Genomic DNA, 72,089 nt, shown 5'->3' on the forward strand with positions numbered 1-72,089 from the left:
TCGATCATCTTTAGAGCATAAGCATCCACTTATATCAAAACACATGAGTTGCATACGCATGGTCAATGACAAACTTAAGATTTAGATAAATCACACCTTGAACATCACAAGTGAATTAATTCACAAACGAATTCAAAATTAATTCATCTTTGGTCCAGTCTAATGTATCATTCTACCAATGAATACATCTATGTCTCTACTCATGGAGTCAATTGCTCCAATAGCCAAGACTAGCCATCTCCCCAATTGGAATTGGAGACGACATAATAATCCTTCTCAATATTTGAATCAAATGCTCAGTTTGATTCTTTTACGGGATTACGGACTCGTTTAGATTATCTAAAGAAGTAAGTTGTCATTCTCGCAATGTAAATGTTCTTTACAATGCCACTTATCTTCAGTTTGAACTTTAGACAATCAATTAACTAATATTTGCTTGTCAAAATTTCACTATGCATGCAAAATATAAAAGACAGAAAATACAAAAGACATAATAGTGAAATGTGAAATTAAATTTATTTATTTATTGATCGTTCAAATAAATAGAAAATAGTTACATGTTTACTACAATATGAGCACATTTCCCAATAGCCTCCTGTTAGAGTATTGCCTAAAGACTAATCATGAGATGATTGTAATAACATACTTGTTTTACCTCGTTTATTAATATAAGGCATTGCCATTATTATTTCAGTTTCTTTCCGTGTATATAAATAAACTATTTTATAATAATGTCTTAAAAATAATAATATTATTCTTAAAAGGTCCTTAGTCGAGTATTATTGTGGGCTTAGACAACAATAATTCATTAAGACTAATGTGTAGTTTATTGATGACAACGTGTTGTCATTGACATGGGATGTCAAAATCAATGCATGAGTATGTGTGTTAGAGAACAACATATTGGTCTGACCCGCTATGAGTATGTTTCTTGGATTATTATGTAATAGTCACAACATTACTCATAGTGATTACTATGTATACGATCTTCAGACTTGAGATCATCATTATCCCAATATCGTGAGTCGTATATTTTGATACAATCAAACGTCCACCATAACTGGTTGTTCTATAAAGGTTAATGTTGGATATGCCACAATCTATGTAGTGGGATATGGTTGATCAATATAGGATTTTTCCCTCCTACATAATGGGAGCAATATCTTATGTCACTCGATTGAATGAGACTAAAAATGCATGGCCATGCTCGAATAAGTTGATATGAGATATCATACTTATTTGTTTATCACAGTCTACCTAGGATATCAAGAAACATTAGATGGACTATGCAAGTGTTATTATTCCATGACTTGTGTCCATTCTAGATATAAAGGACAAAAGGATTTAATACATGAAGGGTTAATCACAGAGAGGTTATGTCGAATCATGACTTCTTGTAACTTAGGTAGCAATGATGCATTTTTAGATGCCACTCATTGTTTGTAATATTATAATCGTTCTAGTATTACTGCTAACGTTACAAGAACCTACAGGGTCACACTCTATGGTTGAAACGAACGGAATCCAAGCATAGTTGGTATTGTTTTTAGCTGTCACATGAATTATATTGATTATAGAATTAATTTAATTGGGCAGTTAAATATCAAACGAATTATATGTACAAGTATGTTGTACACATAATGAGAACATGGTAAAATTAATATATATGAATTTGATTTGTATAAAATTTAACTAAACATAATTTACCAAATCCTTGTGATAATTATTTTAATTATATAATTTAAGATAGAATATTATTATAATTATTATAATTGTAATTTTTCGATCAAACATTATTATAATTATGATAATTATAATTATTATATTCGGTTCATTATTATAATAAATTTTGATTCATATTAAAATATCAACTATTCCCGAATTAGGATATATAGGGTTTATAAGAAAAGCTAATATACCTAAAATAAAACGAGTGAGGTTTAAGAGAGTTCTTGTCATTCGTTGTCACACAGGGTGGATTACATAGAGGCTGATCGGTTGTTTAATGTCACAACAATAATGTGCAAGCGTACACTATTGATGCAAGTATAGTAAACAAATATGAGTATCGGATATCGGTCCCACGAGGATGGTTGTCTTTCATCTATCAATGTCAGTGCAATAAATAGATAGAAACGAGATAAATTGTGAGAGTAGTTGTCGAAGCAATAACTTCAAAAAAATAAGTTAAAATATGATAATGATAATCTGGGATCCCCAACGTCAATATTCAACAGAATATTAAGTGCTTACAAGGTATAAAAGGGTAGGTGATTGTCGATGCATTAAATTGCAATGAATATCTTACCAAACTTAACTTATATATTTAATCTAAGACTTAAACATGCACATTAGCCACACCTTCCGATGATGGCAATGGAATACTATTAAGAACAAGTGGATTAAATTCCTCTAATCCTCAAGCAACTTCATTTGTCATGCTTGTTAGCTTGAACTGTCACTTCACTTTCCAGTGTCAGTGACCGCAATAACACTTCCATGCTAAAAACATTCAAACCTAAAGATTAAACAGTAGAAGTAAGATTGAATAAAATAAAATTTAACCTAGAAATCATGTATACTTTTGTACAAACATGAAATAGAAAATAATCACTAGCGTTTAGAAAAAAATATAAAAGAAACAAGTGGAGAGTACTATTCTTAGAAAATATCGACTTGATCTCTCAACTCCCTCTTGTGTCGCACTCAAGGCTCCTCTTCAAGAGCTAATCTGCATCCCTTTCATGTCAGTTCACCTGTAGGAGGCTTAAGCCACCATAGCCCAAAAGCTTCAAAAGATAGGTTGAAGAATATAATGCCCCCCAAAAACCTCACCCTTTTTTTTCCTTTTCACGTGAATATTAATATTTATCCAAATAGCACAGGTGTCCTTTCATTAGAATCATGCTACCTTTGTACGTACAAGTTAGTTGTACTAGACTGAACAGCTCGCACATTTTTGTTCTTATCTGGACAACTATCAGGTGCGGCGATAATTCTGGGCACAATCTAGAAATACTCATACAGCGACATCAATACCAAAACATGACAAAATTAAGGATAAATAAGCTAAGATCCATTGAGTTATAAAATGCAATTTTCTGGTCTAAAAATGCTAAAATACGTGACAAAGATAGCTAAATGGGGACAAATTAACTAATAAGTAGGGAGAAAACATATGTTTTTTCTAGTACTATCACACCCCCAAACTTGAGTTTTTACTTGTCCTCAAGTAAAATAGAAACTAGCAGGGCTACACAAGAATTCACTAAGGCAAATGATCATTCTAGCAACTTGAATCACCTAAAATCCCAATGAATGAGTCACATTCAGATGATAGAATATTGCATCGACAATACATAAGTATGAATGAATAAGATTGCAACTTCATCAAAACCAACATCATGCTTTAAATCCTAAATTCTATCTACCAATACAACATTTATTGTACAATATATGTCACTATTTCTTTCATTTTTTTTGTTTTTCGTGAATAAGGGATATCGTTGCATTACTGTACCCTTGTTCTTGAGAAGTAACGATGGAGTGCAACAAACCTCTAAGGAGTATGTAATTGCGGCGACCCACACCCATACAGCGACAGCCTTTGGGAAACTTCATTTTTCTAACACTTGTATTGGAGTGTTCCCTCTTTAACATTTCACAATACACCCACTTTGGAGTGTCTCTTATTCATAACTATATATATAAACAACTGTAAAAGGTAGATTCATTCAAGATTCAAGGAATGTTGCTAGTCATCCATTACTAATGCAACCTAAATCACTCATCAAAGAATTGAAGATACAACATTCAGTCAAATTTATCCAACTCATTCATTGATAATTCACATGATTCAAGAATTAAACATCGAATGTAACAAAAAATTTCAAACACATTTGCATTAACCACAAATAAACCTTGCATGCTTCATTAAACTCAATTTTTTGTTTGAAATGTGGGTGTATTTCCAAACTTCATATGCATTCCCCCAAACTTAAGTTTGCATTGTCCCCAATGCACTAACATTAAAATGAAAATTACAGCTACATGCAATGTATGAATACTACAGCTAAAATGTAAAATAAACTAACTCAGTTTTCCTCGACCATCAATGTATCTACACGATGTTTCTTCTTCCTCCTCTTTTCTCCTCTTTCTTTCGCTTTTTGTCTTTGGAGCACTTTCTCTTCTTTTCTTTACGCTTTGCATAGTCCTTGGGTCGCTCCTCAATTTTTAGTGTTGCCGTGACATCATTGGTTGCTTCTTATGTAGGACGGGTCACCTTGAGTGGTCCGGTATAGACCACTATCACCAATGAGTTTATAACACCCCTAACCCGTATCCATCGCCGAAGCAAGGTTAGGAGCATTATCAGAGTTTACAGATCAAACAAACAAAATTTCAAACATTTCATATCATAAAATATTTATGTCAGAAACCAGTCAAAATCATGCATACTGTCCCTCATAGAAGCCCTCGAGGCTCAAATTATGCATTAGAAACAAATCGAAACTAAATCGAAAACTCAGAAAATATTTCAGAAACATTTAAAATTTTCAAAGCTGCAGGGATCATACGGCCATGTGACTCACACGGCCAAGAGACACGCTCGTGTCTTAGGCCGTGTGGGCAATCGAAATAGGGACACACGATCGTGTCCTAGCCTGTGTAACTAACTGACTTGTGCCACACGGCCAAGCCACACGCCCGTGTGCTAGGCTGTGTGAGCATACTGACTTGCACTCTTTAAAAGATATAGGGGACACACGGCTGTGTCACTTGGCCGTGTGTCACACACGGCTGAGACACACGCCCGTGTCTTTGCCCGTGTGGACGAAAATAGGTCATTTTACAAGCCACAGTTCTCTCCCAATTTGGCATCCACCTACACTCAACATTTTGCATATACACAAGTCATAAATAGGCATCCAAAACATGCCAAAATCAAGCTTTAAACATGCAAAATCTTCACATACAACCAATATGCCCTTAGGCACCTCAAATATTATAACATGTAAATCGAAACATTCAATATATCCAATTGTTTAGCTAACTCATATACATATTTGTACCAAAGCTTACCATGTAGATCATTAATCAAAACATACCATTTAGTACCATTTATGTACTTGATCTCTAGCATCAAATGGTTATGTAAGTCAATTGTAATTTGTGCACTAAAAACACCAATACAAACCATTCAAAAACTAACCTCATTATACATATGTGCTTTCAATAACAAGCACTAAATCACTCCAAATTATAATACATATCCATATGCATATTCAACTACCATTTAATTTTCATCCATCAAACATAAATCAATTCACATATTACCTATACAAAACCATACATCAAACATGATAATGCCATTTATATATACATAGAAAAATATACCAAAGCACAAGCCAAAGCATATGGCCACAACCACAACATCACACATAAGCCAACATTAGCCAAAATAACCTATACATACCATTATAACCGAAATTAAACAACTGAAAGTACCAAAAGAGCTGATAGATAGTGTGATATAACTCTGACAAGCTTCCAACCTGAACGAGCTTTCGAATCACTATAAAACACGAAAAATAACATAGAGCAAGCATTTAAGATTAGCAAGTTCGTATAACATAGAATTTAACTTACCATTTAACCATAATTTAGGTAAGTAAACATAGCATATCCCAACCAATTTGGCCAAAATCCTAAACACATGTTCACCAACATATTAGCAAAGTAAATCACATATAAAATCCAATACACATGGATGAATTCAACAAGTATTCAATTTTCATATACATGTATCGATCGTTTCATATATCAATATATCACAAAATATCATTTCATATATCTCCTGTAAATACCTATAATAGTTCGTATTGAACTCATATAATCTCAGAATAGGACTGTGCCCGTTGAAACATCTAGAATATCGTTGGATACACAGGTAGTACACACAAGGTGTACTGAGCTGTAATTTGTCAATTCATGTACATGTATGCTCATACGAGTTTAGAATCGGTATGCTCTTACGAGCTGTAACTGGTAAGCTCTTCTGACCTGAATGACGGTAAGCTCATTCGAGCTGAGTATCAGTAAGCTCATACGAGCTGAATCGGTAACCTTAATAATATGTGATTTGTATCCTACGAATTCCGAAGGTTCAATCGGGGTTCGATAGTCGTCGGATATGCAATCGTTATTAATTCATGGCAATTACACATTTCACAAACATATAATTCAATTTAAAACATATAAATGAAAATTTTAATGACACGAACTTACCTTGATGAGTGTACGTAGATACGGAGGCGATTAATCTGATATTTTCTCTTTGCCTCGATCTAACTCCGTACAAGGTCTGATTGGATCTATACGGATAAATTTAATCCAATTCAATATAATTCGCATTCAATTTAGTCCAACACACATTTTTTTGCAAAATTACCATTTTGCCCCTATACTTTTAATTCTTTGCAATTTAGTCCCTAGGCTCGGAAAATGAAATTCATTCAATTTTTATCCCTACCCAAGCCTAGCTGAATTATATAATTACTAATAGCAGTCCATTTTTTTCATAAATTCATAAATTTACCACATAAAATTTTATATTTTTCATCTTAGTCCCTATTTGACAATTTCACTAAAAATTCTTTTACAAAAGTTGTTTATCTAACAAAAACCATTCATTTTCTATCATCAAACTTCAAAAATCAAGAAAACTCATCAATGGAAAAACCCTAATAGTTTAACAGTTTTACAAATTAGTCCCTAGGCTAGCTAGATTAATATACAACGATCCCGAAAACATAAAAATAATTAAAAACGGGATAAAAATCGTACTTAATTGGACAATGAAAGCTTGGATGAATAACAACCACAACAATGGCTTTCTTCTTCTTCACATTCGGTTGAAGAAACAAAGAAAGATGAAAGCTTTTTAATTTGTTTTAACTTATTATATCATTATTAACCAAATTACAAAATTAACCATTATAAACATTATTTATTTCACTAAATGCCAAGCCGTTATCATCCACTAACATATTAATGGTCTAATTACCATATAAGGACCTCCACTCTAAATTTCTATAGCTATTTAATACCTTTAGCTATTAGAACCCAACTTTTGCACTTTACACTATTTAGTCATTTTTATCAAATTGAACATGTAAACGGTAAATTTTCTTAACAAAATTTTTATACGGTAATGCTATCATGCTATAGACCATAAAATAATAATAAAATAAATTTTTTGACTTTAGGTTTATGGTCCCAAAACCACTATTCTGATTTTACTAAGTTGTGGTGCTTCTCACTGGTTACCTTTATAGCTTCTGCCAGTCTAGCTCCATCGCGCTCCAGATTATCAGTAGTTACACCCACAAACTCAGATGCATTGTTAACGTTCTCAATAGATTCTTTGTCAGTAGCTGCTTTCTCAGTATTTTCTTCCTTGGCCTTCTTGTTCACAATTGCAACACAAACTTCCTCCTCTCTCACATCAACTTCCTCCTCTACAGCAGGCGCCTCTTGACTAGCAATGAAGTCACCCTCGACTAGGCTATCAATCCTTTTCATGCACTCCTCAATATCCCTTGAGTCCTCTTCTTTCTCATCATTAGAGATGTACATAATGGGGTTGCATCTACAGCAAGTAACTTCTCATCTGGGAATGCGTCGACAATTTGAAGTATGTTTCTATCTTCGTTGCAAATTCCAATTGAGACAGAAGGTCTACAACTTGATTCTCTGAACCATTGCGCTCTTTTATCTTGATGTCGAGTTCTTACAACAATAAGATCCAACATACCACTCTTGGTTTTGCATCCTCTTTCGCAAAAATATATCTCAAAGCCGAGTGATCAGTAAATATAGTAACCTTTGAGCCAACAAGATAAGAATGAAACTTGTCAAAAGTAAAGACTACAACCAACAATTCTTTTTCTGTAGTGGTATAATTGATTTGAGCCTCTATAAGAGTTTTGCTAGCATAATAGATGGCGTGAAATATTTTGCCCTTGTGTTGTCCTAGAACAGCACCCATAGCAAAGCCGCTTGCATCGCACATGACTTCAAAAGGTTGAGACCAATCTGGTGCAACAATAATGGGTACATTTACTAGCTGCGTCTTTAATTGAATGAATGCATCTAGACATGCATTGTCAAAGAGGAATTTTTTATTTTGTTCTAGTAATGAGCATAAGGGCTTTGCAATTTTTGAGAAATCTCTAATAAATCTCTGGTAAAACTCGCATGGCTAAGAAAACTGCGAATACCTTTCACATTTGTCAGTGGAGGTAATTTCTCAATGATTTGCACTTTAGCTTTGTCTACTTCAATGCCTTGATTAGAGATACGATGGCCTAACACAATGCTTTTAGATACCATGAAATGACATTTTTCCCAATTTAGAATAAGATGTGTGTTTTCACATCGTTGCAATACTTTATCCAAATTGTTAGCGCAATGATCAAAAGCATTCCCATAGACTGAGAAATCATCCATAAAAACCTCTAACGAATCTTGAATCATATTCGAGAATATTACCATCATGCACCTTCGAAACGTGGTTGTGCGTTGCAAAGACCGAAAGGCATATGGTGAAAAGCAAAAGTACCAAAGGGACAGGTGAAAGTTGTTTGCTCTTGATCCTCCGGTGCAATAGCAATTTGATTGTACCCAGAATAGCTGTCTAAGAAGTAGTAATAGGCTCTTCTAGTAAGCCTGTCCAACATTTGGTCAATGAAAGGAAGTGAGAAGTGGTCATTCCTTGTGGCAGCATTAAGTTTACGATAATTCATATAGACTCACCATCCTATAGGAATGCGTGTAGGAATTAATTCATCATTTTTGTTGTGAACCATAGTGATGCCACTCCTTTTAGGACGCATTGCATTGGACTTGCCCAATTGCTATCAGAAATAGGGTAAATAATTCCAACATCAAGCCATTTTATAATTTCTTTCTTAAGAACTTCCTTCATCTTCTTATTTAATCTTCTTTGTTGCTCAATCGATTGCTTGCCTTCATCTGCCAACTTGATCTTGTGCATGCAAAAAGATAGACTAATGCCTCAGATATCAGCAATACTCCAAGGTACTCGTTTATGTTGCTTAAGAATATGAAACAATTTCTCTTCTTGAGTTACATCCAATGTTGCGGAGACAATAATTGGGAGAGTAATGTTATCACTAAGAAAGATGTATTTAAGATGAGAAGGTAGTGGTTTCAATTCCAGAATAGGAGCTTCATCGATAGATGGCTTGAAAATTAGAGTTATTCCATTGGCTAAGTTTAAGGATTCAATGTTTCATCCATGCTTGAGTTTAATATTATTAGCTTCAACCATGCTATCACAATTATCTAAGAATTCATCATTAGATGTCACTACAAACTCCTAAGAAATTATTGTGCTTTTGTCATTAAATTCTTCCTTAATTAGATCATCTAGCATATTGGCAGTTTGACATTCTTCTTTATCCTTGCATTGAATAGATTCGAAAACACTGAAGGTAACGTGCTCATCATTAAGTTGCATGGTCAGTTCACCTTTGTAAACATCAATAAGAGTTCGTCTAGTGGCTAAAAATGGTAGTCCTAAGATTATGGGAACCTCCTTGTCTGCCTCACAGTCAAGTATGATAAAATCAGCTAGAAAAATAAATTTATCCACATGAACTAAGATATCTTTTATTTTTCCTTTAGGTTGAGCCAATGATCGATCAACTAGTTGCAATGTCACTGTAGTAGGTTTCATGTGACCAATTCCCAACTTTCTGAAAGTAGATAGTGGCATTAGGTTGATGCTAGCTCCTAAGTCGCATAAAGCCTTGCCTAAATAATGGTTTCCAATTGAACATGGGATAGTAAAGCTCCCAGGATCTTTTATTTTGGGGGCCAACATATTTGTCAAAATAGCACTATAGCCTTTTGTGAGTACAGTAGTTTCCATATCATTGAGCTTCTTCTTCTTGGACAAGAGCTCCTTCATAAATTTCCCATAATTCGAAATTTTCACAAGAGCGTCTACTGAAGGAATATTGACCTGAAGTTGCTACTCTCAATATTGTTAGTACAATCCAGCAAAGTACCATTGGTGATGTGTTGACAAGATTCCTCGTGTGTGAATTCAACCCATTATAGAAAATCTCAATTTGTGTTTCCTGTTGAATACCGTGCATGGGACAACACCGAAGAAAATATTTATAACATTCCCATATGGTGTGAAGATTCTCATCATTGAGCTGATGATAAGCTGTAATATCATTTCGGAGACAAGCATTCATTGTCGGCAGGTTAAACCGCAAAACAAACTGTGTTGCTAGTGCATTCAAGAAGTAATTGATCCGGCAGGTAGCCAAAGGAACCAAGTACGATATCTTCCCTACAATGAATAAGGAAATAACTGCATCTTCAAAGCGTCATCAAGAACGCCTTGTTGACTAAAGGAAGCACAAATCAATAAAAATGATTTACGATGTTCTCGTGCTGTGACAGTCCGATTTAGACCCTAACTAGAACGATGGTTTTAGGACCACGAATTCGAGTCAGAAAAATATTCAAATATTATTTTCTGTGTTTAAAATCTGTGAATTTGCTTGTGTGATAAATTCGTTTAAAAATTTGATCGTTTGGATGCTGATTCGATGAAAAGGGCTTAATCGCGTAAAATGAAAATTTGATGTTTTTTAAAAAGAGCCTGATTGCTATTTGCTTTTTAAATGGAAGCCTTTAAGTTACAAACAACCTATTTGCATGCTGGTTGGACGGTATTAGCCATATATTATATAGTTTTTATTTTATTTTATTAAGGTTATATATGTAAAATAAACTTTAAGTTATAATATAATAATGCATAAAAAAATAAAGCCATGTTCATCTTTTATTATTGTTGACCGAATACCATTAAAAATAAAAGAAAGAAACAAAGCTAGGGCATTCGGCCATTGTTCAGCTTGATTCAAGGTGAGTTCTAGCTCGATTTTTGATAATTTTTATGTTTTTGAGATCGTTGCTTCGAGTATTATCTGACCCATGCTAGAATTTTTGATTTTGATGAATATTTTTAGTTATTCCATTGATGAATAATTGAGTTTTGTGATGTTTGATGATGAATTATGAAATATATGTTTTGGATATATATGTTTTGCATTGAAATTTTTGATGATTTTAAGTAATTAGGGCTATATTGCAAAAATAATAAATTGAGGGACTAAAATGTGAAATAAATGAAATGCATGGACTTGTAGGAATACAAGGAAGATTCGCCTAACTATGTTATTGTGAGATTTTGCGTATTTTGTGTTTGGTGAAGTTTAGACTAAAATGTATAAAGTGTAAAATGTTAGGGGTAAAATGGTAATTTGCCCATTTATGTATTTTTGGACTAAATTGAATGGAATTATATTTAAATTAGTTTATTTTGAATACATTTAGATCAAAAACCAAAGAAATCGGAGTTGGATCGGGGAAAAACCAAAGTCGTTGATTAATTGTCCTGTTCCGATTTTCATCATCCGAGGTAAGTGTATAAGTAAATAAACATTGTTAAATTAGAGTGTATATGAATTTTATATGCTGAATTTAATTGTATGAATTTTCATATTAATAGCCGAATGTATAAATGCTTGTGAGATTTGGGTACAAGTTCGATTTAACTGAGATACGACGTTTGAAAAGCTTAGTATAAACCTTAAAGAATAATTAGGATTTCCTATATATGGATTATGTGTAAGACCAAATTTGTATCAATGATATTTGGGCTCTGTGCCTAACAGGCTTTATGCCGGTGAATTATATCAGGCTTTATGCCTAGCAGGCTTCATGTCGGTGTACCATAACAGGCTTTATGCCTAGCAGGCTTCGTGCCAGTGTATCATATCTGGCTTTGTGCCTCGAAGGCTTCATGCTGGTGTATTTTAATAAGCTTTATACCTTACAGGCTTTATGCCGATGCGGCATCGAATGTGATTAATGAGTTAAAATGATCAGGTATGTGATGTTTAATTACCTATTTGATAATTAGGTAAGTAAGTTTGTTTGATATATAACAAAAATAATACATAATGTTGTTATAAGTATATGTGTGTATATGAAAGGTATGTTCAGCCTTATGTTAATTATAGGTATATGATTGGAAGCTCGTGTATGAACGATTAGCCATGACAAAAATGATTTGAGATTTGTGAATGTATTAGTAATGGTTATATGTGTATATTCGGCCTTGATAAATTGCTTATGAAATTATATGTTATATATATATTTGCTTAAGGTTTACTAAGCTTAGTTAGCTTACTTTGTATATTTATTTGTCATTGTTTTTTTTTTTAGATTTTGGAGGTCGTTACGTGCTCGGGGATCGTCAGTGAAGTCATTCACACTGTCGTCTACTTTCGGTACTTTTAAAAGTTTATTTCGAACTTATGGCATGTATAGGCTAATATGTATTTTGGTCCGATTTTGGACATGTATATAATAAGCCATGCGAAAATGGCTTGTTCATTTTGTAAATCTTGAAATTTATGTCTTTGCTTGATGATTTTGTATGGTTGTGGTTGGTTAATTAGTTTTTGGTATATATATATTGTGTCTAGTAATATGTTAAATTGATTAATGGTGTGTTTTGATTAAAGGTTGGATGTGAGTAGTGAATATACTGGTTAATATTCGGTTATGTTTTGTATTTATATATATGAGTTTTGTTGGTATTTTGCTAAGAATTATTTATAGTTTTTGGTATTGATGTTCTTATTATAAACATGTAAGGTTGTTTAATTCATTTATGATTTGGCTATTTGGTAAAGCACCAAATGAATAGTGTTTTGGTTCAAAGATGCATAATTGTTTGCATGCAAATTTGGCTTGTGCGCATAATGGTATACTTCTAAGAAATATAGTAATTCATGCAATAAGAAAATAAAAGAGTTATATGCGAATTAGGTAAATTTTGGGTTGTCATTGTTTGAATTGATTTTCTTTTTAAATAAATCCCTTGGTTTAATTTTTGTTAACCGAATGGATGTTTTACAAAAAGGTATGATATGCATATTTTGTATGCTAAATTGGTTAGTCCTTTTGGTTTATAAATCAATGTGATCATAAGTTGAACAAGCTAGATATGCCGAATATAGTATGGTCAAATGATAGGTGCATTGAATTATTAGATTTATATGATTCATGCATGGATTAATAGAATGAGATAAAAAAAATTGTAAGGGATTATTTAATTGTATTATTTAAAGTTGATTTATTCAAGAGAATCAAACATGTGTACATGTATAATTGTTCAGTAGTTGTGATTTGTTTGGTAATGTCTCATAACCCCTTTTCAGCGACAGATACGGGTTAGGGGTGTTACACGTGCATCTTCATGTTGTAGTCCAACATATTTCCCATTAGAATTCAGCATTTGAAACATTACTGGCTTGAGCTCAAAATTTCCAGCTTGGATTGTTGGCCTAACAACTCGTATAGTCGTATAGTCGTATTTTGTATTTGATTGTCTTACGAAAACGTGGGTCATTAGCATTTTGGTGCTGCATCGAGTGTATGACTTTATAGTTTTTTGGTAAAGCCATATTCCTTTATTCTCGAAGTCTCCTCCGAAGGGTTCTTTCAAGTTCTCGATCAAAATCGGCAATAAACTCTGAATTGCTTTGGGTCATGCAACATCTAAAATAAAATGTGAAAATAGTGACAAAAAGAAAACAGGTTAGTAACAACTAAATATTATGAAATAAAAAGAAACAAAAATAAACATAAAAAAATTTCATCCCCGACAACGGTGCCAAAACTTGGTTGGCTGTTTAACGTCACAACAGTATTGTGCAAGTGTACACTGTCGATGCAAGTATAGTAGACAAATATGAGTCTTTCAAATATTGATCCCATGAGGATGGTTGTCTTTTGTCTGTCAATGTCAGTGCAATAAATAAATAGAAATGAGATAAATTGTGAGAGTAGTTGTCGAAGCAATAACTTGAAAACAATAAGATAAAATATGATAATGATAAACTTGGATCCCCAATGTCAATATTCAATAGGATACTAACTGCTCAGAAGGTATAAAAGGGTAGGTGATTGTCGATGCATTACATTGCAATGAATATCTTACCAAGCTTAACTTCTATATTTAATCTAAGACTTAAACATGCACTTTAGCCATACATTCTGATGATGGCAATGGAACATATTAAGAACAAGTGGATTAAATTCCTCTAATCCTCAAGCAACTTTCGTTGTCATACTTGTTAGCTTGAACTGTCGTTGCACTTTCCAGAGTCAGTGACCGTAATAACACTTCCATGCTAAAAAACATTCAAGCCCAAACATTAGGCAGTAGAAATAATATTGAATAAAATAACATTTAAACTAGAAATCATGTATACTTCCGTACAAACATGAAATAGAAAGTAATCACAAGCGTTTAGAAAAGAAATATAAAAGAAAAAAGTGGAGAGTACTATTCCTAGAAAATCTCGACTTGATCTCTCAACTCCCTCTTGTGTCGCACTTAGGGCTCCTCATCAAGAGCTAATCTACATCCCTTTCACATTGGTCCACCTGTAGAAGACTTAAAAGCTTCAAAAGATAGGTTGAAGAAGATAATGCCCGCCAAAAAGCCTCATCCTTCTCTTTTCCTTTTCTCCTGAATATTAATATTTATGCAACTAGCACATGTGTCCTTTCATCATAATCATGTTGCCTTTGTACGTACAAGTTAGTTGTACCAGAATGGACATCTCACACATTTTTTTCTTAACCGGACAGTTGTCAGGTCCTGCGACAATTCTGGGCGCAATTTGGAAATACTCATGCAACGACATCAGTACCAGAACATGACAAAATTAAGGATAAATAGAATAAGATCCACTGAGTTATAAAATGTAATTTACTGAACTGAAAATGCTAAAATATGTGCTAGAGATAACTAAATGGGGACAAATTAACCAATAAGCAGGGAGAAAACATATGTTCTTTCTAGTACTTTTAGAGGCTGAAAATTTTCATAGCTGCTTGGAATTGACATACAATTGCGTAATCGGTTTCACAACAGTTATCTTTGGTTTTCCAAATGATTAAAGGTAATCGTTCTTCTCACCCTGATTCATTCCTCGCACATGTATCCTTAGATGTGATCGCTGAATTTAATTTTTTCGCTGCGCCATGAGGTGTACTGGTGTTCTCACACCTCCCACTTGCCCTAGTGAAGTAAATGTGTCATGTTTCGCATTCTCATATCCTTGACATGTTTGTTAAAACTCCTAGTTACAAGAGTCTTAGTAAACGAATCCTCAAGGTTATTTTCAAAAGCTACTTTCATCACATCTACCATTCATTTAGCTATTGCCTCTTGTATGAAGTGATATTTTCGATCAATGTGTTTCATCCTCTTATGACTTCTTATTTCCTTTGTATTTGCTATTGCAGCACTTTTATCACAATATAGTGTTATAGCTTTTTCCATACCAGGAATAACTTCAAGTTCAGATAAGAACTTTCGAAGTCATACTGCTTTTTTTGTTTCCTCAGAAGAAGCCACATACTCGGCCTCCATAATAGAGTTAGCAGTGCAAGTTTGTTTTACACTTCTCCATACTATGGCTCCACGGCCTAGAACAGTACATTTCTCAACGTTGATTTCCTCGAATCTTTACAGGTTTGGAAGTCTAAGTCTGTGTATCCAACATGAGTAAGGTCTTTCGCAGAATACACAAGCATATAATCCCTGATTCTTTTAAGATACCTTAATATATGCTTTAAAGCTTGCCAAGACCTGGATCTGCTTGATATCGACTAACCATTCCTACTGTGAAACAAATATTTGGACGTGTGCAAAGCATCGCATACATAAGGCTTCCAACTGCCGAAGCATATGGAACCTAAATCATATGCTCTATTTCTTTCGCTGTCTTAGGATAGTTATCTAAAGAAAGATGAAAACCTGATGCAGTTGGCTGAACGCCTTGCTTTGCACCAGTCATTGCAAAACGTTCAAGTACCTTATCGATGATGAAGCTTAAGATAATGCTATCAATTTATTTTTTTGACCCATAAGGATTCAAATTCCAAGAATATAACTAGTTTCACCCAAGTCCTTCATGCTGAACTATTGAGCTAACCACAGTTTAACCGGTGACAATTCTCCTACATCATTTCTGATAAGTAGAATATCATCGGTATGCAAAACAAGGAAGACTGCCTTTTTGTCCTTTATATGCTTACAAACACAAGGTTCATTAGTGTTTTGCTCAAATCCAAAAGTATTAATAATTTGATCAAATCTTTTACTCCATGAGTGGGACACCTGCTTAAGTCCATAAATGGATCTTAGTAGTTTGCAAACTTTCTTCCTTTGGCAACATAGCCAGTGGGTTGAGCCATATAAATGGTGTCATTAAGATAGCCATTCAAGAATGTAGTCTTGACATCCATTTTCCAGATCTCATAATTGGGAGCAACAATAATAGATAAGAGTATGCGGATAGACTTGAGCATGGCAACCGGAGAGAAGGTCTCATCGTAATCGATGTCTTCTTTTTGTGTGTAGCTTTTCCCTACAAGTCTAGCTTTGCGTGTTTCCAATTTCCCTTCCGCATTTCTCTTCTTTTTTTAGATCCACTTACACCTATGGGTTTAATCCCAATCGATAAGTTCACAAGTTCTCATATCGTATTGGATTTCATAGAATCCATCTTAACATCTATGGCCTGTTTCCAGAGCTTGAAATCAACGTCCTGCATAACATCCTTGTAAGTGAGTGGATCATTATCCTCATGATTGGATCCCGTAATATAAATATGGGGTTTGGTTTCTTAGAAACTCTCCCACTACGATGGATTCCCTTATGTTGTTGATCGTTTGTAGGTTTTTCTATAACTTTCTCGAGAATTAAACTTGGTGATTGTTCTACCACTTCCAAAAGTTCCTCGAGTACCAATTTACTTTGAGGCTTAAAGTTATCCATGTAGCTTTCCAGAAGAAAAGTAGCATGAGTAGAAACTTTAATCATATTTTCTTTTGGATTGTATAATAATCTTCCCTTTGTTCCTTTTGGATATCCTACAAACATGTGCAATTATGTCAGTGCATCCAACTTCTTTGCATCCTTATCTAGAACATGTGCTAGACAACCCCATATTCTAAAGTGATTTGGAGAAGGTTTCTTTCTATGCCACAGTTCATAAGGTGTCTTACAAGAAGACTTGGTTGGCATATCATTCAAACTATAGCAAGCCTTTTGTATAGCATATCCCTAGAAGGAAGTAAGGAGTTATGAATAGCTTAACATTGAACAAACTGTGTCAAAAAAGGTTCTATTCCTTATCTCAACTAAGCCATTCTATTGTGGAGTGCTCCGCCCAGTCAATTGGGATAGAATCTCATTCTCTATGTGGTAATCCTTAGAACTCGTCGGATAAGTATTCCCCACCTCTATCAGACCAAAGATTCTTTATGGATAAACCTAATTACTTTTCCATTTTCGCACGAAACTCTCGAAATTTATCAAAGGTTTTGCTTTTGTGGTGCATTAGATACATATATCCACATCGAGAATAGTCATTGATAAAAGTCACGTAATAATCGTAACTTCATCGAGCACTGATGGTCATGGGACCACATACATCAGTGTGCACAAGTTCTAAAGGTTGGCTGGCCCTTGTACTTTTCGCATTAAAAGACCTCTTTGTCATTTTACCTTCCAAGCAAGATTCACATTGTGGAAGACTAACTTCCTTAAGTATACTTAATGGACCATCTTTTACGAGTCTAGTGATTCTTTCTTGGTTAATATGACCAAGTCTTAAATTCCATAGGTATCCCTCATTAGAGTGAGAAGTTTTAAGCTTTTTATTCACCATTTTAGTTTGAAGCATAAAATAGTTATTTGGTTTGATAAAGTAGAGATTGTTTTCCATCCATCCATTACAAATTAAAAAAGGATTTCTGTGAATAGCAATCCCTTTATTGAATGTCAAGGTATAACCGTCATAAAATAAACGTGATATAGAAATTAAATTCCTCTCAAAATGAGGAACATAAAATGCGTTCTTTAAAATCTCCCTGAAATTATCAAAGTGTAAAATAACTTCTCCCACTGCTTTAGCTGAAATATAGCTCCTATCTCTGGTCTGCAACGAGTGGCTCCTGTCACACAGACTTCTCGTTTTACTGAACCCCTGTAAAGAAACACACACATTGTTAGTGGCTCTAGAATCAATAACCAGTTGTCAATTGATTCTTCCATTAAGTAAGCTTCAACCACAAAGAGTTCCATACATTTGCCCTTTTCGGCTAGGTAATCCAAATACTCCTTGCAGTTCGATTTGAAATACCCTTTCCTGTTGTAGAAGAAAGATTTGATCTTTTTAGAATCTTTTTACTTCTTAGCCTTCTTCCTATTCACACGAGGTGGAACTAAAGACTTAGTTAGTTTCTTCTTGCCCTTATATTTCCCCTTAGAGGACGAGGGGACCATAGTTAAGTTTGCCTCATGTTTCTCCTAAACCAGCTTACCACCATTAAGCATCAACTCATAGGATTGTAATTCCTTCATGAGTTGAGTCAAGGTAAGTGCCTTGTTCCCTAAGTTGTAAGTGGCCCTAAAACTAGAAACTCATGGGTCAAAGATTTGAACACTATTTCAATTTGTGTGTTCACGTCTAGTTCAGCCCCATTTTCCTTCACTTCTGCAAATAATCCCATAAGCTTAAGCATATGTTCTTTGACTAGAATGCCATTTATTTACTGAGAATTCATCAAATTTGTAATAGCAGATTGTCGAGCCAATGCGACTTGGCCTTCGAGCAAATCGTCCAAATTTGTCATGATCTCTTTGGCAATGCAGAAATTCTCATGTTGCTTTTGCAATACACTATTCATGCTCGCTAACATATAACATCGAGCAATCGAGTTAGAATCTCTCCTAAAATTTCTCGCTTTGGGCTAAGCTTTAAAAGGGTGCGTTTCATCAAGAACGAATTTGTGTTTCACACAGCTGAGAACTATCAGCAAGTTCCATTTCCATTCTCGAAAGTTATCCCCAGTTAATTTATTCTCAGTAAGAATCCTAGAAAGAGGAGTAGGAGAAATATTTGAACTGAAAAAATAAAGATTTCACTAATTACCATTATTGTATTAAACAAATATTTTTCATTTCAGTAACAGATCAAGAATGCAGTATGATGCATATGTCTTCTATTAAAACCTTGAAAAAATATTTTTTCGTTGCTACGATCATTCTCACATCCATCAACCATGTTGCCTTGAGGTCCCATGATTAACTAGCAAGAACATGGATTACATCCAATCAGTTCGTGAATCTTAATTCTTAAGATCCACATGAACTAACAATCGCTTAACATTTGACCATCATCTCTAACTTAAATATCATTTCTTGGGACAATATTTAATAAGAGATGATCTTGAGCGTGTAACCGTTGACTCAACACCCATCATGAACATGCTTTCATTTGTGAGTCATCTTGGGACAATCTCTCTGAAAGTCATGCAGACTAGTTGTCCTTAAAAGGAAATCCCATCTAGTGAACCTACATGACAAAGTTTACCTTAGGGTGTTGTTAGGGTAGGAACCGGCTCGAAACCTTATCATGCTATCACTTAGGGGCCATCAATGGAGGCCGTATGTCTTGTTCAAGGAGCTTCTCCCACTTAATATTTAAAAACACGAAAGATTTTTTATCCCAAATTTAAAGAATGATCATACAATAGTCCTAGTGGCATTCTTACCTAATCTAAATGATATGCTTCCAATATATGCATGACATGCTATGGCAATAATATCCATTCACAAGAATCAATCAATCTTAAAACAAACAATTTTGATTCTCTACAGTTTTTCTTTTAAGGGAGGTGAGTCAAATTTGACCACTTAAAAACCAAGTCTTTTCTAGCCAAAGCCAATCCTGGACATGCACCTTCTCATTACCACACTTTTCACAGTTATCGAATAACCTAAAGAAGTGAATAGAACAATACAACACATGTATTTTCTCATTACCACACTTATAACAACCTATTTTTAGTGAAATCAGAACAACGATTTTTGGACCAAAAATCTGACATCAAAAAATTTATTTTATTATTATTTCATTGTTTACAACATTGTTAGTAGTGTCGTATAAAAATTTCGTGAAGAAATTTTATCATTTGCATGCTTAAATTGATAAAAAGGATTAAATTGAAAATGTGTAAAACTTGAGTTCTATAAGCTAAAGGGGTTAAATAGCTTTAATAATAAAAGGTTGGAGGGTTTATGTTGTAATTAAACCATCCATAATGATAGTGGACAAGTATGGACACTTTTTAGGTGATTTTCAAGGTTATTGTTAAGGTTATTTAGTAATTTAATAAAAACAAAATAGTAAAATATTAAAACAAAGATATCATCTTTGTTATTTCTTCTCTACCATCGATTTTCAACCTAAAGAAAGCCATATTTAAAGCTTCAAGGTTCGGCCATAGCTCATCCTTGCATGTGAGTGATACTTTGTCCCGTTTTTAATGATTTCTATGTTTTTGGAGTTGTTATAGCTTAATCTAGCTAGCCCAGGGATTGATTTGCAAAATTGTTAAAAGTCTAGGGTTTTACCATGAATGTGTATTGGTTACTTTTGATGTTTGATGGATGAAAATGAATATTTGATGATAGTTGAGAAACTTTTGTAAATGAATTTTTGATGAATTTATCATTTAAGTATTTAATTGAAAAATAGAAAAATGTTCATGGTAAAAATGTGAAATAAATGGAATATAGGGCTTGAGGGACTAAATTAATATTCGGCTAGCATGGGTTTGAACTAAATTGTAATGAATTCAAAATTTTAGGGGCAAAAACATAATTCGATTCATAATGTCATGTAAGCATGAGAATGGTATGAGATGATAGTGATTAAAGATTTCTTGTATGTTCATAATAGTATCAATGTTTGAATGGGAAGTATATGGAAGCCCTTTTGTTGTGTAATGAATTTGACTAAGTTTTGTGCTAATCACTAATGTGAACTGTTGTTGGTGTTTAGGCTTGTGCCAAGCTATGTTGGATATGTTCATAAATTGTCTTAAATCTTTTATAATTAAATGGTAAACAATGTTATGATTCACGAACTTACTAATCATTTTATACTTATTTAGTCTATTTTCTCTTATTTTTTTAGATAATCGGAAGCTTGTTTGGGTTGGAAGCTTTTCGAAGATCCGTCACACTATCCATCGTCTAAATCGGTAGATTTTGATGGTTTTGAGTCATGGTTATAATGGCATGTATAGGTGTCTTGTTTAATGAATTTAGCCATTATGTGTAACTTGTATATATGTTATCTTGGTTGATGCACTAGTTGGTATGATATTAAGATTATATGGTATTTTTTGTGGTGGTTAATTTGATGTTGTGTTGGTTAAGATGATGGTAAGGAAATGTTGATGGACATGGTATGGTAGCAATTAATGTTTGGTGTGAAATAATGTAGCGTGATGTTGAGAATGACTAGTTTTGGTAGTTTGGAAGTGATTATCTCATGGTCAATTTTGGTATGGTATATGTAGTTGGAAAAATGGTCACTTTGTAATGGTTATACATGATTTTTTGGTATACGATCAATATGGCAAATGTGATAGTGAAATTGTCTAATTGATAGTTTAAATGATGAATGAATTAGTTAGTTGTTTAGCTAAGTTTGATGGTGTAGTTGTGGTGCCAATTTGGCATATTGATTGAATGAATAGTTTATAGGTTGTTAAAGCTTGATTTTTGTATATGTTAAGTGAGTTCTGAATGCTTGTTTATATGTGTATTTGGCTTGTACAAGTGGTAGAATATTGGGTGAGAAAAATGGCTTGAAAATGACCTATTTTTCGTCCACACGGGCAGAGACACGGGCGTGTGTTTTAGTCGTGTGTGACACACGGCCAAGTGACACGGCTGTTTGTTCCCTGTAGCTTTCAAAGGGTTACAGGTCAGACTGTTACACGACCTAGCACACGACCTGGCACATGGGCATGTGGGGTTATTTTGAAGGGTACATGGCTTGGCACATGGGTGTGTGACTTGGCTGTGTGACCCAAGTCAGTAAGTTACACGAGTACAGACATGGGCTGGGACACGACTGTGTGTCCCTAATTCGAATGTCTACACGACCTATGACATGGGCATGTCTCTTGGCCGTGTGAGTCACACGGCCTGTCCATGAATGTTTTTGAGAAGTTTTTGATGCTAAATGATAGATTATGCATCTTGGTTGAAATATGAAAAAGTTTTGTAACGTGATTTTTGATGAAATTGTATTTAGGGGTTAATTTGTTAAAATAGTAAAATTCAATGTTAAATTTATGAAATGATGGTTTAATTTAGTTGGTGTGAGTCCCTAAAGAATTTGGTTAGCCTATACGAGGGATTAGATTAATTAGATTTCAAATTACGAGCTTAATGACTAAATTGTGAAAATTTAAAATGTTAGGGGCAAAACGGTAATTTTACATAAATATGAAATGTGGATTAAATTGAATACTATAAGTATTGAATGGATTGAAATTTTCTATTCAGATCAAGCTAAACCACGTACAGACCTAGATCGAGACAAAGCAAAAGCTTCGGATTAGCTCGATTTAACCTTCACGCCCCTAGTTGTCGAGGTAAGTTTGTATAAATGGTTATCACGTTAATGCTATTTAAATTTTATGTTATTATGTTATTTATAATGAGAATTGAACGATGTAGAAACAAATAAATGTTATGATGGTTATCGAGACCCGGTTGAACCTTAGGAATCTGTAGGATATAAATGACATGTCATTAGGGATTTCATGTTTCGGCTGCTAGTCTTAAATGTCCTACCGATGGTTGAGGTCCTGCATTTGTTACGAATTCTCCACAACTTGTGTGAGCAGCATCATGTAGTTTACATTTCGGCCCACAGCTCGTGTGAGTTGGCCTCGAACACCCCTAACCCGTATCTGTCACCGGAATAAGGTTATTGAGTGTTACTGTACAAATGAAACATTAAAACATTCATTTCATACATCAAGAAAATATAATCTAATTACATTCAAATTCATACATAACATCCCTTAATTGAGCCCTCGAGGCCCTAAAAATACCTTAGGAACAATTCGGGACCCAATTGGAATGTAACACCCCTAACTCGTATCCATCGTTGGAATAGGGTTATGAAGCATTACCGTAAAAAGAAAACATTAAAACATACATTTGTAGAAATTGATATACACATAGCATAATTCATTCATAAACATGCATATCATCCCTTAATCAAGCCCTCAAGGCCTTAGAAACACTTTAAAACCGACTCGAGACTAAATCGAAAACATTTGAAACATTGAGGAAAAAGTTAGAAAAATTCAAACTACAGGGGTGACACGGACGTATGGCCAGGCAGTGTGACTCACACGGCTGAGACACACGCCGGTGTCTCAGGCCATGTGATAATCGAAATAGGGACACACGGCCATTTCCTAGGCCGTGTCCATGCTCGTGTAACTCTTTGACTTGGGTTACACGGTCAAGCCACACGTTCGTGTGCTAGGCCGTGTAACTTTTGAAATGGCCTCACACACTTGTGTGTCAGGCCGTGTGCTAGGTCATGTAACTGCCTGACTTGCAACCTTTAAAACCAACAGGGGACATATGGCCATGTCGCACGGCCGTGTGTCACACACGGCTGGGACACACGCCCGTGTCAAAGGCCGTGTGGATAAGAAATTGGCCAAAATCAAGCCATTTCTTTCACCCATTCAAGGCATGAACCTAAACACAAGTACACGTAAAACCAATGCATCAAAAGCTACCCAAAACATGAATAAATATGACCAATTCACAAGATCATTAAACCATACAACCAATATGCCATATAGGCACCTCAATCACAATCAATCAAACATATCTAAACATATGCCTATTTTACCATATGTCAACCATATACACCTACTTATTTCCATACCTAAACATACCACAATTGACCACATGCCAAACTACATCATCACATAACAAATTGGTCATTCAAAACATACATAAATTTAACCATATCAACACCAACCATCAAGGCATCAAAATACCATAATTACATCAACCATAATAACACTTATACATGTTAAAAACAACTAGATCATTAAACACAAGTCCACCTATACATGCCTTTATAACCTTGACCAAAACATTAAAATCTACCGATATAATCACTGGATAGTGTGATGGTCTCCGACGAGCTTCCAAATCGATCGAGCTTTCGATAATCTATAAACATAGGAAAGAAAATGACATAAGCATATAATGCTTAGTAAGTTTGTACATCATGAACATAGCTTACCATTTCAATGCAAAACCTTATAAATTAAACATGAATCCACCCAACATAATCTTGGCACAAGCCTAAGCATCATCAACAACACAAGTTAGTGCATAAATACATAACTTAACAAAACCATCACATGGTAAGATAGATTTCATGAACATTTTACAATTGAACTCATACTTTTCATACGTATAGTTATACATACTTTGATCAATATAAATTCATACCTTTCCATAAGATCATAACATGATCATAGGAACACTTATCGTCCCTTCCCTTCTCATGCCCGTTGAACAACTTAGAATAATATCAGATACACGGGAAGCTCACACAAAGTGTGCTAAACATATGGTCAAAACCATTCCTTTCATTTTCCTTTACATCATTGCTCACTCGAGCCATAAATGGATCTGCTCATACAAGCTGACGGTCGGAATGTAGCTACACAATGCCGCTCATGCAAGCTAACAAGTATCCACAACAATTGTCGGAACTTAGCCATTGGTAGGACATTTATGACCAGCACCCGAAACATGGTAACCCTAATGACATGCATTTGTATCCTATATATTCTTAAGGTTTAAACGGGGCTCGATAATCATCGTATGTTCTTGGATTTCCATCGTTTCATGACATGATAAATAACACAATAGCATGCATATATCAAATAACATTAAAAAGTTATTTAAACATACGAACTTACCTCGATTACAAAGATGTCAAAATAAGATCAACTAATCTGAGGCTTTAGCTTTTCCTCGATCCAAAACCGTACGAGGTTTATCTTGATCTAAATAAGAAAATTCAATTAATTTAATAATCATATTATTCAATTTAGTCCAAAATTCATACTTTTGTAAATTTAAATTTTTACCCCTAATATTTTAACTTCTTTACGATTTAGTCCTTAAGCTCGTGAATGGAAATTTATGCAATTTCATCCACAAACCATGTTAGCCGATTCAGTCCTTTTCACTTAATTAAGCATGCAAATGTCAAAATTTCTTAACAGAATTTTTATATGACCCTACTAACGTACCATAGATATTAAAATAATAATAGAATAAATATTTATTCGTTGGATTTGTAGTAAAAAGGGCTAGTACAAGGCCTAATTCATAGCTAGTGTGAGCAATGATGTAAAGGAAATGTTACGATTATATGTAAAGGCACACTTCATGTGAGCTTTCCCGAGTATCTGATGAAATTATAGATGGTTCAACAAGCATGAAAAGGGATTAAAAAGGTAAGTATTCAGATGGAATCAAGCATGACCTTATGGAAAGAATGCATGAACTAATTGATGTATTTCATATGTAAAATGACCTATATCATGGTTGATTGATTTGAGTTATATGCAAGTGTGCTAACTTGTGTATTGACGATGATGTATAGGCTTGTGCCAAGCTTATAGTTTGGGTTATTTTATGCTTATACTTTATATTGTGAAAATGATATGAAAAGTTATGTTTTATTTTCTACGAGCTTACTAAGCATCAATTGCTTATGTAGTTTCTTTCCTATGTTTTATAGATTATCGGAAGCTCGATCAGTTTGGAAGCTCGTTAGGGATCTATCACACTATCCAACACAAATTTTAGTAGTTTTTGAATGTTTTGGCCAAGGTTATAATGGCATGTATAGGGTGAATTGTAATGGCATTCTGTTGATTGTTTAGTTGGTGAATTGGCATGTATAAGTTGTGTAAATTAACTTTGGTGGTACCATTTGATGCTTTGCTAGATTGTGTCATTATGGCTATCTTACGATGCATTTTTTTAATGGCTCATGTGGTATGTTTTGAATTAGTATGATTATGGTCAAGTTATGGCATGTTTTGGAAAGAATTGAACTAGAATTTGATGTTTAAAATGTGGTAAAATTGACATGTTTAGGAAAGTGTTGATGAATGCAATTGAGATGCCTTTGAATGACATATTGGTTAGTTGAATTAGGATTCTTGAAATGGAATTTATAAGTATGTTTTGATAGGGTTTTAGTGCCTTGAAAATGTGCACAAATGACCTAAATGTTTATGCCTGAAATGACATTGGAAATGGGTTGACTTTAGGCAAATTTGGGTCCATACGGCCTAAGACACAATCATGTGACTCAACCGTGCGGGGCACACGGCCTGGTGACATGGTCGTGTGTCATTTGTGAGTTCTTTTGTATGCAAGTCAGTGAGTTACACGGCCTAGTAGATGGCCTAACACACGGGCGTGTGGGGCAACTCAAAGAGTTATACGGCCTAGCACACGGGTGTGTGACACCACCGTGTGACCCTACTCAGAAAGTTACACTGGTGAGGACATTGGCTGGGACACGGTCGTGTGTCCCTAGTTTAAAGGTTGCACAACCTAAGACATGGGCGTGTGTCTAAGTCGTGTAAGGCAGACGGCCGTGTGAGCCCTGTTTTCAAAATGTTTTGAATTTTTCCTAGACTTTCTAAATGATTCAAATTGGTCCCGAATCGTTTCTAAGGTATTTTTAGGGGCTTAAAGGCTCGATTTAGAGACGATATGTATGTATGTGATTGGTTTATGATTTGTTTATCATATTGAATGAGGTTAAGCTTAAATGTTTCTGATTGCACGATAATGCTTCATAACCCTAATCTAGCAATGAATACGGGTTAGGGTTGTTACACCCATACTTTTAATTTGTCTTTGGAAATCTAGAAAAATTACTCATTAATTAAAAATGAAACAAAATTAAATAATTAATGGTTAACATTAAATAAAAGTGAAATCAAAGTGAAGCAAATAAAGAAATCAAAAATTAAAACAAAACTGCCACTGAAACATCTCGGAGGTTAATAGATTGCTTGTCACGATCCACATGAGCACTTCAGTAGTTCTTCAAGCGTTGTCCATTAACTTTGAATGTGACCTCCGTTTTCAGGTCTTTGATACTAACAACTTCATGTGGGTATACTTGAACTGCTTCAAAAGGACCTGACTAGCGAGATTTTAATTTACCAGGGAACAATTTGAGCCTAGAGTTGAACAACAATACCTATTGCCTTGGCATAATTCTATTATCATGCCAATGCTTGGTCTTTTCCTTATACAATTTAGCATTTTCATATGCATGTGTCTTGAATTCTTCCATTTTCAATTCTAACCACATTTATGGCCAGCAGTGACTGAATCCATCTTTAGCTTTCTAATAGCCCAAAATGGCTTATGCTCGAGCTCAACAGGTAGGTGGCAAGGCTTTCATAAAAAAAGCTTAAAATGTGACATCCCTAAATGCAATATGATAGGCCCATAAAGCTTCTGGAGGACCAATCTTTACGAGTTGGGTTTACCACTTTTTCTAGAATATTTTTAATTTCTTTATTAGAAACCTTAACTTATCCATTTTCTTGGGGATGATATGCAATGGCAATCTTGCGTTTCACCCCATATTGTTGCAAGGCATTAGCCACTAGCTTGCAATCAAAATGAGATCCTTCATCACTAATAATGGCTCTAGGCATATTGAATCTTGTGAATATGTTCTTGTGCAAGAACTTCATTACTGGCTTTACATCATTAGTAGGAAGCGCAATAGCTTTGACCCACTTAGAGACATAGTCCACTACTAATAGTATGTACAGGTTACCCACTGACGGTGGAAATGGGCCCATAAAATCTATTCCCCATACATCAAACAACTCAATCTCCATAATATTTTACAACCGCAATTTGTTTCTCCTAGATAGAGTTCCTGTCCTCTGACAACAATCACATGACTGATAAAATTCATGAGCATCCTTGAACAGACTCGACCAATAAAATCTTGGCTAAAGTGGGCAGTAATTCTAATTCCTCCAAAGTGTCCTCCGTAAGGAGCTGAATGACAATGTTACAGAATGTTATGTATTTCGTCACTAGTGACACACTTCCTAATTATCTGATCAGCACAATGCTTAAATAGGATGGTTTCATCCCAATAGTAATGTTTGACATCATGAAGGAATTTTCGTCTTCTTTGGCTGTTGAGATCAGATGGCATCAAACCACTTACTAAAAGGTTCACTATATCGGCATACCAAGGTAATGCCATGATAACTAACAATTGCTCATCTAGGAAGTCTTCTTTAATAAATTTTCCATAGCCATCTTCATTTCCAGATTCTAACATTGACAGGTGATCAGCCACTTGATTTCAAGTCCCTTTTTAATCTCTAATTTCCAAGTCGAACTTTTGTAACAAGAGTATCCACTGAATCACTATTTAGCTTGGCATCTTTCTTGTTCACCAAATACTTAATAGCAGAGTGTTCCGTGTAGACTGTGACCTTGGTACCAACTAGAGAAAAGCATAATTTATCAAATGCGAACACCACAACCAATAACTCCTTTTTTGTGGTGGTATAGTTAAGCTGTGCATCTGTCAGGGTTCTGCTCGCATCATATATTACACATAGTACTTTGTCTTTCCTTTGCCTAACACTGCTCCTACAACATAACCTCTGGCATAACACATGAATTAAAAAGGCAGTGTCCATTCTGGTGATATTATAGTTGGTGCTGCTACCAGCCATTTCTTCAATTCCTCGAAAGATACCAAGCAATGTTCATCAAAATTAAAAGGACTATTTTGCTCCAGCAAGGTGCACAAGGGTTTAGATATCTTCAAGAAATCTTTAATGAATCTTTTATAAAATCCCGCATGACCTAAAAAACTTCTAATACCCTAGACACTAGTGGGATGTGGCAATTTTTCTATTACTTCAGTTTTTGCTCTGTCCACTTCAATCCCTCGCTACGATATCCTATGCCTTAGATTAATTCCTTCATTAACCATGAAGTGGCATTTTTCCTAGTTCAAAATAAGATTTGTTTCTTCACAATGGTACAAAACCAATTCCAGATTTTTTAAGCAATCATCAAAATCATTGCCAAACATAAAGAAATCATCCATGAAGGCTTCAAGGAAGTTTTCCACCATGTTTGAGAATATGGTCATCATACAACGCTAAAAGGTTGCGGGGCATTACATATGTAACACCCCTAACCTGTATCTATCGCTAGAATAGGGTTTCAGAGCATTACTGAATAAACATAATCTAAATCATTCATTAGACATACATAACGTCCCTTATTCGATCATTTGAGGACTAAATATCACTTTAGAAATGATTTGGGATTAAATCGAAAACACTTGAAAAATTTAGGAAAAGTTAGAAACATTCAACTACAGGGGTCACACGGCCGTGTGGCTAGGCTGTGTAACTCACACGGCTGAGACACACTCCCGGTCTCAAGTTGTGTGGGCATTCAAAGTAGGGGCACACAGCTGTGTCCCAACCCATGTCTGTGCCCGTGTAACTCTCTCACTTGGGTCACACAGTCAAGCTACACACCCATGTGCCAAGTCGTGTAACCCTCGAAATGGCCTTGCACCCCCGTGTGCCAGCCGTGTATCTCACATGGCCAAGTCACACGTTCGTGTGGACCTAAAATGTTCCTTAAACAACAAGTTTACCATTTCCTACTTGCTTGTGCATTAAGCAACTCAAAAACCATTCATTTAACCTAATCAAAACACGATTAAAGACACTCAAAACATGCCAAAACAATCATCCTAGGTGCCTAGCCAATGTACCCTCATTGGTACTACATTTATATCATCAAAACATATCATTAATGCATCATTCAATTCAAAGTTTTAAACATGCCAAAATCAATCAATTTGGCCTAGCTTGTATCTACCTAAAACTTCAAACTTAAATTCACAAACACCTAACAAGTCTTGGTTCAAATCAACATGCCAAATTATGGCTCCAAACACAAACATAAGTTTATATATATACCAAACCAAAATTTTACTTAAACTCAATTACATCACATATACTAAATTCATTACAAACCAAACACATCCTAGGTACATTCCATTACAAAAGATAAACATCACCACATTTGAGATTGGGATCGTTGTTGGATGCTGAGTCGGTGATCAAAAGAGAAGTACCTAATCTGTGCACGAAAAACAAAACCGTACGCTGAGTAAAACTCAGTGATATTTCTATAATCAAAACAATGAAAGACATAATGATACAAGAATGCATAATTTGAATTATACGAACATACTATTGTCTAAGCTCACAATTATCATATACCATCATTTCAAATTCAAGCACATTACCATATTATTTCATACTATACTCAAATTTCACATGCTATCATATTTGATTTGTTTAACAAATATCTCAATTCACATCACTTGCTATATAAATAGCTTTTCACATATCAATTCAATTTTGTTTATATAAAGGCATGATCCATTCCATATTCAATTCATGAGTACTTAACTCATGTATTTTATTTAATCACAACATATCTCATTTTTCATGTTTCAAATTCACTATCTCATTTCCATTTCACATACCATGCCATTCAATATCGATCATAGAACTTTATTCTTTAATTACCCCTATTAACACGACTCGGACTCTGACGGATGCACGGATTCAACCAACACACCAGTTTGCCGCTCAGTGCCTCATCGGATAAATATGAAGTAATATCTGCGCCTAGCACTATATAAATTGAAACCCACTATCTCATCGATTAAATTGAAGAAAATTGGCACCCAATGCCTCATCGTATCCAAGTCGAAGAAATCCCTGAACCCTTCCTATCATAGCATGCCATCTATATTCGGCTCAACCTGATATAGTTAATAGGGTATCATTTCACTTTTCAAATACAACTAATATCCAATTCTCATATTTGCACATGATCACATTTACACATATATTCATTTCAATTCAAATAATTAATACATTCATACTGTATATGCCAATTCAATCCATTTCAATTAACTATAAATTCAATTCACTATCAAAGTGCCAAAATACTCACCTTAACCACTTGCCATATGCATTAAATCAAAATACAACAATTAACAACTAGGTTCGGATTATAGAAGTACAAACGTGGATTCTAAGCTATTCGACGTCGATTTTATCCTTCCCCTTTTTAGTCGAGGATTCAGGTACGACGTTAGCTACGGAATTAAAACAATTAAAATACATCAATACAACACAATTCAATTTCACATTGAATATTTCAATTTTTACTCAATATTTTCTTATATTCCAATTTAGTCCCTAAACGAGACTAATTTTTATTCTTCACAATTAACTTTATATTTTCATACTTATTTCACTTTAAACTAAATTGAACTCCTACTTTCAATTATACCCTAAATTTTTAATTTTTCTAATTTAGTCCCTATTTACTCAAAATTTAAAATTTGCTTTACAATTTAGTCATTTTCGATTTCTAACTTAAAATTTATTAATTAAATCACTAATACTAAAACTATTCAACAAAAACAATATCTAAAATCTTAATGAATGTTAAAAATTTCGACATGGGTCAGGTAGTACTTAACACCAGGATTCCAAAAATATAATAATTATAAGAAAAGTGACTAAATTGACTAACCAATTGAAGTTGGAACAATTTGAAACCCTAGGCCGTGCGTGCTTTTCTCTTTTCTCCCTTTCTTTTCTTTCTCAATTATTTGCATCATTTTCTATTCAATTTCTTTAACCTTTCTTTTATTATTATTACTTTTATTATTATAACCTTTATACATATTTATTTTATTTTATAAATCGTAATATATAACTTATATATATTAATACCCATTAACGCCGTCCACTACCTAATATAAAGGTATATTTACTACATTGGTCCTTTAGTTAATTTTAATCTTATAATTCCACTTCGAATACTTATACAATTTGATCCCTACATTTAAAAAACTTACAAATCGTGGAAATTCACTTAGCCAAATTCTATTTAAGTAAAAAACTAACTTCGTAAATATTTAAGTAAACAAATTCTATTTAAGTAAACAACTAACTTCGTAAATATTCTATTTACGGGAATGGGATCCTGGGAATGTAGTTTTCGACACTCCTAACTATAGGGTCTTTATAATTCTCCCCCCTTAATTAAATTTCGTCCCCAAAATTCACTTGAAAAGAGATTGGGGTACTGAGATCTCATCGTCTCTTCTGGTTCCCAAGTCGCTTCCTCGACACTATAACTACGCCATAGCACTTTCACTAACGAAACTTGCTTATTATGCAACTCTTTCACCTCGCGAGCCAAAATCTCAACCGGTTCTTCTTCATAAGACAAGTCGGGTTGAATCTCAATGTCTTCCGTCGAAATAACGTGAGACGGATCCTATCGATTTCTTCTAAGCATTGACACGTGAAAAATGTCATGTATTTTTTTGTAATTCCGTAGGAAAAGGTAAACAATACGCAACTGGTCCCATTCTCTCTGTGATCTCATACGGTCTGATAAATCGAGGAATCAGCTTCCCTTTTCGACCAAATCTCAAAATTTTCTTCCAAGACGAAACTTTAAGAAATACTTTGTCACTAATAGAAAATTAAATATCTCGACGTTTCAAATTTGCATACGATTTATGTTTATCGAAAATTGTCTTCAATCTATCTCAAATTTTTTAACAATATTTTCCATTTCTTGGATTAGTTCCGGCCCTATCATTCTTCTATCACCCAATTCCAACCAGTAAATATGTGTTTGACACCTATGACCGTATAAAGCTTTGTACGGAGCCACTTGAATACTCGATTGAAAGCTATTGTTATATATGGATTCGGCCAAAGGTAACTAACGCTCCCAACCTGATTTAAAGTTAATAACACAAGTGCGAAGCATATCTTCCAAAATATGAATAACACATTCAGATTGTCCATCTCTCTACGGGTGAAAAGTTGTGGTAAAATTAAGTCGCGTAACAAGAGATTCCTGCAACTATTTCAAAAATCTCAAAGTGAACCGCAGATCTCGATCAGAGATTATCAACATAGGGACATCGTGCAATCTCACAATTTCCTAAATATAAACTTCAGCAATCTTTTGGAGTGACCAATTAGTCTTGACTACTAAGAAATGAGCCAAATTTGTGAGTCGATCAACAATCATCCACAAAACATTCTTCTTACTTGTTGGTAAAGGTAACCCCGTTACAAAATCCAACGTGATACGGTCCCATTTCTACTCAGGAATAGAAATAGGCTGAAGTAATCCTGTGGGAACATGATGTTCTGCCTTAACTCGTTGACAAGTATAGTATTTAACCACATACTCGACCACGTCTATATTCATTCCTGGCCACCGATAGGATTCTCGCAGATCGCAGTACATTTTCATTTCTCCAGGATGCAAAGCAAAAGGACTATCATGAGCTTCTCGAAGTATCAACTCCTTTAATTCTGAAACATACGAAACACAGATTCGGTTATGAAGCCTTAAGCAATCACAACCATCAATGATTAAATTTTTAAATATGCCATTCTAAATCATTTCTCTTTTCTTCGCCAACTTGTCATCATCTAACTGCGCTGACTTGATCCGATCAAATATCATTAGTTTGATCTTTAGTTCAACCAATAAGCTTCCATCATCATTGATACTGAGCTGAGCAAACATTGCTCGCAATTCAACTACTACTTTTCTACTCAACGCTTCAGCTACGACGTTAGCTTTACCAGGATGGTAATCAATAACACAATCAAAAACTTTCATAAGCTCGGCCTAACGTCATTTTCTCAAATTCAACTCCTTTTGAGATAGGAGGTATTTGAGACTCTTATGATCAATATAGATATGACACTTTTCGCCGTACAGGTAGTGTCTTTAGATCTTTAGAGCAAAAACCACAGCAGCTAGCTCTAAATCGTACGTTGGATAGTTGCATTCATGCATTTTTAGCTGACAAGATGCATAAGCAATCACTTTCCCATTCGTCATCAAAACACAACTGAAACCGTTCAAAGAAGCATCACTATAAACCACAAAATCCTTTTCCTATTTTGGTAAAGTCAAAACTTTAGTCAACATCTGCTTCAATTTCTCAAAACTTTCTTGACATTGGTCACTCCAAACGAAATGAACATTTTTATGCAACAACATTGTCATTAGCAAAGCTATCTTCGAAAATCCATTCACAAATCTTTGGTAATAACCACCTAATCCAAGAAAATTGTGAACCTCTGATACATTCGTCGGTGCTTTCCACTGAACAATTGCCTCGATCTTTCTTGAATCAACTCTGATCCCATCCACCGAGATAACTTGACCCAAAAATACCACCTCTGATAACCAGAATTCACACTTGCTGAGCTTTCCCTATAACCGTTTCTCTCGTAACACTTGCAAAACAATTCTGAGATGTTGCTTATGCTTGGATTCGGGTTTTGAATAGATCAAAATGTCGTCAATAAAAAATACCACAAATTGATCCAAATACAGTTGGAAAATACGATTAATGAGATCCATGAATGGCACCGGAGCATTCGTCAACCCAAAAGGCATCACTAAGAATTCATAATGGCCATAATGCAAATGAAATGATGTCTTTCGTACGTCACTATCTTTCACTTTCAACTGATAGTAACTCGATCTCAAATCAATCTTAAAAAAGAGAGAAGCTCCTTTTTGTTGATCAAATAAGTTATAATTACGAGTTAGAGGGTATTGATTCTTAATTTTCAACTTATTTAATTGTTGATAGTCAATACAAAGCCACATCGAGCCATTTTTCTTTTTGACGAAAAGTATTGGAGCTCCTCAAGGCGGTATACTAGGGCGTATAAAGTCGCGATCCAGTAAATCTTACAATTGCACTTTTAATTCTTTCAAATCTGTGGGTGCCCTACGATAAGGGGACATTGACACCGGAGCCGTACCAATAAACACTTCAATTGCGAACTCAACCTCCTAATCTGGTAGTAATCTCGTTAATTCCTCGGGAAACACATCAGGGAATTTGTAAAGAGTTCAGATTTTACTGCTCTGACTATCACTAGAATTTGAATTGATAACATAGGCTAGAAAAGCTTCACAGCCTTGATTAAGAAGTTTATCTACTCAAATTACTGAAATGATACGAGTTGAACCACTCGTTCGAACACCATTCACATCAATAATACCACTGTCTTTGCTCTGAACAACAAACTTCTTTTTACGGTAATCCAGAATAACTCCATTTTCCATAAGCCAATCCATACCCAAAATCATATCAAAATTGCCAAACGGCATTATCAACAAATCAACGGGGAAGGTTATATTCTGTATCACTAACGGGCATCTCCTACACACCTGGTCCACTAGCACAAATTGCCCCAACAGACTAGACACCATTATCGATACTCTAGATGCCTCAGATTTTAAACTCCCCGATCTAACTAATTTAGTATTAACATACAAATGCAAAGATTCTAGATCTATCAAAGTATAAACAAGTTCTGAATGTAATAAAAAGATACCTGTCACAACGTCATTAGCATCACCATCCTCACGTGTCCACACAACATAAGCTCGGGCTGGCACTCTAACCTCCAACTGATGAGTAACAGCATCATTCCTTTTTCTAAGACCACCTTTCGAAAATAAACCACCTTGACTCGACCCGCAACCCCTAGGTGCAGGCACAGACCTCTAAGAAGTAACAGGTGTAGTGATCGGCTGTTTAACATCAAAACAATAATGTGTAAGCGTACACCATCAATACAAGTATAGTAGACAAATGTGAGTCAGTCAGATATCGATCCCATAGGGATTGTAGTCTTTTGTCTATTAATGCCAGTGCAACAACTAAATGGAAATGAGATAAATTATGAGAATAGTTGTCAATGCAATAACTTGAAAACAATAAAATAAAATAAGATAATGATAAACTAGGATCCCCAACATGAATCTTCAGCAGACTATTAAGTGCTCACAAGGTATAAAAAGATAGGTGTCGAAGTAATAAAGTTCAACGTGTTTCATACCGAGTGTCACTCCTCTATTTAATCCGAGACTTAAACGTGCATACTAATCTCACCTTCCGATGATGGAAATATGACACTATTAAGAACAAGTGGACGTAATTCCTCTAATCTTCAGTCAACTTCCTTGTTGGCTCAAACTGTCACTGCACTTTCCTGTGTCAATGACTGCAATAACACTTCCGTGTTAAAAAATATTCAAACCCCAAGATTAAATAATAAAAGAAAGATTGAATAAGTTAACATTTAGTTAAGAATTCATGTGTACTTCCATATAAACAGAAAACGGAGAATAATCACCAGCATTCATAAAGAAATAAGAAAGAATCGAGTGGAGAATACTATTCCTAGACAACTCGACTAAATCTCTCTATTCCCTCTTGTCTCGCACTTAGGTTTTCTTGTCAAAAGCTAGTCTGCATCTGGTTTTCACGTTGGTTCACCCATAAGAGGCTTAAGTTGCTGTGGCTGCAAGCTTCAAGATCGGATGATGAACCAGAAAAAAAAGCTCCATTTTTCTTCTCATGTCCACATTTTATGTCCTCCTCCAACAGTACAAGTGTCCTTTCCTCACAATTATTCTATCCTTGTACATACAGTGATACGACCCTGCCCCGAAAACATACTTGGTTCAATTCATCAAGTGCCATTCGAAAACTTTTGCAAGTTGAACTAGCTTGTTCCAGCTCCATGGAACTCAATTCGAGCTGATTCTAGCTCGTTGAGCTTAATTCCCTTTTATTTAATTTCATGCATTTTTTATTTGCTGAAATAAATTAAATGAGTTAGTTTATTAGCTTTAGTTTGGCTCAAATAAGTGTTAGTAAATTAATTTGTTTAAATCTGAACATCTTTAATATTTCTTGAGTTCAATTGATTGTGTTTTATTTAGTACAACAATTTAATATGTCTTAGTTAGCTCATTACATCATTTAATATGTCTAGTTACTACCGAAATTTAATGTGCCTTCTTGTTGCCCTATTTTATGAGTCTTTAGCTTCAGCCGAATTTATGAGCATATTTATTGATTAAGTTGCTGCCAATTTAATTTTTCTTAAGATGCTGATTTATTATGTCTAAGTCACGAATTTAAAGACCAATTTAATGTGCGGGTTTAATTCTTTCTTCTTGAATTTAATGTGTCCATAATGAATTTAATTTCTTGAATCAATTCATCTTGGTACATCCTCCTTGGACGACTTTAAAGGAGTCTTGGTGTTTTTCATGTGGCTATTTAATGGACGGTAATTAATGGAGAAGCATGCACTTTGACTTGCAATTAAGGAAGAGGCTGATGATTGCCTTTCTCCAATACACCTTTTTCGTGTTCAACAAAAGCCTTAAAGGAGTCATGCTGGCCGAATTCAATGTGCAGTAAAACATGTATTAAAGGAGCTGTCCAGCATGCAAGGGACGTCCATTAATGAGCTGCTGAAGATAGAATGCATGGATAGCATTAAAAGCTGCTGATTTCTCCTTTTTCCCATATGCCTTTTCGTGAAGAACAATGGACAAGAGTTAATTACCAGCAGGTACATGCTTGGAATGGCATTAAGGAGAGGAGAATAAACCTAGCATGCTTATTCTGCTCAAGGCTCCTCGTGAGCATCAAAAGACACCATTCAAAGCTTTTCGTATAGTTCAATGGTCAGCCAAGCATTGAAGAGATTCCATGAATCTTTCCAGCTGAGTTAACACCATCTAGAAGCTGTCCATTCAAGTCTTACAAGCTAAGAAACTTCCCTTGGATGTTCTAGGAAGCTACATGGAATTTTCCAACCTAATTAGCATTTATTTTGCTGACCATTCAGCATCTTTACTTGTCTATTCGGCTAGCCAATGTCATGGCTATATATAGTTGATTAATTTCATTGTAAAAGGACTTTTTGTCAAATTTCTGAATGAACTATTGTTCTTGTGAGGTTTCTCCCTCTCATATTTCGTGTGAGTCTCGATTTGGCTTATCTAGCATGCTAGTGGCGTCAACCGAACTCTTTCCAAACTTATCACCAATCCTGGTGTGGTGTTCATCCATCTCAATATAACTTCGGTTCTTACTTTGCTAAGTAACGAGTCGAGGTCCATCCTTCTATTTACATCGATTACCTTAAGTCATGTAAGTCCCGGGGCGATATTCGCTATAGTATCAAATCGAACTTGACGCTTAAGTTTCCTCTTCCATTTCCATCAATTATCCAATTACCTTTTTTCTTATTTTATTCTTAACCGAACCTACTACATTTTATTAAACCTACCATTCATCTCTAAAACCTTTTATAAGCTTCCGCATCCTTAGCCTGAATCACCCATTTTCGATAACTCTGACTACTCCTCGTTGATGATCGGGCAAACTTGTGAAACAACTCGATTAACCCGAGCCGGTTCATATCATACAAGTTGGTTATACTAGATTGGATAGCACACATAATTTTCATTCTTATTGGAGAACTGTCAAGTGCGACGAGAATTCTGGACCCAATCTGGAATTCATTTATGCATCGACATTAATACAAAAAGATAGCAAAATTAAGGATAAAATAGGCTAGGATTACTAAGTTATAAAATGCAATTTACTAAACTAAAAATGCTAAAACGTATGCTAAGGATAACTAAATGGGAACAATTTAACCAATAAGAAAGGGGGAAAACCTATGTTCTTTCTGGTGCTATCACACTCCCAAACTTGAGTTTTTGCTTGTCCTCAAGTAAAATAGAAACTAGAAAGGCTACAAAAAATTTACTAAGGCAAATGATCATTCTACCAACTTGAACCCTCTAAATTCCCAGTGGATGAATCACATTCAGATGAAAGAATAATTCATCGAAAATTCATAAGCATGAATGAATAAAGTTGCAACTTCATCAATGTTAGCATCATGCTTAAAACCCTAAGTTCTATCTACCATTACAACATTTTTTGTACAATACTAAGTATTTATATATTATATATACACCTTTTTTTTTGAAATAAGGGATACCGTTGCATTACTGTACCCTTGTTCCTGAGAAGTAACGATGGGGTGCAACAAACCCCCAGAGATTACGTAATTGCGCCGACACACACTCATGTAGCGAAAACCTTCGGCCAGATCGATTTTTCTAACATTTGTATTGGAGTGTTCCCTTTTTAACATTCCATACTACACCCACTTTGAAGTGTCTCTAATTTATAACTATATATAAATATATAAGCAGCTATAAAAAGCATATTCATTCAGGATTTAAGGAATGATAGTAGTCATCCACTACTAATGCAACCTAATCCATTCATCAAACAAATGAAGTTACATCCTTCTGTTAAAATTATCCAACTCATTCATTGATAATTCACATGATTCAAGAATTAAGCATCGAATGTAACAGAAATTTTTGAACAATTTTCAATAACTATAATCAAACCTTGCATGCTTCATTACCAAAAGAAAAAGAATTGAAATGTGGGTACATTTCCAAGCCCCATGTGCATTCCCCCAAACTTAAAGTTTGAATTGTCCCCAATTGACTAACATGAAAATGTAATGACAATAAAAAAAATGCAATGACAATGTATACTTATCAAAATAAAACTTACAGCTACATGCAGTGCATGAATACTACAACTAAAGCTTAAAATAAACTAAGTTAGTTATCCGCAGCCGTCGATGAGGCTGTATGATGTTTCTTTCTCCTCCTTCTTTTGTTTTTATCCTTGGAGCGCTTCCTTTTCTTTTCTTTTGGTTTTGCACAGTCTTCAAATTGCTCCTCAGCTCCCGACTTTGCCCCAACATCATCGGCTGCTTCCTATATAGGAGAGGCCACCTAGAGAGGCAACTTTGAACAGTCTCGCTCCCAATTATCAATTTTTGCATCTGTAGACTCGGCTACGGTGACAGTCTTCTCAACAGAATCTTCTTCTTTTTCTTTCTTATTTTCAGCAACTTCTTCTTCTTCAGCAACGACTTTCTATTGCATGTTCACCAGATTTGGTGGCTTTCTTGACCGAGCCTTTTGTTTTTTTCCATCTTTTGTTGAGGGATGCGGTTTAAACTTAAAAAGATATGATCTTGAGAAGAAAAAATAAAAATGGTTGCTTGAATGCGTGACAGTCGGTACAATGGAGAGGATTTATAGTGAGTGAAAAAGGAAGATGGAGAGGCGTGTTGTTTTGTGGAGAGATATAAGGGTGAGTGATTTTTGATCCAACGATGGAATTTAAATTTCCCTGAATTTTGATGAGATATAAATAGTAGTACAAACTTATGGAATGCACCGACAGTAAAATTTTAATGCGCCGACAAAGGTACCTAATTTATTCTACAAAAAGGAAGGAAAACAAATTTTAACAAAACATAAATAAAATAAACTAAAATCACAGAGTACTAATTAAAGAGTAAACTTTTCGACCAATTTAATTGTCTTTGCCTACTTTTGATCACTGTTGCCAAAATAGTATTTCAGCCTCTGTCCATTTACTTTGAACTGGTGTACATCATGTAAATCATCGGTGGCAGCGGAAGGGTGCTGTCAGTTACTCAGGTGACATCGTGGGGGCACTGTTCAATTTGCCTATTTAAGTATTTATTTAATTTATTAATATTACTTGGGTATAAAACCCAATAATTAAATACCAAAACAGGATAAGAAAATTATTTATGAAAATAGGCATCTGCTGCAATAATCGACACCACCCCCATTTCCTCCCAATTATTGTGGCATGATTAGTTTTTAAGAAAAAAGTATTTGTAAAATATGTTTTTAGTTGGTAAATTAATAATTTACCTTTTTTGGTGAAATGGTTAATTGTTAGTGTTGTTGTCTTTGAGTTCGATTCCTCTTCAACTCACATCTGTATTTTTTTATTTCATGTTGTTTCAAGCTTTTTTTATTTTTAATTAATATTTTTAACACATTAGGTTTTTTAGTTAGATGGACAGATAATTGTGATTTCATTCTAAAGTCCCAGGTTTGATTCCTCTTATAAAGATTTTAGTCACATCCCGAAAACTGGGTTAGAAGAATTGAACATTAGATTATAGGTTTAGGAGAAAATTTTGATTTTGTGTCATAGGAATTAAAATAGGATAAATTAAATAATTATTTGATAATAGGAAAAATAATAATTAAATTAAATAATTATGGTATTAATAATCGGGGCATTACTAAAATAATAATAAGGCTCGCCGTGTGCGATACACGGGCCGGACCGAATTGGGCCGTGTGGCCCACACGGGCGTATGGGCCTACACGGGTGAATCACACAGGCGTGTAGGATTTTTGGGCCAGGCCGTGTGAGCTACATGACCAAGGCAAATTTGGGCCATGTAGGCCACACAGGCGTGTGGGCCTACACGGGAGAACATCATGGGCTTGTAGGTCTATTTTTACTGTTTAATTGCTAAGGTTGCACGGGTCGCCCAAGTCGTCTATAGACCTACTGTAAGGTCGGTAAGCTTACCTAGACCCTTAATTGAGTGAAATGACTATATGACTGATATGATTAAGCATGATGATGTCCTAATGATTTGATACTGTATGCCAATTTACATGCATGATATTATGTATAGCATGTCATATTTGTATATTGCATTGCATTGGGTTAGGGATTGTAATATTTGGAGGAAGTGTACTGATAGGCCTCGAGCCTAATTTACTGGCAGCTCAGCTGCAAACTACTGTCTACTGCCGCATTCGATACTTTTTAGAGTGTAGGGATGGGTGGATTGATTATATCCCCACATGGCGTGTAGGGTTGGACGGAGTTGGTGTGTAGAGGCTGGCTGGGTAGGATTTTGTGACTGTATGTCTGTTACTGTACTGATTACTGATACTGTAATGGGGCAAGACCCTAATGCATGACTTTTTCTATATTGAAATGGACTAAGGCCCAAAATGAATTGAATCTGGTACTAAAAGGGCTTAAGCCCAAACCGTGACTGCATTTTATCGGCTTGTTCTATATGGGGAATTACACACTAAGCTTTCGTAAACTTACCCTTCTGATTTATCTGTACAAGTAATCCCTTGGCTTAGGCGGATCGGTGCGGCGGAGGACTCAGCGGTGGCCACACATCCTTATTTGACTCTGTTTCGTACTTAATTATGATTTTAAATTTTATTTGGGAATTTTATTGTAAATCTACCCTTTAAGAATTTTTCTTAAATTTAGGATTTTCAATTTATAACTACTAGTTTTAGGAAAACTCGAGTTTTCAAAAGAAACAAACGTTTTAACAAAATACGCATGATTACGGGATCTGTTTTAAAAAGCTTTCGCATAGATTAAACGTTTTGAAAGCTTTCGAATGATTAATGACAATGATATTAGAATTAATAAATAATAATGAAAGAACTCTAAATGAAAAATGTATTTAGCAAAGTTATGGTTTCCCAACACAAGCTACGGTTTTCAAACACTTTACCATGTGACATCGCCAGATTTGACCATAACGTCCAGGCCAGGTTTGGGGTGTTACATTTAGTGGTAACAGAGCCAGGTTGCAAAACTCGACTGTGGATGTGGGTTTTTAATACGTGAATTATGAGAACTGATTTCTAAATGTTGTTACTAAAATGCAGTATGTTTTCTGAAACTGAGAATTGTCTAAACTAAAACTGAAATTATTTTTGATAGTATATCTTGAAATTGCTATAGGTAGGATATACTAAGACTACTATAGATAGACTGTACTGAAAACACTTAAAATAGTGTATACTAAAACTGTAGTAAAATTGATAGATATTGATTGGCACTGCGATGTACTGAACAAACTTTACACTTCTGATACTGTTTTCATAAAATATCTGTTAATAAACACTAGAACTATAAACTGATACCGCGGTAGAGGCCGTGGTAGAGGCCGTAGAGGTGCTCAAGCTGGGTTTTCGTCATCTGGCAATCTGCCTAATTTGAATACTAGTGAGACACCGGCTTCACCTGTGGCTGAGGCTAGGTCTTATGATTGAGTGGCTGGGGACGACGCACTGTTCCAGGCCATGTTTAGGATTTTGGAGACGGTCACTAGGCCCAATACTAGAGCTGGACACTACGGATTGGTTACAAAATGACTCCCATCTAACGAATATGAGCTTTTCATTGGTATTGCTGGAGTTGCCCCTAATGTGGCTGAGTATTGGGTAGAGGCCACAGGGAGGATTATGGATGATCTGGACTGCACTCCTGAGCAAAAATTAGAGGGTGTTGTATCGCTGCTACGTGATGAAGTGTATAAGTGGTAGCTCACTATTAAGGAGGGCACTTAGCCCGATCGACTGACCTGGGAGTCCTTTAAGACCGCTTTCCAAGAGAAGTATGTGGGGGCCAGTTATGTGGATCCTATAGGAGGGAGTTCCTAAATCTGACTCAGGGAAATAGATCAGTGGCTGAGTATGAGGCCAAATTTCTAAGATTGAGACGCTATGAGCGAGGTATGGTGGCGACTGAGTACTAGCGATGTGTTCGCTTCGAGGATGGCCTCAGGGATGATTTGAGGGTTTTGATAGCTCCATAGAGGGAGTGAAACTTTGCTACACTGGTTGATAAGGCAAAGATCATTGAGGAAGTGAAGTGCGTTGAGTGCCAGAACCAAGAGAGAGGTAGGAGCAAGAGGGATTCAGAGCCCTCGAGTTCCATTCAGAGGCCTAAGAAAAAGGTCAGAGTTGATAGGCCGATCTGGGTTGGGACTCCTATTGCTGCTACTGGATAGCCACCATGTACTGACTATGGTAGACGCTATCAAGGTGAGTGTTGGAAAAGAACTAGGGCTTGTTTGAGGTGCGGTTCATGAGAACACCGTATTAGAGAGGGTCTACAGAGGTCTGGGCAGATGCAAGCTCCAGATACTGGTACTGCACCACCACCGAGAGTAGCTCAGCAGCCACCAAGACGCCGTGTTCAAGCCAGAGGTGGTAATAGGTTGGGTCGTGGTCAGAGAGCACCAGGCAAAGGTGTTGGTCATGCTGAGGTGAGGCAGCCGGCTCTAGTTTATGTTGCACGTCGCTGACAGGATGGAGATGCTCTGGATGTTATCACAGGTGCATTCTTTGTTTATAATGTACCTTATACTGCACTGATGGATATAGGATCCACTTACTGCTATATAGCTTGTACTATGTCTGAGAACTTGGGTATCTTGGTTGAGAGCACTGCGAGTGAGGTGACTGAACTAAGTTTGCGAGAACAATCGATAAGGGTAAATAAGTTGTTTAGAGACGTTCCTTTAGAGGTTCAAGGGGCTATTTTTCTGGCTGATTTGATGGAACTACCTTTTGGAGAGTTTGATCTGATACTAGGAATAGACAAGTTGGTTAAACATCGAGTGAATTTAAATTATGCTACAGAAATGGTTGTACTGAGAACTGAAGAGGATAGCGAGGTAGTGATAATTAGGAATGTCAGAACTACTTATCGAATGTGATTTCTGCATTGAAGACAAAAAACTTGGTTCGTAAGGGATGTGAGGCGTATCTGGCCTACATCAGTGCTTCAGATTCTGGGGGTTCTTCAGTTAAGGATATTAGGACGGTTAAGGATTTTCCAAAAGTTTTTCTTGAAGAGCTACCTAGGTTGCCTTCGAATCGTGAAGTAGAGTTTGGGATTGAGCTCCTTCCTGATACAACTCCGGTGTCCATCGCTCCCTATAGAATGGCACTAAAAGAGCTTGTGGAGCTTAAGGCTCAGATTCAAGAGTTACAGGATCGTGGGTTCATCTGCCCTAGTGTGCCTCCGTGGGGAGCACCAGTTCTGTTCGTGAAAAAGAAGGATGGATCCATGCGTATGTGTATTGACTATCGACAATTGAACAAGTTGACAATCAAGAATAAGTATCCTTTACAAAGGATAGATAATCTCTTTGACCAGTTTCGAGGGGCATCAATTTTCTCTAAGATTGACCTCCAATCAGGATATCATCAGTTGAGGGTTAAGGAGACTGATGTATACAAGACAGCGTTTAGGACTCGATACGGTCATTACAAGTTCCTAGTGATGCCATTTGGATTGACGAATGCACCAGCAGCTTTCATGGATCTGATGAACCGAGTGCTCTAGCCCTATCTAGATCAGTTCCTGGTGGTATTTATTGATGACATACTAGTGTACTCAAAGACTGAGGATGAGCACGAGAACACTTCAGAGTGGTTCTGCAGATCTTGCAAGAGAAACAACTGTATTCCAAGTTTAGTAAATGTGAGTTCTGGTTACGGGAAGTAACATTTCTGGGCCATGTGGTTTCTGTTGAGGGGATTAGGATCGATCCTCGAAAGATTGAGGCGGTTTTGGATTGGAAATAGCCTAAGACTATATCTGAGATTCGTAGTTTTCTGGGACTAGCATGGTATTACGACAATTTGTAGAGGGTTTTTCACTAATTGCAGCACCCTTGACTAAGCTACTACGTAAGGGTGTGTCGTTTAACTGGACTGATGTGCAACAAGAGGGCTTTGATAAGTTCAAAACTATACTGACTGAGGCCCCTGTTTTGATACAGCCAGAGTCTGGAAAAGATTTTATTGTCTACAGCGATGCTTCACATGTCGATTTCGGATGTGTGTTGATGCAAGAGGGTAAGGTGGTAGCGTATGCGTCTCGTTAGCTTAAGACTCATGAGGCGAATTATACGACGCATGAACTAGAGTTGGCCGCGGTGGTGTTCGCATTAAAAATCTGGAGGCATTACTTATATGGTGAAAAGTGTATCATCTACACGGATTACAAGAGCCTCAAGTATCTCCTCACTCAGAAGGAGCTAAATCTTAGGCAGCGTATATAGATTGAGTTGCTTAAGGATTACGACTGTACGATTGAATACCACCCTAGTAAGGCTAATGTGGTGGCCGACGCACTAAGTCATAGGGTTGTGACTGATCTGAGGGTGATGTTTGCTTGTCTCAGTTTATTTGATGATGGTAGTCTATTGGCTGAACTCCAAGTTAAACCGATGTGGATAGAGCAGATTAAGGGTAAACAGTTGGAGGATGAGTCTTTAGGTCTTCGCTTTCGACAAATTGATAGTGGGAATACTGTGGATTTTGGACTGGATAGTGAAGGGGTTCTCTGTGTCCGTAGGAGAATCTGTGCACCGAATGATATGCATCATGGTAGAAATAAGATATACCAAGACCTTCATGAGTTATATTGGTGGCCAGGTCTTAAGCGTGAGGTTACAGATTTTGTGGGTAAATGTTAGACATGCCAACAGGTTCAATCTGATTATCAGTTGCCTTCAAGGTTGTTGCAGCCAGTTAAGATTCCACTTTGGGAGTGGGAGCGGGAGACTATGGACTTCGTTAGCGGGTTGCCTCTAACACCTACTAAGAATGATTCTGTATGGGTCATCGTGGATTGATTGATCAAGTTTGCTCATTTCATACCGCTTCGTACTGACTACTCGCTGTAGAAGCTGGCTAAACTGTATGTGTCTGAGATAGTGAGACTGCATGTGGTACCAGTTTCGATCATATCTGATAGGGATCCTCTGTAACACCCCAAACCTGGCCTAAACATTAGGGTCGAATCTGGTGATGTCACATTGTAACACCCCTTACCCGTATTCTACGCTGGAATAGGGTACGAGGCATTACGAGAATAAATACACTTATAAACATATTAAACCGAGTTATAAAATTTCATCCAAATTAAAAACTTTCAAATTATTATCTTCGAGTCACTAATTATGGTTTACGAGGCCCAATACATACCTATTCATATGCTCAATATATCTGATAAATCAATCCAATATTGAAGAATCCACTTTAAGTTAAAATCAATATTAATCACAATCATAAATCTTTTCATGTTATTTTCATATATCACTAACTGAACATTGAATGTCAATTTATGAATATGTAATTCACTAACACATTCTGGTATACTTAATGTTTAATTGATGAAATCATTTAATTGAGCTAAATTTCATATTCACTCCAAGTTTTCTTCTATATCCATAAATGCTTTCACTTACCATTTACCTAACAAATTTCTCGAACCAAGCTATCACACAACAATAATACATCACCTATGCTTCATGAATTCAATGTTCGAATCTTATCACCATCAAATCCATGTCATTCGAATACTTAAAGTTTATTCAAGCTTATATTATTACGTTTCATATACCAAGCATATGTCAAAATTACGAATACGTAATCAATTCATTTGTCATTTATTTGATTGGAAAATTAATCTCAAAATTCATAACATTCAATTACTTAATATATGCCATAAAACACTCCTTTAACATAAACTAGCACCATGGTCGAATTTTCAGTATGCTATTTATTCCCCTTTTTTTCGAATCACATAGCAAAATATTACAAATATGTATATATTTGAATACTATAATTATGCATCAACTTACCAACATGAGTTAATTCATGAGCCACTCACAACATCATTTCATGCCAAATATACCACACGCATATGCTATGAAACTTTATTTTCTCTCATGAGCTTACCATGACTAGTAATGCACCAATATAAGCATCACTCCTATTTCAACATTTATCGATTATAATCAAACATGTAACCAATTATACACAATTCATTCATATACTTTATTGTCCTCTTCCTCCTCTCCATCCCACATCCTTTATGTATATAACATGCTTAAATAGCATTATACATAATTTCACTATTCACTTATATTTAAATTCAAAGCTATCTAGTCGAGTTCACAGTCACTAAATTATTTTTATCCGAGCTACTGAGCTCTAAATTAAGTACATTTTATTACCATAAAATTTTCATAAAATTTTTTCGAATTAGTACCATAAAATTTTTTCTAGACTTACATATCTTATTACCATAAAATTTTCAGAATTGTTTTCTTAGTCAATTAGTACATTTTATTCTTTAAAGTCACCCTGTTTCCTTTGCTCAACATCTCTGACCTCTCTTTACTAAAAATGAATTATCTCATTGTACAGAATTCAGATGATATTTCTGTTTATTTTCTTTGAAAATATACTCATTAAGGATACTAAGAATATAAATTATAACTCATAATTATTTTTTTACAATGTTTAATTATTTTCCAAAGTGAACAGGGGATTCCGAAATCAATCCAACACTACCTCACTAAAATACAAATATCTCAAAATATATAACTCTTTTGCTTGCTCTTTTTCTTTTAAGCACAAATAGACTCATTAAGCTTTCATTTCATATCTTATTCACTCACTAATTCAGTTTCCACCATTTTTGGTGATCTTTCAAAGTCACACTATTGTTACTGTCCAAAACTGTTTTGTTGCTAATTTTACTTTTCCATAATTTCACTTTTTCAATCATTATTCAATTCAATTCCACACATATATTCATCATTCAATGACACTTAATCATTGCATGATCTCATGTATTTTCACTTAGTCAATTTCTCGATGAACACTTCGGAATAATAACAGATACACGGTGGATTCAACACACAGCAACAACCCTTTGTAATCAATGATATCCGGTGGGATTAGCACATAGCAACCACCTTATAATTAATGATACCGGTTCACATAGTAGCCTGAACATAGTACTACACATGTGACCATCACTATCCGATACATGTAGTAGCCTGCACATAGTACTACACACGTGATCAAAGCTATCCGGTACGCATAGTATACTACACATGCGACCTACCATTCTGGTACACGTAGTAGCCTGCACATAGTACTACACACGTGACCATCACTTTCACTTTCACATAGTGGCCTACACATAGTCCATGCTACACATGTGATCATTTCTGTCACTTCATTCGTATCCCTTTTATTCCAAATGTTCAATCGGGAAATTTCTCACTTTTTCTCATTTTTTTCCTTTTTCACTAATCAAAGTCAATTCCTTGTCTTTCTTGACTTATAATAACACATTTAACTTATTTAACACTCACATTATTCAATCCAGTCCAAAAATCACATTTTGACAAAATTACATTTCTGCCCCTAAAGTTTCACAAAATTACGATTTTGCCCCTAGGCTCAGAAATTAGACTTTATTCCTTTTTCTTATGTTTTATGACATTCTAAGCATTTTTCCCTTCTATGGAAACATCAAATTCTTACTCTAACACTTATGAACATTAGGTATTTTTACTGATTATGTCAATTTACTCGTTTTCACTTAAAATAGGCTAGCGAAAGTTATTTAACATAATTTCAAGCTTCATATTCTACCATAAAACATCAAAATAAACATATTTCACCTATGGGTATTTTTCCAAATATGAACCCTAGATTAAATTATTGCTAGAATAAGCTAAATCAGGTTATCGGGACTCAAAAAACGTAAAGAACATTAAAAACGGGGCTTGGAATCACTTACTATGGAGCTTGGAAGCTTGAAAACCCTAAATATAGCTTCCCCCTTGCTGATTTCGTTCACCATGGAGATGATGGACAAATTTTTGGCTATTTTGGCATTTTTAATTCTTTTAATTACTAAATGACCAAAATGCCCCCAACTTAAAAATTTCCTATTTCACTTATCTCTTGTCCATTTCCTCAAATAGATGGTCAATGTAACACCCCAAACCCGGTCTAAACGTTAGGACCGAATCTGGCGATGTCACATTGTAACACCCCTTACTCGTATTCGACGCCGGAATAAGGTACGAGGCATTACTAGAAGACATACATTTGCATACGTATTAAAACGAGTTATAAATTTCATCCGAATTAAAACTTTCAAATTATTAACATGCTTTTATAATTCTTTACAACATATCCTCGAAATATTATATTCATAAGAAATAGGGCCTACGAGACCCGATAGTTGCTCATGTAATTCAAAGCTTCATTTCCATTTCATTCAATTCACAATTTCTCATGTTCACAATTCAAATCAATTTCTCAATCCAATATATATATTTCAATCATCTAAGAATATAATTCAAGTTACACGAACTTACCAGGCTAAATTGCAGAAATACCAAAATTTAGGGACATTTTGGTAATTTTCTATTTTCCTCGAATTTCCACCCAATCTTGGTCTAAATTAATATTTCATTCAATTTATTAATTTAAATAATAAAAAATTCATTTCATGCAATTTGGTCACTTTTTGATATTTTTACCAATTTACCCTTAAAATATTAATTTTATTCAATTTAGTCCTTGAACCTAAAACATGCAAATTGACCATTTTAATTAAAACTCATGCTAGTTGAATAATCATTTATTTTCCTCCTCCTCCTCTCCATTCCACATCCTTAATGTATAATATGCTTATATGTAACATTATCTACAATTCCATCATTTATTTATATATTAATTCAAAGTTGTCCACTTGAGTCATAGTCACTAAATTACTTATATCTTGAGCTACGAAACTCCAAATAAAGAGAAGCTAAATTCCTATGAAACTAGACTCATATATCTTCTTACCATAAAAGTTTCAGAATTTTTGGTTTTGCCAATAAATACAGTTTATTCTTTAAAGTTTCCCCTGTTTCACTATTTGACAGTTCCGACCCCTCTTCACTAAAAATCAATTATCTCTTTGTATAGAATTTGAATGATGTTTTAGTTTGTTTCTATTGAAAATATACTCATTCATAATTTTAAACATATAAATTTAAGCCTCTAATTATTGTTATTCAATTTTTATGATTTTCCAAAGTCGAATAGGGAACCCAATTTCATTCTGATCTTGTCTCACAAAATTTATTATATCTCATGATTTAAAATTCCATTACTCACACCATTTATTCTATGAGAAACTAGACTGAATAAGATTTAATTTCATATGTTTTTCATCCTATAATTTGATTTCCATAATTTATGGTGATTTTTCAAATTTAACCTCTCTTCTGTCCAAAACTGTTTTAGTGCAAGATGTTGATTACTAAATTTATAACTCCTTATTCCCTTTCTCTATAATATTTCCCATCATTTTCACTTATTTCCTTCACTAATATATCAAGAACATAAAACTTTATTTAAGAAAACTCTACTATAACATCATTTCCATACTTTTCAACAATAACAAACTTAAAAATATATTGAAATCTTGATGTTCTTACCTTATGCTATTGATTTCAATCTTTAACTTGAGTTTCTCTCTCCTCCAGCTTCTATTTCTTGAATCTAACTTTAAATTCTAGCTCCCCATTGTCTCCTTAATATTTTTCTCTCTTGGAAGCTATGGAAATTCTTTTGATTTTTAGGTGAAAATAATGAATTTTTGGTGGAAGGACCAAATTGTAAACAAAGCAAAACTTTCTTTCTTCTCTTCTCTTCTAACGTTGGTTGCATGGAAAGATGATGATTTTTCATCATCTTTCATCCCTTTTATATTAATCATTTAATAATAAAATAACACTAAAAATCTTAATAAAATATTAATTAAATAACATTTATCTAATTAATTAATTAAAATATCACAAACATCATCTTTACCTTCTACAATTCTCTCTCTCTATTTGACCATTTTGCCCTTTATAATCTTTTGAAATTTCATCCTTGAGTCATCACTTAATTTTGTAAAATTACAATTTAGTCCCTCAAAATTCTTCACCTTTTCAATTTGGTCCTAATTCATCCATTTTCCTTAGTTTCTAGATTATTCCACCCTTAAAATATTTACACTATTGGTCCTTCAACTTTTTCGTATTTACACTTTAACCCCTCAAATTTTGAGTATTTATTCTTGGACAACAAAACTTTTTTCACTTTTGCAATTTAATCCTTTCTTGAATTAATATGTCATAATATAATTCTCAATGTTGCCATAACTCAAAATTTCCCTTTTCGTCACTTTATTTTCTTATTTTACTATCAAGGATACCTACTTTCTTACTGTAATAATTTTCGGGGTATTACAGTCAACCTAAGAGGGTGATTTAGATATTGGAGGATATGTTGAGGAGTTGTGTCATTGACTTCTGAGACAGTTGAGAGGATTACTTGCCACTAGCAGAGTTTGCTTATAACAACAGCTATCAATCTAGCATTTAGATGGCACCTTACGAGACATTATATGGTTGTAGGCGTAGCACAACTTCATGTTGGACTAAGTTGGGTGAGCGGAGTGTTCTGGGCCCTAAGCTAGTTTCTGATACCGACGATAAAGTTAGATTGATTCGAGACTGATTGAAAACGGCGTCCGATAGATAGAAGTCTTACGCAGATCTGAAGCTTCGTGAGATCGAGTTTTCTGTGGGAGACTTCATTTTTCTTAAGGTCTTGGCATGGAAGAAGGTACTAAGAATTGGTCATAAGGGTAAGTTGAGCCCTAGGTTTATTGGACCCTATCGCGTACTGAAACTAGTGGGACCAGTTGCCTACTAGTTAGAGCTACCTCCAGAGTTGGACCAGATTCACGACGTTTTCCACGTCTCAATGTTGAGGCGCTACCGTTCTGATCCCATGCATATTGTTCTTGTTGAGGAAATCGAGGTTAGGCTAGATCTGACCTTTGAGGAAGAGCCAGTTCAGATATTAGAGCGAGATGTAAAGGTTCTAAGAAGAAAATCCATCCCACTGGTTAAAGTTCTATGTCATAATCATAGCTCTAAGGAGGCCACGTGGGAGCCTGAGGATGCAATGCGTCAGCAGTATCCTCATTTGTTCTGATCAGGTAAAATTTCGAGGCCGAAATTTTCTTTTAGGGGGTAGAGTTGTACCGCCCCAAATTTTGTACATTTGTTTCCATGTATTTATGACACAAATGTATCTGCTTCAGTGGTTAAGTGCTCTGGTTGTGTGTGAGAGGTCTTAAGTTCAAGCCTTGTCTTGGGGAAATTTTTGTATTTCTCTGAACAAAGCCCTATCACCAGTCAGTAGGCTTATAATTAAATGTTGGTAAAATATGTCAGAATGGGTCTGCTGGTTAAGTGGAGAGCTAAAGAGCAAGAGGTCTGAAGTTCGAACCCCTGCTTGTGCAAATGGGATTTATTTTTGCTGCTTGTGCCGTGTAGAAGTTTAAGGTGTGGTAAAATGCTGAGTGTTTAAGGTTTGTGGGGAAGTAGTGGACGGTTAAGGAGTGGTTGAGGGGTGTGGGAAAGTGTGAGAGTGAATTTAGGGGTAAGTGAGAGGAAATTAGGGGATTATGGGGAAAATATCCAAAATCTCATCATTTTTGTTTCTTTTTGAAAAAAAGAGAGAGTCAGTTTTCTCTCCATCTTCCTGACGATTTCTTTCCCCATCTCTACCATTTTCATTCCTCAATTCCTCCCCTTGCAGCCAAATTCCGCTTCTCTCTCCCACCCTTGGTGTTTTGTTTTGTTTTTCCTAGCTTTCATCGTTCGTTTGTGGGAACCTTCGTTTCCATCTATTCGGTAAGTAAAATAAGGTGGTATTGGTTTTTCTTCTCAACTTTCAATTTCTTCCCTTTTTGCTGAGAGTCTCTTAACGTTTCCCTATTCTTTCCCTAGCCGAACCTTTGCCTTGCTACCTTTCCCTTTTCCGGTTCGTTTTATTTCTATTTTCTTTCTACGCATCATTCTCTTTGCATTTCTGGTAAGTTTAGTTTTGATTAAATTTAAACTAGGATTTGGGCAAGTGTTAATATGGATGTTTAGGGGTTTATCGAAGGGCTAATTCTCGCTCGCCAATGTTCTGAAGACGGGGAATTCCTGCTACTCGATATAAGGTAATGGCTTATCGATCGAAAGATAATCACTTTGCCTCAGGATTTATATAAATTCAATGGTTTAAATGATTAATCTAGTGTTTATTTTTTATTTTAGGTATCGGTGTGGTCGGGAGTTTTTGGACGTCAAAATTGAAGCAGGTGTGTAACCGTAACACTGTAAATGGAAATTAGTGAAAAGTCGAAAAATGAGGCCGTCGAAGCCACACGGGCATGTCATCGACGAGACTGGCCATGTGTGATACACGGGTCAGACCGAATTAGGCCGTGTGGCCAACATGGGCATGTGAGCCCACACGGGTGAATCACACGGACGTGTGGAATTTTTGGGTCAGGCCGGGTGAGCTACACGACCAAGGCCAATTTGGGCCTTGTGAGCCACACGGGCGTGTGGGCCCACACGGGCGAACATCGTGGGCTTGTATGCCCATTTTCATTATTTAATTGCAACGGTTGCACGGATCACCTAAGTCGACTGTGGACTTATTGTAGGGTCAGTAAGCTTACCTTGTAACACCCCTTACCTGAGACCGTTGCCGAAGTCGAGCACGAGGCGTTATCTGATTTAACTTACCAGTTTGGAGCATAAAAATTTTCTTTTAAAATTAATTCACTCACGTTCAATCAACATGACCCTAAAACTGACCCTCAAGACCATAAAACATGCAACAAAAATGATTTGGGTCCAAACCGGAAACACTAAAAATTTTCCGAATACATAAACAAATAAAAAATAACTTATATCACTATTCACAGTAAAGCTGTCCACTCGTGCAATAGTCACTAATTTAATTATAACTCGAGTTACGAAACTCAAAATTGAGATCTGTAAATTTTCCCTAAAACTAGACTCAAATATATTCTTACTATAAAATTTCCAAAATTTTTGGGTTAGCCAATTAGTACAGTTTATTAGTTAAATTTTCCCTTGTTTCTCTACTTGGTAGTTCTAACCTCTCTATACTAAAAATTAGTTATCTCATTGTACAGAATTCATATAATGTTCTTGTTTGTTTATTTTGAAAGTATACTTACTAAGGATTCTAGACATATAAATTATGAATCATAATTCTTTCTTTACAATTTTTAATGATTTTCTAAAGTTAGAATAGGGGACTTGAAAAACAACTCTGACCCTGTCTCACTAAAATTCAAATATCTCATAATATAAAATTTCATTTTCTACACCGTTTCTTTCGTGTGAAAATAGACTCGATAAGATTTAATTATATATCTCATTCACTCTATAATTCTACTTCTAGTATACTTGGTGGTTTTTCAAAATCACGTCACTGCTACTGTCCAAAAACTTTTCCATTGCAAATTTTTACTCTTTTATAATTTCTTTGTATTTACTATCATTTAGGCACCCGTAACACCAAACATGTTCATAATTAGCCATTTCAATAGCTAACCATTAGCCATATCATAGAAACACACTGAAAATGACTAAGTCTTTATACATGCCATAGCTTTACACGTTTTGAAATCACATAATATCGAGATGTCTGTAGATAGTGTGAGATAAACTCAGACGTCCTTGTGATCCTCGAACTGACTTGGCGATGCTATAAAAATAAGGAAAATAAAGAAAGAAAGCATAAAGCTTAGTAAGTTTACAAGTAAATAAATAACAACATTTATCATAAATAATCATACTCATAAATTTCATCAAACATTAGAATCTTTACTCGCTTCTTTACTTACTCACTTACTTGTTTACTTACTTGCTTACTTAAATAAATCATGATTATAACTTACTCCTTCCTTGCTGAAATTTCTTTCTCAACTAATAACTGAGATATTCTCAATCCTTATAACTCACCTGAATTTATTATTATGCTTTTATCTGAACTTTCATGTAACATGGTCTATTTACTAGCCCGTTGAATCACTTGGAATACTAAGGATACTCGGGTCTCCTGTCTGATAATACATGCCAAATCTATGTCCCAGACATAGTCTTACATGGGATGTTTTCTGTACTACCAATGCCATATCTGGATTAGGTCTTACATGAGAGTTCTTATATCGATGCCCATGCCATGTCCCAGACATGGTCTTACGAGGGACCTCTTATCTCGGTGCCAACGCCATGTCCCAGACATGGTCTTACATGAGATCTCTCATCTTGGTGCCAACACCATGTCCCTTTCATGGTCTTAGATGAGATCTCATTCCCTTACTGTCATGACATTTGTATCCGATACATTCCCAATGTTTCAATGGGGCTTTTATCACTGATTCTCTCTCATCTCATACTTAAGTCAACATTAGATATTTTCATGAAATAAATACATAATTGCTGAAAAATAATAGCATTAATAATAATTATCAAAATATTGCATTTATTTACCGTTAACTTACCTTGGTACAAAATATGACCATATCTAGCACTTTAGTCTTCAACCTTTTTCTTTCCTCGGTCTAACTCCAGATTTTGTTCTTCTTGATTATAGAGCTTGGAAGCTTGAAAATCCTAACTATGGCTTCCCCCTTGCTAAATTCGGCCAAATGAAGAAGATGAGCATATTTTGCCATCTTTCCCCTTTTTAATTATTTTTTATTACTAAATGACTAAAATACCCTTCACTTAAAAATATCCTATTTCACTTATCTCATGTCCATTTTTGTCCACAATTTAACCAATGGTCTAATTCCATTTAAGGACCTCCAATTTAAAATTCCATAACAATTGGACACCTCTAACATGTAGAACTCAACTTTTGCACTTTTTACAATTTAGTTCTTTTGACTAAATTGAGTGCCCAAACGTCGAAATTTTTGAACGAAATTTTCACAAAATCATTCTGTGAAATTGTAGACCATAAAAATATAATAAAATAATTTTTTTCCTCATCGAATTTGTGGTCCCGAAACCACTATTCCGACTAGGCCCGAAATCGGGATGTTACATACCTAGACCCTTAATTGACTGGAATGACTGTATGACTAATATGAGTAAGCATGATGATGTCCCAATGATTTGATACTGTATGTCAGTTTACATGCATGATATTATGTATAGCATGTCATATTTGTATATTGCATTGCATTGGGTTGGGGATTGTAATATTCGGAGGAAGTGTACTAATAGGCCTCGAGCCTAATTTACTGGCAGCTCAACTACAAACTACTGCCTAGTGCCGCATTCGGTACTTTTTGGAGTGTAGGGATGGGTGGGTTCATTATATCCCCACATAAAATGTAGGGTTGGACGGAGTTGGTGTGTAGAGGCTGGTTGGGTAGGATTTTGTGTTGTATGTCTCATTCGCATCTTGATTCGACATCTTGTAATGGGCCAAGACCCTAATGCATGACTGCTTTTATATTGAAATGGGCTAAGGCCCAAACTAAAACTGAATCTGGTACTGAAAGGGCTTAAGCCCAGACCGTGACTGCATTTTGTCGGCTTGTTCTATATATGGAATTACACACTGAGTTTTCGTAAACTCACCCTTCTGATTTATCTGTACAAGTAATCCCTAGGCTTACGAATTGGTGCAGCGGAGAACTCAGCGGTGGCCACACAACCTTATTTGACTCTGTTTCGTACTTAAGTATGATTTTAAATTTTATTTGAGAATTTTATTGTAAATATGGCCTATAAGGATTTTTCTTAAATATGGAATTTTTAATTTCTAACTACTAGTTTTAGGAAAACTCGAGTTTTCAAAAGAACCAAACTTTTTAACAAAATGCTCACGATTACATAATCTGTTTTAAAAAGCTTCCACATAGATTAAACATTTTGAAAGCTTTCTGTTAAGTATGACTCCTATTTCAGTCAAATTTGAGAAATAATCTTCTAGTTAAACTCTGTTTATTTGTTTCAATCAAACACTGATTAGTTTAGATTATTTTATTATTATTTGACATATGAATTTAGCCTATAAATAGGCTCTTTTACAACCTTAGAAAATACACCGTTAGATATTAGAACTCATAACACATTTAGAGAATTTTGTGTTTACGTTTTGAGGGTTCTTTGTTTTTTGGGTTTTCGGGGTTTAGTTTTTATCTCCATCCTTTTGTACTCTTCGTTTCTTTTCCCATTATTGTAAAATTATCTTTGTCCGTGGTTTTTTATCCTCTTTGTATGAGTTTTTCCATGTTAAATTTGTGTGTTCAATTTCTCAATTTCTTCTGCTATTTTTACTTGTTCCTTGCTTAATCGGGTCAATATCTAACACTTTCGAATGATTAATTAACATGATATTAGAATTAATAAATAATAGTGAAAGAACTCTAAACGAAAAATGTATTTAGCAAAGTTACGGTTTCCCAACAAAAGCTACGATTTTCAAACACTTTACCATGTGACATCACCAGATTCGGCCATAACGTCCAGGCCGGGTTTGGGGTGTTACAATTTTATATTGGTGTCAATTTCACATTTTATCTTTAAGATAACTTTTACTAAAAAATCACATTTTTTACATTTAATATATTTTTTTAATTTCAAAACACATGGTGACAAGAATTTGAAGATAATTGAAACAACTAAGCAAGCAAAGAAGCTAACCTATATATAAAAGATTAATATATAAATTATGAGGGGATGAAAGTTAATAAAAAATTTGATTACAGTGGGCAAATTTGTTTAAGGTGGGTGACAATGGTTACAAGGACCAAAAGTAATTTTTTAAAAATTTAACTTGAACAAATATATTCAATTCGATTCGAATTCCATCTTACTCGACTCGAGTCGAGAAAATTTCAAATATAGTTAGGATGATAAAATAGGATTCGTCAACTCGATTAACTTGAAATTTTTTTATTCGATTCGATTAGATAGAATGCTCACCCCTAAATGAAATGATTAATTTAGAAAAACATGCACTTAGGTCTGATTTCCTATATGAAATATTCTACAATTGTGGGGTGTGTATGGTTGGTTGGTGTGATTTGTAAAGTTTTAAATGGATAGTCACCTCTGTGGCTAATGTGATGTTCTGAATTCGGGTCGGACTGTCCCGATTAGGTTTGGGGCTTCACAATTTTAATATGTATTTTTTATTTCATATAAGAAGAATCGAATCTGGGACTCAAGCATGAAATCAAAATTATCTAACCATCTAACCATAAAAGCTAATGTGTTAAAAAATAAATAAAGCTTGAAACAATTTGAAATAAAAAAAATACAAATAGGAGTAGGAGAAGAGTTAAACCCGAGACTCAAAGACAAAAACACTAGCAATTAATCATCTAATAAAAAAAAGTTAAATTGTTAATTTACCAACAAAAAAACATATTACAAATATTACCGGTGCCAGTGCCACCTAAGGCATTGGTGGCACGAAAAAAATTATTTTTCTTTTTAAAACTAATTATGCCACGCTGATTGGGGGTAGTGGGGTGGTGCCATTGATTGATTAGGCAACACCGACGAGTTACTGTAACAAATGCCTATGTGGTAATTAATTTTTTTCTTATCTTATTTCGGTAATTAATTAATTTTTTATATTATTTGTGTAAAAAAACCATTAATTCATGAATATTCTCACTTTCACATTTTGGTATCTAATTTTTTTATCTCGATTTAGTACTTAAAGTATGATTCATCATATTTTTAGTTTATTTTTTTACAAACGTTAAAAGAATTCTTGCGACCAATCACAAAGTTCCATGTTAAAGATAATGGAAAACAAATTAGTTGAAATTAATAATATTATTACAAAACTATAAAAATTGTAAAATTATTATAAAAATAAAAATAAAAAAATTTAAAAATAAGATTTATTTATAAAATTCTAGAATTCTAGAAAATATTTAAATCTCAAGTTTTTCTTTGCAATCACTTTAAATTTATATTTTTTTCAATTTTTATAATTTTTTCAATTTTTGATATTATTTTAACTTTTAAAATTTATAAATATATATTAGAATTTTATAAAAATATTTTAAACTTTTAAACCAAATTGTATATTATATATGCTTTTTATTAATACAATATATATAAAGTTAGTATTTGATATCTTGGTAGTGTACTTTTACTATTCCACAAGCAACATGAAGAAATCGCCATGTGGTTTTTTAAATATTTATTTTTAAAAAAATATTTTACTCTACTTTTATAGGACACTTGTAAGTCAGCTAACTCTACTTTTGGAGTATAAAATCTCCACTAGCAGCGCATCAAATATTTTCTCATATATAATGCTAATAAAAATAAAAAAGGACACGTGACGTGTTCTAATTAGGGGTGAGCGTTTGATCGAACAAGTGAAAAAATTTCGAGTTAATTGAGTTGGTGAGTCCCATTTTATCATCCTAACTTGATTTGAAAATTTTTCGAATCAAGTCAAGTGAAATGAAATTTATGTCGAGTCGAATCGACCAAAATTGGTTAAGTTACATTAAAAAAATTAAACATGTCAACTTAGCATCTTTTTACAGTATAACTAATTCTATTTTAGAGTATATAAATTTGAAACCATATATATTTGATAACTTTTTCAAAACAAAATAAGAGAAAAAAAATAACATACTTTATTATGATAAAGTTGGAGTGCTAATTTACTTATTTAGGTCCCCAAAATTATTTTTTTAGATGTTTTTAAGTTTTTGTATAAAGGTGATCGCCACACTCCAAATGGGATGAGAAGGGGAGTGATAAGATTGGGATAGTTTGAACGCCACAAGACCATAAAATCTTGATAAGTTCGAATAGGATGCTTAAAAGAAAAAAAGAGAATAATTCTCACAATATTATAATTTCGTCAAAAAAGTTCATAATAGCTTGCAAATGAAAACCTATTTATAGGAAAGCTAGGTAAACCAATGGCCACAACCAACCATTAAATGTGGTACATGAATTAAATCATACAAGAACCAAGCAAATTCATGAATCAACACATTCAACCTCCTTTGATCTGCATGTATGATGTGATTCATTGTTGCAGCATTTAATACGTACATCCTCTGATGTGATACGGCTCGGTTGATTGAGTCGATTCACTTGATTAACTGATCGTCGACAAGAAGTATTCGTTTTGATGTCATATGAAAATTGAGTTATGGAGATGTATAAGCAGAAGTAGGCAATTTGGGTTCAAAAGATGGCTTGGGTTGATGTTTTTTTTTATAGGTTTGGTTTAATAAAGAAATAATTTATAAATTGATAGATAAAATGGAATGGAAGTTGAACTCAAGCTTCAAGAATGTTTCAATGCTAAAAAGTATTGACCCGAGTCTTATATTGCTGAAGGTGAATTTTGACTAAGGATAGAAGCGGACCTTGACCTCTTACCTATATGGAGGTAAGAACCAAAGGTATAGTAATATGGTTGAACGCCACACCGGTTCGGTGATAAGTTCAATGGAGTTCGGATTGATGCCACTAGCAAGCTAGATAAGTCACTTCGAAACTCGAACGAAAGAAGAGAGGAGGTAACCTCACAAGAACAAAAGTTCTATTAAGTTTAATTGCTCAAATTCTGTCACCTTTTACAATAAACAAGTAAACTATTTATAAGCAAAGACTAAGCTAGACGAATAGTCACATACAATCCTTAAAAATTAAGCAAATGAATTCAATTAATTTAGCTAGCAAGATTCGGCTGAATGGGAGCTCCAATGGTCAGCTTCTAGAATGAGCAATGGACTTGGAAGCTTGGAAAGATGCATGGTAGTAGCTAGGTTCGGTTAATAGGCTTAAATAAGCTCAATTAATTGGCAACTTTTGCTAAAAAGTGACCAAAAATTAAAGGAGGTAATGAGCAGCCATTCAAGGTGTGAAAACTCAGCTTTAAATAGTCATTGAGTGTGAACACTATGAACCGAACAACCAAGATGAATCCAGCAATGTGAAAGAAATAATTTGCAGCTTTGGAGTGGGAAACATTAGCTCCCTTGGCCAAATAGTCACATAGGAATGTTCAAAATTCAGCTCACCAATTTGATGACATTCCATGCATGTATCGCCAGGTACATTGAACCCAACATGCATGCATCTTGCTTAATGTATTCCCATATTCGGCCAACCTACACAAGGATGAATGAACTTAATTAATGCAAAATTCAGCTGAACATAATTAAGAATATAACCTTGACAAATTAAAAAAACATGATTAAAACTAAACGCACTTAATTGAAATAAGATAAGACGAATTAAAAGCATGCACTAACACAAATTTATTTATGAGCTGTAGTAATTAGGACAACTTAATATCATGCAACTAACACAAATTTAATAATGTTTGTCCAGATTTGAACCAATTAAATACCAAATATAAATTGAGCTAAATAAATTAACATATTAATTTATTTCCGCAACTATGTAATCGTATAAATGAAATTGAGCTGAAACAAAAATTATCGAGCTGAAATTGAGCTAGTTCGAGCTCTTAGAGCTGGAAATGAGTTAAATGGAGCTCAACGAGATGGAATTGAACTAATTCAGCTTGCATGGGTTTGCAAGCAATGCTTAGGGAGCTGGTTCAAAAGTGTGCCCAAGGCGTGGTCGTATCATCCCCTCCCTCTTTAAAGCGATTTGTCCCCAAATCGGGCCATTTGCTCGCGAAAAATATTTCTTCGTCACAAACCCCTTTGCTGATGATTGGAACAAAGTTGCTCCCAAGAACCTGAAAATCAAACATAACTCGAAAAGAAAACAGATTGTATTCATGCCCTCCCTTTTTAAGAGGGAACCATTTTAGAGTGTCCTACACGAGAATGGAATGAATTAGGGACACTAAGAATTATAAACACAAAGGATCTTTTCAGATTCTTATTCAAAATTAGGATGCTTAACCCAATGCTAGGATAAAAAATGAAAATCAGTCTTACCTTTCCAAAATGAATAAAAAAGTTCATAGATAGAAACAAACTCGATCCGCAAAACAGTCGAAAGACATAATCTCGAAGGTCAAAATTACAAAATCCAAGCCCTTTTAACAAGAACAAAAAATAATAATCTCTTGGGTCAAAAACAAAATTTTCTTTTGCCATTTCAATTTGATTTGGCAATTTCATGACAGACTTCATAGAAAGAACACTAAGCAACTCAAAATCATTATCATGCAAAACATGTTCAGATCTTTTAGACCACAATTAAGAACAACCTCCAGAAACAAAATTTTGATTTTGACTTAACAAACCAACAAGATTCACATGTCTCATTTTCAAACTTAAAGACAGAGCATCATACAAACAAAGATTGTTTATACATTCATTCAAACAAAATTTACGATGCTTGCTTTCTTTCATGAATGATTCATAATAACAAACTCCAGGATTAAACACATGATTTTGGCTACTCGATCCAAATGGCAAGAAAAGTCTTTTTATCTCTAACAATTTACACAAATTAAACAACGAGGGTGTTAGCATACTCAAATTCAAACAAGCAAACCCTTTAAATTTCATTCGAAAATATTTACGAAAACATGGAAATTTCACACCACAAATTAAATAATTCATATGATCAACACAACCAAACAGATGATATGTCGACTTTTGATCACACAATTCCATATTTTGTTGGTGCTGATTTATTTGTTCTTCATCAAATCTTGCCGGTGCCATACTCATCAATACATTTCCATTCCCTTTCAACAGGATCAGTTAAAATGAAAAATTTATATGGATTTTCATCTTGCGCATCCAAAACATGCATTCCATTACAACTTAAAGATAAACAACCAATACCATCAAGAAAATAATATTTTTCAAAAGCAAGAATCTTCTTATCATCAGACAAAACAAATGGATCATCATCAATCAAAGAATGACAAGTAACCACGTCAAAGTTCAAATTCTTTCTAAAGACCAAATCATCAACAATGTGTCCATCATCAATTGAATAAGGCAGAGGTGCTTTAAAATTTTCAACATTCATACCTTGCTTACCTTTTGGCATAGGCGAACTAGGATCGTTGAGAACATTACCTTTTTCAGCCAAAGTGAACCTTCTATCGATGGGAAGGTATTGTAGTCGAAACTTGTCAATCGATTCTATAAAAACCTGAGGAGAAACAACACGAGGAAAACTCACATGTTGGTTAATGGAAACATTCCTCACTTTTTCTCGCTCGTCTTTTTCTGTCATTTCTTTTTCTAACTCATTTTCTCTTCTTTCTTGAATTTCTTTTTCGATTTTCTCTTTTTCACATCCTTTTTCAATCTCAATTTCTTTTTTCTTTTTCTCACTCTCACTCTTATTTTCTTTTTCGATTTCTTGTTCTCTTTCATTTTCATTTTCAATTTCTTTTTTGTTTTTCCTTTTCACATGCTGTTTCAATTTCATTACAAAAGAAGAAATCATCAAAATGAGAAGCCTTTCGTTGAGAATAAGAAAAGGTTTCTTCATACAAAAGACGATCATCTCTTTGTGATAAATCTTCCGTGGCCGAGTACTTTGAAACACGTTCGACTCTTCATAAGCCAACCTTCACAGATGAATAAATTGATGCACTTGTAGAGACATGTCTACCTTTTCGTTTATCATCTCGGAAGGACTCAAACTCGAAGTTTTCTTCTCTTGGTCTCGAACGCCTTGTTGAATAAAAGTCTTGATAAGAGTCTGTTGTCGAATATTCGTTGGATGGTTGTCTTCTTGGCACTCTCAGTTCTGCCCTTTCTCTTGAATTAAATTGTCCTCGTTGGGCTCTTTTCTCCACTCGATCCAATCGATCATGCAATTTATCAAATTTTGATTTCACCATTCTATGCATCTCTTGCATCAAATATTGAAATTCTGATTCGAAAAATTCTTCTCGAGACATGATTATTCACTAAAAGAAGAAATGTTAAAAATAATAATAACAGAAATTTCTAGTTACCTCACCACAAAATCCTCACCAATTCTCTCGAAAAGGAAATAATGATTTTCACTCGCACTCGTGTTTACACTCAATTTTTGGCTTTTTCTTTTGATGTAATTCACTATTGCCTTTTACAACTCGACCTCATCTCACAATTTCGTAATTCGTCTTGTATCGACTTAATTTGCAGCTTGAGGGTCGGTTTCAAAAATGGGTAACAAAGGGAATAATGAAACGGTGTAAGGTAGGCTAAAACAAAAAAAATTCGATTTAAGATGTGGCGTTTAAGAAGGTAGAATAAGAAGAATAGGGAAACTCACTTGATCGGGAAACAAAAAGAATGAATAAATAAAAAATTCCAACACTTCATTTTTTTCGAATTTTTTTATTTCGTACTTTTTTTATTCTCAATTTTTTTTCTTTTTTTTCGTAATTTCCTCTTTTCTTTTTTTTTCAATTACAATAGATGAAATACAAAGAAAGAAGAAGAAAAAAATTACAACTTGAATATTTTTTTGATTTTTTTCACGTTACGAACCTACTCCGAGCTTGATACGAACGTCGATGCTCCTCGTTTTGCAAGCTCTGATACCAAATGATGTGATCCGGCTCAGTTGATTGAGTCGATTCACTTGATTACCTGATCGTCGACGAGAAGTTTTTGTTTTGATGTCGTATGAAAATTGAGTTATGGAGATGTATAAGCGGAAGCAGACAATTTGGGTTCAAAAGATGGCTTGGGTTGATGTTTTTTTTAGAGGTTCGGTTTAATTAAAAAATAATTTATAAATTGATAGATAAAATGGAATGGAAGTTGAACTCAAGCTTCAAGAATGTTTCAATACTAAAATGTATTGACCAAAGTCTTATATTGCTTAAGGTGAATTTTGATGAAGGATAGAAGCGGACCTTGACCCGTTACCTATATGGAGGTAAGAACCAAAGGTATAATAATATGGTTGAACGCCACACTGGTTCGGTGATAAGTTCAATGGAGTCCGAATTGACGCCACTAGCAAGCTAGATAAGTCGCTTCGAGACTCGAAGGAAAGAAGAGAGGAAGTAACTTCACAAGAACAAAAGTTCTATTAAGTTTAATTGATCAAATTCTGTCACCTTTTACAATAAACAAGTAAACTATTTATAGGCAAAGACTAAGCTAGCCGAATAGTCACATACAATCCTTAAAAATTAAGCAAATGAATTCAATTAATTTAGGTAGCAAGATTCGGCTGAATGGGAGCTCCAATGGTCAGCTTCTAGAATGAGCAATGGACTTGGAAGCTTGGAAAGATGCATGGCAGCAGCTAGGTTCGATTAATAGGCTTAAATAAGCTCAATTAATTGGCATCTTTTGCTAAAAAGTGACCAGCAATTAAAGGAGGGAATGAGCAGCCATTCAAGGTGTGAAAACTCAGCTTTGAATAGTCATTGAGTGTGAACACTATGAACCGAGCAACCAAGATGAATTCCAGCAATGTGAAAGAAATAATTGGTAGCTTTGGAGTGGGAAATATTAGCTCCCTTGGCCAAATAGTCACATAGGAATGTTCAAAATTTAGCTCACCAATTTGATGACATTTCATGCATGTATCGCCAGGTACATTGATCCCGACGTGCATGCACCTTGCTTAATGTATTCCCACATTCGGCCAACCTACACAAGGATGAATGAACTTAATTAATGCAAAATTTAGCTGAACATAATTAAGAATATAACCTGGACAAATTAAAAACACATGATTAAAACTAAACACACTTAATTGAAATAAGATAAGACGAATTAAAAGCATGCAATAACACAAACTTATTTATGAGCTGTAGTATTTAGGACAACTTAATATCATGCAATTAACACAAGTTTAATAATGTTTGTCCAGATTTGAACCAATTAAATACCGAATATAAATTGAGCTAAATAAAATAACATATTAATTTATTTCAGCAACTATGTAATCGCATAAATGAAATTAAGCTGAAACAAAAATTATCGAGCTGAAATTGAGCTAGTTCGAGCTATTGGAGTTGGAAATGAGTTAAATGGAGCTCAACGAGATGGAATTGAACTAATTTAGCTCACATGGGTTTGCAAGCAATGCTTAGGGAGCTGGTCCAAAAGTGTGCCTGGGGCGTGGTCGTATCATCCTCCCTTGGACATGTATGAATTTGGATGTTCATGTATCACTTGAAAGGTCACAAATGTCCCCCTTGGTTGTGCATGCATTTGGGTGTTCAATGAAGAAGTTAAATGGTCATAATCCTTATAATGAACATCCATGCACCTTTTAAATGATATCCATGCATAGTTGAAATGTTTCCCCTTTGGCAATGCGTGGATATAGTCATTTATTCCCCATTGGCAAATGCATGTACATGGAAATGCATGTATCCTTTATGAATGCGTCAGATACAAGGAATTTGATGGAGAATATGAAGAATCACATGGTAGTTGTTGAGTTCATGAATTCGTAGGTACTTTGAACATTCCCATGCATGAATTTGGGGTAGATTACGAAAGGTCACATGGATGTATGATGGTTGGCTGAATGCACCTAAAACAATATAAACAGAGTTCATTAGTTCATCTTAGACAAACCAAAACAAGGTCATAAACTTGTGATGCATGAGAAAAGATCATGAAAGACTTAGACACAACAATGACACTAGAGGAAATGAATATGTCACATACTAGAGAAACGAAGAGTAAAACATTTAGATTCAAATAACTAAAACATAAGATACGACATGATGTGCTTAAACCGTGTAAAAGAAATAACATAATTAAACATGCTAAGGAACATAACGGGATGATTCATAATGTGCCGCAATTGACATGACAATGATGCAACATGACACAAAACATGAAATGTAAACATAATTAACCTGACTCAAAATAGACATGACAATAATAAGAACACATCATAAAAGCATGAATATGAATCATGTAAGAACTAGAGAAATCAATGTAAACAATCAAGAAAACACTAAAGCTTGAACAAGTCTATTTTATCTTAAACTTGGGCTTTCCAAGTTGTTGAACCCAATTAACATGAAGTGACCTATGTTTGGTCCTTGTAAGCCCAATATCTCTTGACCCATTTTTAAGGTGCATTGGGTTCTTGACCCAACAAGAGGCCCACTTGGAGGCATAATTACATGACATGACCATGCATGTAGCAGGAGAGAAGGTTTCTTCATAATCGATACATTTTTTCTAAGTATCACTTTTTGCTACAAGTCTGGCATTGTAAGTTTCCACTTTTCCATCAAAATTTGTTTTCTTCTTGTAGATCCACTTACACCTTGTGGGTTTTGACCTGACGTCACTTGTAGTAGTTATTTTAGGTCACTTTCACACTTAACAAGTTTGTTTACTTAGCATTTTATAATTAAATATTACATTTTTGGTATTAGTATCTTAGGAACAAAAGTTAATACAATAAGCATTTTTACGCATTTTTTGCTATTTCGATGACCCATAAGGTCGACTCAGGCCTCGTGAGTGATGAATGACCTAATCAAGTGTGTAGGATGCCAATTGAAGTTCAAGAATACAAGGAATAATGATTGGGCTATGGGACAAGGAGCCGATAAGCCAACAAGCTATGAATTCCCAGGAAAGCACTCGATGTCTTGATGAGGAGCTTCCTCTCATTGCTATGATGAGATAGAAATGGGAAGACTTTGCACGGTGTTGACGTCAGGACAAGAAGCATGCTCACATCCATACAACATGACTTGGCATGGAATGAAAAGGCTTATTTCCTTGGAAGAGATATTTGGGAAATTTTGATAGTTGGACCCTAGCTTTTAGCATAATATTTTATTTATTGGTATCTAAGTGTATCTTGAGTTGAGTGGTCACAATTAAGTCATTTCCTATATAAGCACCCTTAGGGTCACTAGAATTATAAGTTGTTTTAGACCTATACATTTTTCAATTCGGTTTTAGTTTCTTTTCTTTTCTTTTTATGTTTGTGCAATCAGAGCTTTTCTATTCCAATGTGAAGACAATCGCGAGGGGAGATTTTCAGCACCACACTTCAATATATTCATGAGCTTTCTCATATCTCATATTCTTTTATTTATCTTTTTACTTCTATGATCAATTATCATTCGTATCAAGAATTGAATAGGTTAATGTGCTTTATTCATATCTTGCATGATTCGTTTATTAAACTAATTAATTAATCAAGTTGATTAATTAACAAAAGAATAAGGGTTCATAATAGGATTAGGTGGTACAAATTACCCGTTCGTAAACCCTAGGCTTGACAACCCTAGGAAGTAATCATAGAGGAGACGAGATTGGGAGACAAGTCGAACCGAGTAAATCATAGTCATCCTGGTGGAGAAAGTGAGGTCAGGAGATAAGTGAATATCTGTCGATTAATTATGTAACAGTCCATTTTTCAATGGTGTCGGAACACAGTGGTTTCAAGACCACAAACTTGACGAGTAAGTCCATGATATTATTATTTAATTAATACAAGTCAATTATAATTTTATATAGAATTTTGATTGGATAACTTTTAGCTAATTGAATAAATAAGTTAGGTATAAGTGGTTGTCCCAAAAGTCAAGTGATTTCAAAAAATGAGATAACGAGACCGATTTCTAAAAAGCGAGCCCTTGAATTTTTTATTAAACATTTATGGAGATTCTATTTTGGTATGTGAATGTTCAGTTTATAAATTTTAATGTTTGATTAGCTAATTAATTAAAAAGACTAATTTGTAAAATATGCAAAACTTAAATTGCTATTGATTTTAATGATTAAATGGTTAATTATTGAATGAGAGCAGGGTTTATATGGAAAATAGGTAATCTCTAATTAGCGTGCGGTTGAATATTATGATTTGTTATATTTTATATACTCTATATTTAGTTTAATTAGTAAATATCATAATGAATAAAACTAATAAAACAAATAAAATAAAGAAAGGCATGTTTCATCTTTTTCATTTTCTTCATTCCATAGCTGAACTACCACTTTTGGTACCTTGAGAGCTTCGGCCATCCCTTTTACTCTTGCATGGTATGATTTTTTTAATCTGTTTCTTGTAATTTTTATGTTTATGAGATCATTGCAACTAGATCCAACTAACTCGAATCTTTATTTTCAAAACTGTTAAAGATTTTGGATTTTTCCATTGATGAATCTTAGATATTTTTTTAATTTTAAATGATGAATTTTTAGTCTTGATTTTTGTTTAGGACTATTCGTAAAATGATTTTAGTTCATTTTTAGTTAAAAGATTAATTTGATAAAATATTAAAATTGAGAAGGAATTTTTGTGAATTATGAATAATTTTAGATTGTATTAAAATAGAAATAAGTTCACTAGAATTGGGCATTTGAGAAATTTTATTAAATTTGAAATTTCGGGTTTAGGGACTAAATTGTGAGAAATGTAAAAGTTCGGAAAAATGTGTAATTAATAAAACTTAAGGGTCATATGCATTAAATGAGTTGAAATATTTATTTGAATTTGATATATTGAATTTAATAATTATATAGATCAATAATTTAATCATTATTTGAATTTCGATTAGTCCTAACGAGTCAACTAAAAGCATAATCTAGGTAAGTTCATAGTGCATTGATATGTATATGTGTATTTATTTATATCTATATTATTGTTCACTAGTTAATTGTACAAATGTGAAAATTTTATTAGTTATACATATATTATTACATGTTTCAATTAAGTACAAATGGAAAATGAATATTTAGTGATGGTAATTCTTGTGATTGCGCATTATTGAAATGAATGCAACGTAATTATAAAATGTGTACGGAAATAAGAAGTGCCTCTAAATGATTGATTTATTAATGTTATGCATTTAAGTATAACGTTTGGTTGAACATAGTAAACGGTTAGGATACAATTGGCATGCCAATAAGGTTAGTAGGCGTGCTTGTACGAGATTGCACTTTGGTGCCCCTGATTGCACATTTGTGTCTCTGTTTGCACTTTGGTGCCTCTAATTGCACATTTGTGCCTCTGTTTCCACTTCGGTGCCTCTGATTGCACAATTGTGCCTTTGTCTGCACTTCGATGCCTTTATTACGCATCTATGATTCCTTTCGTGTGGTGTAGTTACCTGAGTATCCAAGTCAAGTTACTGTAGTTCATCGAGCTATGTGTTAATTGATCTATACCTTAATTACTTGCTAAATTCTATTGCATATTTATGGTGTTACTAAGTGATAAATTTTACACTGAAATTCTTTTTTATAAATATTGTTGGTTATATTGAGAAACTGTGGTTGATGGAATTGGTTAAGTATTTTTTTGGAAGGTGTCATTGATGTATATATATAAGTATGATTTGTTGGTTTGGAACTATTGTGGTACATGAATTATTCTATTGAATGCTTCAATAGTAATGTTAAGTGGCATTTGTAACAATTGTCGTTGTATGGTTAAGAAATCTCTTTTAATATTAATTTATAAGTTAATGTAACATGATATTGAATTGAAACCATATGGAGATTTTAAGTGATGAAATTTAATATTTTATGGTTATTTACTTAAAAGTTGAAAAGATAGGAAAGTTTATAGTTATAAGTATGAAATGCACGCTTTGTAAACGCGATATTAGTGTCGAGTTATGTGTTCAAAAGAAATGGAATATGTATGTGCATTGACATAGTCAAATGGATGATACAATTTACATGTTGATTCTTCTAATTGATTAAAAGATTATACGATTGATATGGGAAACACTCACCTAATTGTTTTAAATGTTTTTTTCAGAAAATTGTATTAAATTTAGTTATATTCATTTACTTAATTGTGAACCAATGTAAGAGTTTTGTTTAAATACCTATAAGCTTACTAAGCTTTATAAGCTTACTCTATTTCTTTTCCTATTTTATGTAGCTATCATTTTGCGGAACTGGTTGGATGGATCAACTTTAGAGCTCACACTACCCAACCTCTTTTTTGGTATCTTTTGATTTTGGATCATTTTGGTTTGTGACATCTATATTTAGTTTGATGTTGTCAAGGTTAAAAAGTTAAGTGAATTGTAATTAAGCTTATTTGGTTTTGGATTAATAATCTATGTTTTATGTTGATGTTATTTTGGATGTGGTATCGTTTAGAACACTTGTTATTTGGCATTGATTTGCTTGGTTTCTTTTGTGAGGTTGAAATATGGTCAATTTGGTAGGTAGTTAATGATAATGGACATGTTTGAGGTGTCTTTAGTATGTGATTTGGTAATTGGCATTTTGAGGCTTTGTTGATAATTGTAGGACATGAATATTAATGTGATGTTCTAGGTGAATTGCTTGATTGTTATGTATAAAAATTGTGGTGTCAATGAAGGCACACTGGTTCGACACTTAGGTTTAATGTTTTTAACTTGTTTTAGGCTCGGTTAGGTGTGTTTTATGTAGGTTTAATTGCTGGTAAATGAGTTTCTTATGGTTTAAGTAAGTTCAATTTGGTAAACTTGCATTTGAAGGTGCAATTAGGGGCATACGACCTGGGACACGGGCTGTCACATGGCTGTGTGTGATCTATCATAATTTGGTGTAGCAGATTAAACTAGTTTTCACATTTAAGGAGCTTGAGTACAAGCATATTAATTATGCTTT

General features: G+C 34.5%; 2 protein-coding genes across 2 annotated transcripts; one reads left to right on the forward strand and one right to left on the reverse strand.

Moving 5' to 3' along the window:
- Positions 1 to 33,373: 33,373 nt before the first annotated feature.
- On the reverse strand, positions 33,374 to 33,904 carry LOC128035482 (uncharacterized). Its single transcript, XM_052625226.1, has 2 exons — positions 33,702 to 33,904; positions 33,374 to 33,626 (listed from the first exon to the last, which is right to left on the reverse strand). The coding sequence occupies exons 1-2, from the start codon at positions 33,902 to 33,904 to the stop codon at positions 33,374 to 33,376; spliced, it is 456 nt and encodes a 151-aa protein (XP_052481186.1).
- An 11,555-nt stretch (positions 33,905 to 45,459) lies between these two features.
- Positions 45,460 to 46,473, forward strand: LOC128035483 (uncharacterized). The gene is made up of 3 exons (XM_052625227.1): positions 45,460 to 45,704; positions 46,020 to 46,287; positions 46,345 to 46,473. The coding sequence occupies exons 1-3, from the start codon at positions 45,460 to 45,462 to the stop codon at positions 46,471 to 46,473; spliced, it is 642 nt and encodes a 213-aa protein (XP_052481187.1).
- Positions 46,474 to 72,089: the final 25,616 nt, after the last annotated feature.

The sequence above is a fragment of the Gossypium raimondii genome, chromosome 12 (genome assembly GCF_025698545.1).
Source record: "Gossypium raimondii isolate GPD5lz chromosome 12, ASM2569854v1, whole genome shotgun sequence".
In the NCBI taxonomy this organism is placed as follows: domain Eukaryota; kingdom Viridiplantae; phylum Streptophyta; class Magnoliopsida; order Malvales; family Malvaceae; genus Gossypium; species Gossypium raimondii.

Coding starts and splice junctions, on each gene's coding strand:
- LOC128035482 (XM_052625226.1), bottom strand. CDS start 33,904: ATGAAAGTTTTTGATTGTGTTATTGATTACCATCCTGGTAAAGCTAAC. Junction 33,627..33,701: donor GCGCAGTTAGATGATGACAA/GTTGGCGAAGAA, acceptor TGATTGCTTAAG/GCTTCATAACCGAATCTGTG.
- LOC128035483 (XM_052625227.1), top strand. CDS start 45,460: ATGGTATTACGACAATTTGTAGAGGGTTTTTCACTAATTGCAGCACCC. Junction 45,705..46,019: donor CAAGAGGGTAAGGTGGTAGC/GTATGCGTCTCG, acceptor TGCTTGTCTCAG/TTTATTTGATGATGGTAGTC. Junction 46,288..46,344: donor GGCCAGGTCTTAAGCGTGAG/GTTACAGATTTT, acceptor TCTGATTATCAG/TTGCCTTCAAGGTTGTTGCA.